Source organism: Podarcis tiliguerta (assembly GCF_965153285.1).
Source record: "Podarcis tiliguerta genome assembly, chromosome: 4".
Classification (NCBI taxonomy): domain Eukaryota; kingdom Metazoa; phylum Chordata; class Lepidosauria; order Squamata; family Lacertidae; genus Podarcis; species Podarcis tiliguerta.
In genome coordinates this window covers 42,267,752-42,339,840 of record NC_139537.1, presented here as the reverse complement: position 1 = coordinate 42,339,840, position 72,089 = coordinate 42,267,752, and the positions used below count along the sequence as shown (strand labels likewise).

The following is a 72,089-nucleotide window of genomic DNA, read 5'->3' as shown; positions in this document are numbered from 1 at the left end:
AGAAGAATGACAGCATTGGATGCACAGTGATTAGAAATGTGATATTAGGGAATATAGTGATTCAAACTGTCACTCTGTCCTATTCCTGAAATAATATTTCCTTCCTTCCTTCTGCCCTAGACTTTAGTCAGATACCACTCAGGAAACAGCTTGCTTGACAGCAGTTGGCAACGTGCAAGGAACAGGGAAATGTAGCAATAGCATTTGCTACACGCTGACCTCTATGCGTTGTAGCACAAACTATGCACCTGTGTTTATTGTGGGTGCATGGCAGCAAGCTTATGTATAATCATATCAAAGCAGATTCCTCCCAAATGTTCTGCTATACCTGCGCACTTAATAAAATTTAGTGAAACTATTATAATATTATCATATCCCCAATTGTGGTAGTTGGATTTCTTGGGAGCAAAACATCTTCACTTCTATCACAACCCCAACAGGAATCTCTCTCTCTCTCTCTCTCTCTCTCTCTCTCTCTCTCTCACACACACACACACACAATTTGCATAGGGAGGAAACTTCCATTGGTCCTAATGGAAACTTTATTCACAATACAGTGGTACCTCAGGTTAAGAACTTAACTCATTCTGGAGGTCTGTCCTTAACCTGAAACTGTTCTTAACCTGAAGCACCACTTTAGCAAATGGGGCCTCCTCCTGCTGCTGTGCCCCGCTGCACAATTTCTGTTCTCATCCTGAAGCAAAGTTCTTAACCTGAGGTCCTATTTCTGGGTTAGCGGAGTCTGTAACCTGAAGTGTATGTAACCTGAAGCATCTGTAACCCGAGGTACCACTGTACAGACTACTCAAGCTACTGCTTGAGAGATGATTTCATAGAATTGCAGAAGGGATCCCAAGGGTCTGGAACTGTAGCAGAGAGAAAGCATGGCCACTTCCCCACTTGCCACAGTATTTATCCTGATCCACAGTGGCTGTTACTGTCATTATTTAAAAGACTCCATAGTCTACATGTGGCTAGTGTTTAGCATCATATGTACAGTGGTGCCCCGCAAGACGAATGCCTCGCAAGACGGAAAACTCGCTAGACGAAAGGGTTTTCCGTTTTGGAGGTGCTTCGCAAAACGAATTTGCTATGGGCTTGCTTCGCAAGACGAAAATGTCTTGCGAGTTCCTGTGGTTTCCCCCCCCCCCTTTTCCCCAAGCCGCTAAGCCGCTTAACAGCTGATCCGCTAAGCTGCTTATCAGCTGATCCGCTAAGCCGCTTAACAGCTGATCCGCTAAGCCCGCTAAGCTGCTAATAGCGCTAATCCGCTAAGCCGCTAATGGGCTTGCTTCGCAAGACGAAAAAAACCGCAAGACAAAGAGACTCGCGGAACGGATTCTTTTCGTCTTGCGAGGCACCACTGTAGTTGTGCCCTTTCAGTAGCATTGTGGGTTATGAAAACTAATGACTGAAAAATTTGCCCTGATATACAGTATATATGCTAATAGGGTGATTCCTTGTGGCATTATCACCATTTCATTCATTCATTCATTCTAATTGGGTGAAGGAATCACATAGAACAAGTGAGTCAGAAGCAAGGTAGCCATGTAGCAGTGCCCTCCAGAGTGTTATGACTACTTGCTCCCTGATTGGTCAATTTCACATATTTCCTTTTTCAAAAGCAGGCATCCCCAAATTCGGCCCTCCAGATGTTTTGGGACTAAAATTCCCATCACCTCTGACCACTGGTCCTGTTAGCTAGGGATGATGGGAGTTGTAGTCCCAAAACATCTGGAGGGCCAAGTTTGGGATGCCTGCTCTAAAGGTTACTGGAGGTGCCTCAGGTTGTTTCATTGGGAAGCAATCAACTACGTGATAAAAAGTTTGTGACTCAAATGCAAGAGAATTCCTTCTTCTTAAGAATCCTCAATAGCTTATGTTTCAAGAACTTCACCCATTTTATTGTACAAATTCCATTGATAGTGACTGGAGTACCATCAGGTCTTTTCTTTAAATGACTGCTTACATGCACCTATGAATTAGTGCTGGCAAGTAAAAAAAAAAACCATTGCAGATACCATTGTAGCATGCAGCTAAATGAGCACCACCAAAAATAGTACAAGAATGCAAGTCATTAAATTATTACTCCCAGTCTCATGATGATTATGGTTAATAGGGCAATCAAATCCTGCTGTATTGTTCTTTAACTACATGGCTGTTTAGTAGGAGGCATACATTTTCATTAAATAAAGACTTATGGTAAGAAGAAGAATGTAATCAACATTAATGACCTGGAGTCTAATTGAAAAGGCTGCCTTAGTCACCATCCCACCCAGCTATTAAAAAAAGACAACCATTTTCTTTAAAAAATCTCAAATGTTTGTAGACTTATCATTTCCACTTCTCCCACATTTCACACACCTCTCTTATACTGATTAAGTTAATCCAACTTTAAAAGTATAAATTTGTGCTGAAAAATGAGCTTGAGGATTTACTCTTCTTGGGATTCATTCGTGTATGTATACTTGTACAGGACTACGTTATTCATCACTTACTGACTGGCAAATGAATGAATACTTCCTATTCAAAGTATATATGAAGTGAGATGAAAATTTGACCAAGTATCATGATTTATATTGGCTCCTTCATCATGTAAATCATCACTTGATGTTTCAGTCATTAAGCGACCAGCATGCATTAAAAACCACCATTATGTGTACTGCACTCCACCACTAGCTGAACTGCAGTTGGTGGGAAAGAGTGAAAGGACCTTCTCTGTACCAGCAGCACCTAACTTGTGGAACTCCTTGCCCTAAGGCAATTTATCTTGTCTCTTAATTGCTGGTTTTTGGCTACCAGTTAAATACTATTTTTTTCTCTGATACTATTTCATTTGCCTCTGATTATTTTTTCTACTATATTGATTTTGTCATGATTCTACTGATGGGGAAATCCTGGAACACAGAAGCAAGCAACACCTTGGCTACATGCTTTGTGGACACTGTAGCCCTTTCCAGCCTTTGTTAATGTGAAGGGGGCTAATGGGGAAAGGGCCATGTTGGGGCATAATTGCTTTACCTGTCAGGGCTTCCACACACAATTCAGAACTCTAAATTGTTCTAAATTATTATCCAGGCTCTAAATTATGCACTGAGCCTGTACATGCAGTATAGACTTTCAACTTTAGAAGCTGTATCCCCACCTGATGATGACGGAAGAATCCACATGACTTTGGAGTTGGTGCCGAATGCTTAACCCTGCAGATCATTTTACCATGACTGCCCGTTTTCGTGCAAGGAACACCTGAAGAAGACAACTATGGCTGTACACACAAACCCATTGCTATCTAATTTTTGACCACTAAATTGGCCTTGTATTTTACAAATTGCCTAGTCGCTAAGGTACAGATAACTTCACTCCTCCTCCACGGGCTTACTTGGTTTCAGTACTAGCCATGGAGAAAAGGTAATCTCTATCCTGGTAGAAATAAATGCTTTAAATAGTCAGTTAAAAAGACTAGTAGGCTCTTAGGTAATTAGATCGATCAATCGATAGATGGCAGGCTAGTAACCTTTTCAGGGTTACTTGGAATGTTGCATGAAATTTTTGGTGAAGACATCTGGCTCCATGGAGCATCACAAAACATATTGGAACATAAGGCAGAAAATATGAATGGTGTTGCACTGTGGAGTAAAAAAAAATATACCAGTCATATAAATAAAAAACAATTTGCAGCTCTTTAATGCTACCACAAAATCTCCTAAAATCAGGCCAAGTTTGGAATTAATGTGAACCATCAGTTAGCTATTTTTCTTTGCTAGTTACTACCAATCTTGTGAATTGAACTTTCAGTGTTCTGCAGAGTTAAGATTTAAAAAGAATGTTGTGCTAAAGAACTAATTTTGTTTTCCTTTAAACTTGAAATATGGCACTTATTTCTGGGATTCAAGGTAGCAGATCTCCCCCTCTGCCTGGTTTATAACTAGCAATTTAATTATACGTCAGTACTTTTGTTAAACAGGTTTTGTTTTCTAGGGTGAGGAGACACAGCAGGGAGGGCAGCGGAATGGAGGGACAAATTGCCAGACTTTGGCTTCTCAGCTTAGTAGGCGGGGAGCAACCTTCAGCTTTAAATAGTTCTTCCAGGCATAATATCAACAGCTTGAAAGATCAAATACTTGCAAGTATTTCTAGTTTAGGGACTTTAGTTAGATGACAGGGATTGAAATGCCTTCACATTTCCATTAAAAAAAATAAAAATCTTAGAAGTAATATCATTCCAACAATCAATTGTAGACATTTATTGTTTAGATAGAGGGAATTTCTTATTTTTTGGAAACATCTGTAACAGGCTTTTCTTCCCTCTTATCTGCAAGGAGGCATATGGTTCTGAATTAATACATGTGCTTCATTGGCTATGCATTCTTTAATATATAATGAAATACATTTTGTGGTGTCAAGGAAAGTATTAAATAGAACCTGTAACATAATTTACTGACTTTTGTAAAATGTGGATAGACAGGGGGAGTAATTACTTCCATAATTCTCTTCCCTTCATGTAAGTTACTTCCCCCATCCTTTTAATCAGAATGGTAGTAGCTTCCGCTTTGCTCAGTTTAAGGCTGAAATCTCATACACCCTCATTTAGGAGTAAGTACCACTGGATTCAGTAGGACTTTCTTCTAAGTAAACATGCATAAATTTAGCTGCATGTTTGTAGTACAGTGTCTTCAAGGAATCATCACAAAGAATCTTTAATAGATTTTTTTTTGGGGGGGGGAATTATGTATTATCTTACTGTAGACTTAAAGTGATCCCAAACCAGTGATTCAAGACAAGAGGCTTCCATGATCTGCTAAAACAGGGATAGTCAATGTGTTGCTTTCTGGATGTAACTGGACTACAATTCCCATCATTCCTGCCCACACTGACCTTGCTGGCAGGACTGATGAGATTTGCAGTCCAGCAACAACTGGAGAGGTCCACATTGGCTACCCTTCTGTGAAAAACTAATGGTATGCCCATACATGCATACACCTTCCATGCTGCATTTGCAAACCTTTCCACATTTTGTGTTCCCCAAAACTGGGACTCAGAAAAGCAAATGGAGAAAAAGAATACACAAGAAGTAAAAAGGGCAAGAGTAGTCTTGTTAGCCAGACCAATCTGGCTTAGCTTGCTTCTCACTTGTTTTTTGTGCCCAAGGGGCAAAAAACAGACAAAGCATAACTTAACCACATCTCTATAGCAAATTTGTGTGGCATGGCCTCAAGTATTAGAGAGCCAAATAAGTGGGGGAAAGATGTGTTCCAAAGCCATAGCTGATTCTTCATTGATTTCCAAGAGAGTGATGGAACCTGGAGGAAGAAATGATGTAGGATCTCAGACATTGTTACTACATCAACTATGAACAAAAATTGAACAAGCATATATTACAAAGACCGTTGCTAGATTTACTCTTCAGACTGCAAGGATAAAAGAAAGTGATATTTTATTTCATCTTATTAAAAATAGGTTATGTATATGGCCATCTTGGATAGCTGAATAGCTTGAACTGCCTTGACTGTTTTTGTAATAAAAACGAAAATAGTCAAGGATAGTTCATCAAAATGCGCTGCATTTTATTTTCATTTCCTTTTTTATGCTGATAGTGAGGTGGAGATGGTGGCTAGTCAACAGTGATCATTAATTCAGTCATTGTTGCATCGATGCTAAGAGCATCAGACTTTCTGTGATCCAAATCTCCATAAGTCCTTGCACCTCAGTTGGCTTAACATCCTAACTTACACATCAGTATTTGATCTCTACAGTCAGAGGCAATGAATACCAGTTGCTGGGAAACTCAAGTGGAGAAACTGTTGTTGCACTCAAGACTAGGCTTCCCATAGGTATCTGTTTGGCCATTGTGACAACCTAATGCTGAACTAGTGAGTTTTTTTGTCCACCTGCTGAACTAGGTGACTTTTCTTAGTTCATAGAATCATAGAGTTGGAAGGGACCATGAGGATCATCTAATCTAACCGCCTACAATGCAGAAATATGCAGCCATCCCTTACAGGGACTGAACTTGCAACCTTGGCATCATCAGCACAACACACTAACCAACTGAACTGTACAAACTTCATGTCTTCCTTGTTCCGTGCAGGTGTCTTTGCTCATGTCAATATAGAATCTTGGCCTAAGCAGAGCAGTTTAAACTCTGTGACCCATTGCCTCTTCCCAGGTTGGTAAACATAGTTTCAGATTCTGCCCCTATTTTAAAGGATAGTTTTATTGTAAAAACGTGGGGCAGTTTTCTTGGGCAACATGATTTCCTCTTCTCTTCTGCCCTCACCATGTGCACCCCACACTCTCCCCAAGTCTGAGGGACGGGGGGGGGGGGAGCCCTGGAACAGATTTAGGGGAAGAATGGGAATAATAGAGGGGCAGAAAATTCCATTGCATAAGTTGAAATAATTTTACTGATAGAAGGTTATCCCTAGAGCTATGTTAAATAAAACCCATAGAGAGGCTCCCCATATTACTGATAAATGAGATTTATGATAGTCATGCCATGAAAAAGAAATGTGTTTCAAATAGCTGCCAACAAAGCAAAAAAGCAAAAAAAAAAAAAAAAAAAAACCAGATAAAAATATTTACCCATTAACCCACATTTTCTTCCTGGGCAAGGCCTATGGAAACAAAACCGAGTAAGCTGAATGTGTGTTCTTTAAAATGCTCGTGTTTCATGTCAGAGCTTTTAACAATTCTTACTTAAGGAGGAAAATATGCAAACATTCATTTTGTGCTGATCAGTTTACAATCATAAGCAGATATTCCACTCTTTCTTGGAAGCTGCCAATTTCCATTTCCCTTATCAGCCACCGTGAATAACACACCTGTTCACTAACTGATTTCATGGCAGTCCCTTGTGTTACTTATTGGATCGAGTCAGAGTTTTTGTCATTGAAATTCAATCTTTCTTTTTTCTTTTTGAAAAGGAAAAGTGAAAATTTACATGTTGCTTTCAAATTTTCCTTACTGAAAACTTTCTAAGCCTATGATCCTAAGCACATTTGCTTCTTTCCAACTTTCTTTGAAATCAAAATGATTTACTTTCAAGTGAAATTCTTTAGGATTGTACATAAATATAATGCATTCTGAGAAACCATCAAAAGGATTTTTTTTTAAATGAAGCTATTGAATCAAGCATATGTTGTATTTCAAAACAGGAATTATTTTTATTTTTGTACTGGCCCATTGGATTCAGAAAGGACTATTTTTAAAAGACCAGCAATTATAAAGAAAAATAATTTATTTTGCCCAAGCAAACTAGCAAATAATATGATGCACCTGTCTTAGGGAGTATTATAGTGGCCAGACTAGGACTTGGGAGATCTGAGTTCAAATACCCTCTCAGCTATGAAATACAGTGGTGCCCCGCAAGACGAATGCCTCGCAAGACGGAAAACCCGCTAGATGAAAGGGTTTTCTGTTTTGGAGGTGCTTCGCAGGACGAATTTCTCTATGGGCTTGCTTCACAAGACGAAAATGTCTTGCGATTCCTGGGGGTTTTTTCCGCTCCCCACCCCCTTTTTCTAAGGCACTAAGCTGCTAATAGCCTTTTAGCAGCTAATCCACTAATCCCTTAAGCCTTTAATATCCGCTAATAGCCGCTAAACCGCTAATAGCCGCTAATCCGCTAATAGCGCTAATCCGCTAATGGGCTTGCTTCGCAAGACGAAAAAACCGCTAGACGAAGAGACTCACGGAACCTGAAAAGCAGATTATAAATATTGTAAATAGATAATTTATTTTTCACATGGTTCTTTATCCTCTCATTTTATCCTCACAACAACCCTGTAATGTAGGTTAGGATGACTGATGGTGTCTGGCTCTGATTCACCCAGTGTACAGTGGTGCTTCGCAAGACGAAAAAACCGCTAGACGAAGAGACTCACGGAACGGATTCTTTTCGTCTTGCGAGGCACCACTGTACACTGGGTGAATCAGAGCCAGACACCATCAGTCATCCTAACCTACATTACAGGGTTGTTGTGAGGATAAAATGAGAGGATAAAGAACCATGTGAAAAATAAATTATCTATTTACAATATTTATAATCTGCTTTTCAGGTGGACCTCATGAAGTGGTTTACATAAGATTTAAATAAATGTAAATAGTCATACTATCAGATATCAGAATGTTAGACCTTCTGTTTTTCTATAATTAAGGTGTTTCATCTTCAAAGAAACCTCACTGGATAAGTCTCACTATACATTACAGAAGAACAGAGAATGGTCAACATGGTATCACTGTGATGAGTTGCCCCTTTGCTTTCACAATATTTAGAGACACCCGTCCAAATCTCATTTACGGCTTCTCAAAGTTGTGGCATTCTACCCTTCCTCCAGATTAGTTTGCAGGACAAACTCTTTCCCACTAACATCATTAGCTTCTGTTGGTGAATTGGAGAATTGAAAAGTGTGAGATTTATAGGACATTGATAAGTTTCACAGAAGATTGCTATTTATAGTAGCAGGTCTGTGTCTAATCATGTATTGTTCCATGCTTACATACATACCAGATAGTTTAGGAATAGGCTGCATAGCACAGTACCTAGAGGACATTTCTTTCCTCACCATAAAACTGCACTCCTCTATTCAAGAATTCAAAGGTGATAGTCTTGGCCCTTAGGATTGATTAACTAGGAGAAACATCTAAACAAATAAATTCACATTATCACCAAGGAGAATATTTCTTTTACATATCAAACATGAGGAGGCTTAGATGCATTGGCTATTGCCACCTGAGGATCCTAGAGATGCCTCTATATGTAGAAAATACCAAAAAAGACCTTTGAAGAGGGACGCTACAAAAATATTTTAAAATAGGTTCCTGACATGCCAGCTTTAAAGCAATCTCTTTGGTGCCACATTCTCCGCTTATCTCATTACTTATCTTTTTCATTGTCTTAATTTTGTTGATTTCTGGAGCCAGCCCTGCCACCAACACTATCAAAATGAGGACTTGCACAAAACAGAATGAGTTTTCATACTTCTATGGGAGGTTTAAAAGCATGGAGGTGAAAGAGAAGGGGGGCGGGGAGGGAATGAGTATCCACAATGTAAGATAACTTTCATTGCAGTTAAAAACAGTTTAGGCTCTAAATACAAGATGCATTTTATTGTTCATGCAGCTGTTCCAACAGATTGTGAATCAGGGGGAAAAAAGTATGATCGGACACTTTTTAAGCGAAATCCTGGTTCAATTATTCCTTAGTTAAGGGGATGTTATGCCACTAAAACCAAATTGTTGTGTGATAAAATAGCATGAACTGGCTGGAGAGATCAAAACAGAGCACTAGAAAGGACATAAAAGAGCTGGGCAGATAAAAGTAAACTGTAAATGATTTCTTTTTTAAGAGAGGGGGACAGAAGATAAGATTTATCAAGTGGAAAGGCAGTCATTTTGGTTTAATGGCATTTTGACATTAATTATGAACGGCAGGTCATCTGTTAGGCAGACGATGTACTTTCTTTGAGATTGAAAGCATGCTACTTTTCATCTTCTACATGGATCAGCAAGTGGAAGATTGTGCCATTAAATGAGGGTGGAGGTGGGTAAGAATGAAAGTAGGACTGGTAGAGACAAAACTTTCATGGGGAAATTCGCCACATGGAGAAACAACTAATGATATCATAACTAATTTATAGTGCTGTGGAAGGACGTGTTGATCCAGAATTGGCCTGCACAGTCACTTACGGACTCATTGTTAAAACCGTGTTTATGGAAGACAAGCTTACTCGGCTACGAGTGATCGCCAAAGAAGATAGTGCTTTGCAGGGGTGGACCTTGGTAATATGCCACCCTGTGTAAGGCCATCTGATGCCCTCCCCTTAGCAATTGCTGCTCCAGCTTAAACCAGGCTTTGGGAAAGACTCTGGCTTCTAGAGTCCTCCTACCTCCTTCCCAAAGCCCAATAAGTGCCTACTTGGCTTTGGGAAGGAAGCAGGAGGATTCTAGGACTCTGACAGACCCCTCACACCTCTTTCCCGAAGCCAGGCAAGCACTGGATTTGAGAAGGAACCCTTCTCAGCTGTACGCCTGTTGCTTGCCCTGCCCTAAATGCGCCTCTGCACTTTGAAAAATATTTTGGAGCGCTAGCTGGGAGGAAAGTTTGAGAACCATCAGGGTCAATATCATGCCACATGAACATATGAAGGAATCTACCTTAGACCAAATCAGGCTGTTGGTACATCTGGGTCAGTTCTGTCTACAGTGACTGACAGTGGTTTTGGAGGGTATCAGGCAGGGATCTTTCCCAGCCCTACCTAGGACTCAGTCTACTGAGGCTTACCTCTTTGTTGTTTTCACTTTTGCTCCTTTGTATTCATATTTTCTTCTCTTCCATTGCTTGGCCTTTTGATCTTTGTAAAATAATAATAAAATCCTCATGAAAATTCATCAAACAAATTTTTTTTTTGTATGTGGTTTTGACTAATATACAAATTTCTGCAAACGATTCCCCCATATATAATGGATTTTTGTCCATTATTTTCATGAAAAAATGATTGTTTTGAAATAAACACTTTCCTGTAATATATGCATACTTTGTTTGGCTGGAGAACTGCATGCAAATGTTGAAGAGTGGCTGTATTGAAGAGTGGCTGTATATTGGCTTAAAAAGTATGAATTGGGTAGTATGTCTTGAAAATGCAAACAGAACCAAATTTCTACCCCTTCCTTCCATGCATCCAATGACATAGGCCCTGGTCTGCAAAACTTGTTTCACCATAAACGTGTTTCTCTTTGAGATGCTACTCCCCTCCCCCCATACAAAGTGAGCAAGCTGAGAGATGTACAGGGTGAGTCTTTTCAAAGAGGCCCCGTGGAACATGTGCACTCTGTATCCACAGGGCCTCTTTTAAAGGACTAATCCTGTATGAAATGGTAAGTCACAGCTCAAATCCCTGAAACTGGCATTAGGTGGATGTGAAAAGAAAAAGGCTTCTTATCATCACATTTTGAAACGCATATTTGGATTAATCCAGACTTCTCCCTTACTCTCTCTTACACTTCTTGAGAACACATTTTATATATATACATAATTTGAATTCTGTCAGTATTTAATTGTATTTTAATGATTTATTTTTCTATGTTTTTAGCGGTTCTTGTTTCATCTGTAAGCTGCCTTGAGCCCCATCGGTGAAAAAGGCAAGGCCTAAATAAATATATAATTAATAATAATAATAATAATAATAATAATAACTTTTTAGCCCTCTGCATGTTCACCATAGGTTGAAGGGGGGGAGTCCCTCTATGTGATTTGAACCCCACATTTTGCAGGGGTTCTAGCCGTCTGAAGGAGCAACCTATGTAAGGAGGTGTGGTCTTGCTCCCTCTCCACACCTTAGCTCTCTGGGCATGTAGAGCTAAGAACTGAATCGGGCTTTGGTAGTCTGAACATGTGCTAATTGCAAAGGAGTGTTGTTGCAACTTCAGACATTTAAGTTGAGCAGGGGAAATAATTTTATGACACTGTCTGCAATTCTGATTGTCTTCTCAGGGCACTAGTCAAATGCCTATTATAGTTACGGCGGTTAATTCAACAGTATTTTCTGCCAAGCATCTTTTCCATCACTGGATACAGAAAGGGCCATTTTCTAAAGGCTAGCAAATGTTAGAAAAAATAAATGATTTTGCCCAAACCAAAACAGCCACCAACTCGCCAATATAATGATTGCCCCTAGTATTACCTTTATATCAAATGACAAGTACTGAATTTTAGGACATCTATATTGTGTATGTATGCAGGCACACACCAGGAGGTGGGTTAGCTTCATGGCCATCTGTACTCCTTACTTTTATTAAAGTTCCTGTAGAAAATGGTCCCCTCAGCTTCTTTATATTCTTTGAGGTAAACCTTTGTGTATATTGAGAAAATAGGTCATTTGGATTCCTACCAGGCATGACAGTTTTGGAATAATCTGTCAAAAACTCACTTAACAGTTACAATTCACTTTCGAAAGCAAGGGAATAGAAAGAAACCCCGACTGTAACAACAACCAAAAAAACAGAGTGATTTTCTTTGCTTTCTCCCCTGAGCTGTGAGCAGAATACAAGTGCACATCGCAGGATGCTGCACAGAGCAGTCTATTTAGGATGAAGTTTTGAACTGACCCTTTGGAACACTGGGGATCATCTTTCCACTTAAGCTTTGCTGACAGGCAACTGTACGGATCTCTATTCCACAATCTCCCCCACCCCAAAAGGTGTGTTAATTCCCCTCCCCTCTTTACTGCAGATTAAGCTAAAACTGTTCTTAAATGAGTTGTAAAAATGCAGTGGCAAAATAATTTGCTTTCCCAAGGGTCCATCTCAACTAACCATCATAACAGTCACACACTCCACACTTGAATTCATTAGAATTCACATTAGAGCTATAGGGACCCTATAGGGTTCAGTTGGTAATGGGTCTGTTGTGGGGAATCTTTTGTTCTTTTTACAAGGCACCACTAGATGTTAACTGTACTCTGTATACTGGAAATTCTCCATTTACCAAGATCTTTTTCTAAATAAGTCACAAGATGTGACAAATGGTTTTTACATAGTGGCCTAACTGTATTTACATGAATTGTGATACCTTTCTCCCCCAAGAAACCTTGGTTAACTAACATTCCGGTCCTGTGGTCTAAATCCAACACAGAATTAGGTTATCAACAAATGCATGCCTTAATGCAGGTCGCATGTGAATACTAAGTTAAACCATGGTTTAGCATGAACAAGCAATCATTGTGATTCCTGGAGGCAAGATCATGGCTGCTACACACTTCCCCCAATTCTGCTGCTTCAATACTCCCTGTTTGGCTTAGCATTGTGTCAGAATCATAAGCGGCAAATAAAGAACCAACTTAGAATTCATGGTTCATCTGGAATGAGACAAACCACGATCCTGAATTCTTCCTCTTTCTGCTTCTCCTTTTGTTACCTTCTGTGACTTGGAAGGTGTCTGTATGAAGCAAGCATCCTTTGAGAGCCTCTTTGAAAACATGGATGAAAACTTCGAGTATATATGAATCTCTCTTCTGCCAAAAATTGCAACAAAAAGGGGTGGGAACTAGCACACTTGTCCCCATTGCCCTTCTTCACGTGATAACTTCTGCATTTTTGTTATGCCTGAATGGGTTCCTAGAGTTTCAAGTATATGAAGAGGCAAGAAATAATGGCACATCTTTCTTTTGAAATTTTCAGAGTGCAGCAGACTTTTTTCTTGCTGCATTTACCTGTTCCCATTTTACACAAAATTCACCTGCCCTTGGTAGTTTTTTCTTAAAGCAAAAATACCCCAAAACATCCCAAAACAGGTTGAGTATTGCCTCTTTAGTACATAGTTGCTGATGTTTGAACTGCAAAGACAAATGTTTTTATGCTTTGGGTTCTTTGTTTTTATGACTGCTATGGTTGATGGGTTTCTGTCTTAAGGCTAACTGCTAATATAATAAAATTGAATTATATTGAAATGAAGGTTATGGTAAAGCATTTTGGCTGGTATTCTAAGTGACAGAGGCTACATTTTATGAGTTTTGTGAGCTATTATATAACTAGACAGTAGCCAAGATGGAATCTCTCTTTCCCCCCGTCTCCGTGTCATGGAAGCCATAGAGACTGAATGTATTTATTTATTTTTAAAGGGGAAAGAAATGGTTGGAGCAGAAGAATACTTCTTGAACACATTGGAGTAAAAAAGCAAATTTGGCTTAAGATGCTGTGTAGGAAACAGAACCTTATATAGCCTGATTACTTATTTCCTAAGAAACACTGTGAGTGGAGAAGCAATAGCCCAAGCACAGCAGCTATCAGCAATGGTAGAGATGGGACAGAGTTTTGCCCTACTGTAAGAACCCAGGAAAGAACCACAGCAATCTTGGAAGTTTACAATCTCACCAGCATAATGGAAAGCTACTTTGGCTGATTCTATATAATTTTGCAGCGTGCTTGTTCCATTGATTTACCACTTTAAAATTGTTTTCTCAAGTTCTAAAGAAGGCATCTTTCCAAATTTCATTCCATTGTTGTTCATCTAAGATTTCCTCAAAGTCCTTTACCCATCTAGTTTTCAGTGTATTAAGTGGGTGCAAAACCAAAGGAACTGTTATTGTACTGTTTTCTATCAATTGTTCGTATGTACATCAATTAGAAATGAAAATAATTAAGCTGTATCTAAATGTCATAAATAAAATAATAATAACCCATCCCATAGTGATTATATCCCTCTTCAAGAGGCCTCATAAGAAATTATTCATAAATGATATTAATTACGACTACTATTTTTGAAGTGGTTCCATTCACACTTGTCAGATGGGTGGGGTATAAATAATAAATTATTATTATTATTATTATTATTATTATTATTATTATTATCTTGTCCCTGTGGTCTCCTCTGAACTCTATTCAGTAAAACACTAGAGCTGTACTCAGGATAGATGGGGATGAGAACTGTCAGCCCTTCACACAGTACCTTGACAATCCTCAGAGCCTCTCCAAAGACGCAACACTAATGCATCACTCTGTCCTTAAATTATGAGTACAAATAATTTCATTTTGCTGCCTTGCTGGACATTGGCCAGGCAAGGGGACTCCATCTGACCACCATTTACCATATACATACACATCCCATTGTTCAGATTCAGTTGGCTTGATCTTCCCTAGCCATGTGCACAGGAGAATAAATTAGGTTGCCAAATCATTAGGCATTTTGAGTAATTTCTGAGAAAGCAGTGGGCAAAGGCAAATGGCTGTAACCCACCTGCCATGCTTAGGATCGCACTAAAGTTGCAGTGGTGCAAATGAATGCTACAGTTTCTACAATTCTTTTATATTTTGTATTACAGACAATTTGGTGCTTGTCATTATATGCCTAAGTATGACCACAGGAACATCACTGTCTATATAAATTCACAGGGAGCCATTAGATTCTACTAGGTGAGAAAGTATACTTTTGCAAAGGCCAGTAACATGACTTTACATTTTCCTGCTCATTATTTGCAGTCTACAGTATCATTAGTTATGCAATTTGGCATGTCTCCACTTATTATTTCTGCAGATTTAGCACCTGCTTGCAGGGAGACTTTTTTTAATTTTAAAAAAGCAGTATTAAGAAGTGACAGGAAAAATGAGCTGTGCAAGAATAGCTATGGAGTAACAACAACAGAAAGACAAATTTTCAAATCTGGTAGATTACTACCAGAATATTTTAACTGCAATGATGGTAAACATTTTGTTTTTGAAGAAAGTGGGGTGCAATTAATAGTCAGGTAAACTTTAGGCATTTCTCCCCATTCTCACTTGGATTATTTGCAATATTTTACCAGATTGATAGCTGTCATGCTACCTAGCAGGGATATGAATCATTGGCACAATCAGGGCAGGAGGGAAAGAGTAGAGTTTCACAAGCACCTGATTTCATTGTAGTCACATTGGGTTCCAGTAAACTCTGATATATTATAAACCAATTGTATGCAGAAAAATGGGTTGTATTGGGTGGTATTCAACTGAGTTTTACTTAGAATGTACACACATCTGAATGCTGGATGATCTTAGCTGCAGGTTCTGTGCCAATCCCCTGTGTGATTAACCGAAGATGTGCATAGAACGCTGTCTCGGTGCAACTACTATATAAGTTCATAAGCTTTCTTCTGGGAATGATTGTAAACTCCACACAGGGCAAGGTACCCAACAAAGCCTGCATATATTAAGGATGAGGTAGAAATTCAGTTTACATTTAAATGAACCTACCTAATTTGCATTTCTGGACACAATATGTGAACTGAAAGTCAGCCACAATTTTGGAAATCTGCACATCTCTGAATTGCACAATGCAGTTCTCCAGCAAACTAATGTGCACAGAAGTACATATACAAGGGTGAAGTGTGCATATACAGTATATAACATAAAATAACATAAAAATGGATTATATTATGCAAAAAATGATTTGTAAAAATGTGCACATTTAGGGAAACATATATATAGAAAAAGGTGCATATTAGGAGCAATTAGTACTCTAATGGTGGTGAATGTTCATGAAGACCTTTTAAAAAAAAGACTTTCAAACTAATGTGGAAATGTGGAGAACAGAACTAAAGACTGGATAAATGAGAGAAACCCAAAGTGACAGATTCACTCATCCCTAGAAAGAAGTTACAGCTCTTGCTTTCCACCACTCAGGCACTTTAAACCAGCCATACTTAAGTTAAAAGTGTAAGTTGAAATGACCCGATTCAGGGTAGTGAACATTTTTTAGCTGCTTTCAAATTCAAGAATCTAGGAGCAGGATTTCCATTCATTTCTGAATTATCCTAATGGGAAAATATCAGTAGGGCTTGAAAAAAAGAGATATTATAGCATACTTCTTAAGTATGCTGTTTCTACTCGACATTTCAATAGTGTTAATGTTTTGGGATTCTTCATTCCAACCCTTTATCTTTGCTAAAAATAATTAAAACCTATAGCCCCAAGTACAGTTTTAGAGATGACCCCTATTTGTACTCATTACATGTTGCCTTTATATTTTTGCACCAGACCCACTAAAACTAAGCACTGGCATTTGAGAAGTATTAATGGAGTAACTTTGTGATGAAAACAGTATAATGGAAAAATGAACTTGCTAAATTAATGCTTGATTACAGCACTGCGTAGAGAGTGATTGGAAGGCATTGCAATTTTAATTTTGCCAAACTACAGATGAACATTAATAATATACCTATGTAATTGGATGTGTTTCCTTAATCAGAGGAAGCAGCATGAAAAGCTCAGTAAAGCAGTTTTGTTCTGGAACCTCAGAAAATGGAAAATAACTATGGAATTCAAGAACCAATAATGCAATCGATACTACAGAATTAATGAAAAGTGCATCCAATAATATGAGCTGGTGGTTTCAAGAATTGTAAGTTACAGGTTTCGAAAGCAGTCGCAATATGTGATCCACAAGGGCAGCAAAATAACCAGATGATGTTGGTGGGATAAAACCAGGCCAAATCTTTATAGATAGCAACTGGCAGGGTAAGGGTTGGCATGGCATTGGGGTCAGTCTCATTCCACAAGCTCCACATTAATAGAATGCATCCACTGGGTTTGGACCCCCCCATACCTGTACCATGGGAGTTGGCTGTTGTTGAACCTTGCCATGGTGCAAGTCAAGCAATCAAGGTCTCAGTGGGAGGACCAGGGTGCAGATTCCCTCCAAGCTTGTGCTGTGGTTAATCCTCCCCACAGGCCCCTTATGGGGCCCCTTTCTGCTATATTGATCTTGCCCAATGCCATTTCCACCCTCAACAAATAACCTTATTCTGCCTAACAAAGGAAGGTCACTAAGGGAAATGTGAAAAAAATCTAACCAAGTGCCAAACAGGCTGAGAGAAAACTATTACTTTCTGGCCCTGTCAATCAGTGATGCAAAATTGCTCCAACCCAAGGGTGGGCAGGTGGGAAGCTCTCAAGGCAAAATGGCCCTGAGCTCCAGGAGAAGCAGCCTTATATAGGCTTTTCACTCCCCTTTGCAAGGGCTCATAGGACAGCTTCTCCCCATAAGCCCACAACACAAGTTACTGGCCAAAGCCTTGGCCAAAAAAAATTAAATGTATCTATGGGCCACAGCACCACTGGGCAAAGGCATCTTGTGCTAATTGAGCAGGGAACTAGGCTTTCCTTGAAACTTACAAAACACAATGCATCTATAGAAGCCATGGCTTAGCACAGCAGCAGTGTAGCAGCAGGAGGACAAGAGGAGAAGCAAAGCAGCCATTTTCTGCATGCCTGCGTGTTTCTGCTAAGCCATGGTTTGGCTTCCCATTACATGCAAACTGAGTCAATGTCTGCATTCTTTGTCACATTTCCTTTACCTTATCTGCATCATGTCTAAATAGTCCCCCCAACCCTATGAATCAATTATTTTTTTGTTATTTCGTTGGGAAAATAGTGATAGCTATCACTATTGCTGCTGCTGCTGCTGTTGCTTTTATTTGCTCATTTTATCATTTTATGTTGATATTTCTTTCCTTCCCGCTCCTCTTTTATTGCATTGCATCCTGGGATCAGAATGCAGGATGGGTGGAAAATATTTTAAAAGCAATTAAAAGTAAATAAATGAAGTATGCAAAATACTTCAGGATATATGGTGATATCATTTGCACCCAAAAGACTGAAACTGCCTAAGTGAAACTGAATTCAATATGCCCCGAGTTGCTAAAAGTATTTATCTCCATGATGTGATTCAAATGCTAGCATTTGTGTGTAATATGCAATAAGAGGGGCATATTGCTAATCTTGGGTTTCAGTCCAAATGCTTTGTTTTCCTGTGTAGTGTGAAAGAAATCATAAGTGACACTAAGCTGGCCTGCCCTAGGTCCAAAGGAATTGTGTTGAGAATGAGACAGCACAGCCAGGGATGTGATCTGGCAGGTATGTCTTCACAACCTTTGCAATTCTCCAAATGCTGGAATGGCTCTTAAATGCCAGCTGGGAGTAAATTAAGGTGGATGCATTCCCTGAACCCTGGGCTGTAGGAATACAAAAGTGGCTGAAGTGGCTTCATGCCAACTCCCCATTCTGTGGTGCTGAATCAAATATAGCTCATCAGGATCTGAGAATCTGAGCCAATGTTTTCAGAAGGCAATTATAAGCAGAATTAACATATTATGAGCGATGTTTTCTGAATCTCACATCAGTGCTTATTGGAGTTTTGTGGGTTTGCCAACTAAGCCACCCATCAGCCTTCATATAAGCCCTGCCTTTGGCCGTTCAGAAGGCCTGTTTGTGTGCAAATTTATCTAGACCACAACCATTGCGGGAGTACATGATGGGGATTCATTTCCGTGCCCAGGTGCAGTCCCCACCCCTTGGGAGCCAGACCCCAGCTAAGGAAAACAAATGAAAACATCTATGGGATTAAAATGGCTACAATTTTATTACATTTCAGATGTAGAAAACCTTGGCTTAGGCACTGGACGTGTATTCCTCTCAGCCCCCTGCTGGGGGTCTGAGGCTAGACAGGGTCAGTCAGGAATTTGGGGACACTGCAAAAACATATGTTTACTCAGCTGGGCCCCTTTTTCCACATAGCTGAGGGCAGTATTTTGACCCACCACTGTGCGCTTGTGGCCAGAGACTCCCCTCAAGACCCCTTTAACAGGAAACCCTGATATCACTGCCTCAGAAGGGGTGAATCACCACATCACCCCCTGACTGAATATTGGACTAAAAGATTCTGCCCAAGGCCTAAAACTGCCACCTGCTGCTGAAACCTATCCTCAGATGCCCGCCAACCATTCCATGAGTCTCTGTTTCACATCTGACAACCAATGTTCATTCCATAATGGGGTCAGGTGTACATTTTTATTACCAAAAGTCATGAGAGGGAAACATGAATAGGCAACAATTGCCTCGAGATACATACCCATATCACTTTCCAGCTTGTTCATAGAAATGTTGTAAGTTTATTGAGCAAAGATGCTAAGGCTTAGTAAAGTACCATAATAAAGGTTTCTTATAGCAATGATCAACATAGAAGTACCAAGAAGTCCAGCATTATTATAATCATTAGTAATAGTGGTAATTATTACATTTATTATACACCCTTAACCAGCAGGTCTGAGAGTGAGTTACAACCATTTAAAATCCACAATTAAAAACAGTTAAAAAATATTACAGCCACAAAAATACACACAAAAATAGGCTGGATCCTCCATATGATAGAGAGGCATTTTCTAGGACTGGTCTGTTCTTTACTTTTAGGGATGCGGGCAAAACTTACTACATGTAGTCTTATTAGCTATAGGAACTTGTATCGTCAAAGAAGAAACAAGCATTAGGACCCCTGAAATGCACTGGGTAAAAATGTGGGGAACTGAGCCATTATGCTTATTTGCCTGAAATATTAATTAATTAATTAATCAATTGATTAATCAATTAACATTTCCATTATAATCTGTAAATATTTGAGTTCTCAAATCTTTTCATTGTGTAAAATATTTTAGATAAGGAATTTTGAAAATTGATTATGATCAATTATTTATGTTTTTGCTATTATCTCTTAATTTATATGCACAAAACTTGGAGATGTATAATTCCTGCATGAGTATCATATTTTGTATAAAATGATCAAGGTGAAAGAGTCAGTTTTCTGTGCCTGCTTTCTTTAAGTTTCCACCACTCTGTTGTTTTTCCTTATGTTTTACAATGAAAAAGCTCGCTAATAGTTTTGGGTGCTAAACCGTAAAGAACAGATGCTCCCACACATATATCTTTTCTTTCTTTTTTTTCTTTTACTCCAGAGACCATTTTTATCAGAGAAAAATGACCTTTGGTATTGTCAAGCAAAACTTAGAACATTCTCACTGGGATCATTTAGAGCTGGTTACCCAATAATTGGTTTCATTGCTGAGTAACCAGTGCTGTATGCAATGGATAAGCTGTAATAAATATCGGGTTCTCTTTCTTCAACAGAAATAATCCTGCAGCCCAATCACAGCGGTTTCCTCCTCTTTTTCTGGTGTGACTGCAAGGAGAAGATTGCAAGCACCCACTTCTATAGTAACCACAAAACCAGTGTGCTGTAGTGGTTAGACATGAGAGACCAGAGTTCAAATACCCACTTGGCCACAAAGCCCACTAGGTGACATTAGGGCATTGTAGGGTGTCAGACTAACCTACATCACCGGGCTGTTGTGGGGCTTAAATCTAGCGGGGGGGGGGGGGGGACCATGTATGCCAACTTGAGCTTGATGGAGGAAAGGTGGGATAGAAATGTAATAGTGATGATTATGTCCAAAGTTCTAGTTAATTTTAACTAGATGTGGGGAACATTATTTTTTAACCTTGAGGGCAACATTTTATCATCGGCAACCATTGGAGGGCCACATGACAGGGGTTGGTAGACCCATGGCCAAAAGGAGGCTACATTCCAGCCATACAATATCTAGGTTTCCATCATCATCATTATCTAGGTAAATAAGAGGCCTTTCTACAGTTCAAAGGTACATTCAAGCCAGAAAAAGTACTCCCAGAGGTTGTGGAGTAAAATCTGGGGAGGGTGATGAGCTGGGCAGAGAAGCTTAGTGGGCTGCACTTTGTGGGCTTGAGGTTGCCCACTCCTGGTTTGAACTATAGTTTGAGAATAAGCTAGAATAACCATGGCTTGATCTTGGTTTATTTAAGTAAACCATGGTTTAGACTTACATTTAGATGTAATGAGGTTGCTTGGTTATGTAAAACAAGTAGTGGATGTTTCTGGTTTCCTCCTTGTTACTCTGATATAGGAGGAAAGGGGAGTGGGAGCATGTTGAGCCCAATGCTCATGCACATAATGCTAAACTATGGTTTAGCATTACGTTCAAAAAGTGTCATTCTGGGAATGCTATATTGCAGCCACATCCTTTGGTGTCATTGCCTAGGTTCGAGGTGTAAGCATATTTGAGTTTCTTAGTTTTAGCTATTCAGTCACCTATACATATTATTTCAGTCATCTAGAAATAATATTTCAACTGACAATTGCTGAGAGTTTAATGTAAAGCTTACTATAATTCACTTCAGCATGTTTTGAATTTTAATATGCAGCTTAAAACAGTTTATATAGCACGTCAAACAATGCTTGTATTTATACAACTGAATAGAATGTGTTAATTCCTCAGGAATGAAAAGAGGGGGAAATTGTATAATTATAATTTTATTTTTCAGTTAAAATGTACTTTACAGACATTACAGAAATCAGCACTACAAACATTAGATTCCTCAAAGCCAGCAAAATGTTGTGGAATACAGCAGCATTTTGCACTTACTACATTTAGAATAAATTTAAAAAGTGAACATGCTTTATCTTCAGTCTGGATTCCTTATTGATTCTTTAAGTGGCTTTCTAACTAAACCTGGAAAACTAAATAATTATCTATTATGTTTGGGAATGAACTGAAGATCAACATTTCTAAAAGAGGAGTTAAAGTAATTAAAGTTTGTAGTAACCCAACAGCCATTTTCTGTATTAGTATTGATCCTATATCCTACATGCCTTTTATAGAAGAGGTTGTTATCACAGAAATTGTTGAGATGAGCACCCACTTCTGACTTTCATAACAAAGAATAGCACCATTTTTTCCAGATGTGATAACTATATCAACTACATTTTTGTAGTTGTTATGAATATATCACCCTCTTCTTTTCCATCCTCAGTGTACAGTGTCTAATTCCATATTTTAATTTATATTTTAAAATGAAGTGAGTATGCAATAAGCAGTGTCTTCATCAATGGCTTGACGCTATTGTGGTATAAAGCATTCCACAACAGAGAATGGATCAGTTTCAAAATGAATGGTGTGCCATGGGAGAATCTCAAACACAGTTTTTTCCATACTGCCCACGCCATAGTCCTCATCAGATGTCCAGAGAGCTTGTTTACTTAACATATGAGGGAGCAACAGTAATGAGCATTACCACTCTGCTGAGCTTCCAGCTTGTGGACCATGGCTGTCTTAAAAAAGGAGAGGCTCCTTCAAAATCAGGATGCTACATTATGCAGGGTAGATGGGGCTCATCAACCTGAGAAGGTAGCCCATCTAGGAGAAGGAAAACTCTAATCCTAAACCTTTGCTGCCTTGTGGGATATATTCAGAAGAAGAAAAGGCTAAGAAGTAAAACCTATGCAAATCCAGAGTGGAGTCCCTAAGCTGGTTGGATGATGCCTTGTATGCTTCCTTCCAGCAACTCCTACAGCCAAGTTGGCACCAAACATATTGCTCTGCTTTCCTTTGGATCACATCAGCAATGCTGAGAGAGGGGTCATGCCCAGCTCCAGGCTGATGGAGTAGTATTCTCTCAAGGGTGGCTTCTATCCCACACAGAGTAAGCCTCAGGGCCAGCCCAACACCCTGAAAGGTGGCTAAACATAATGCCCCTCACCTATGTCACAAGTGACCAAACCAGATGAACCTAATTAACAACAATGAAACCAGCAGCCAGCTATTTGGTATGGAGCATGTGCACAAACTCAGTACTGAAGCAACCAACAAATCACCCTGAGAGACAGGGCAGGAGGGCAGATGCTGCTGCTGTGATAGGTGGCTGTCCAACCCTTATAAAAGACAGCCCAGCCCAGCCCCACACTCAATGAACAAAGTGTGCATGTGACACAAGAGCATCATCTGGGTTTTCTCTCTCAGGTGACGAGCCACAAATGTGTCCCTCTTACCAATACTAAGGTGGACCGGGCAGCAGGTTGGGCCTTAGATTTAGAGAGCATGCCAATGAAATTTCCCCTTTTACAAAAAGTAAAAACCTGTTTGATTTCAACAATCCTGTAAAAGACAATTGCAGAAAAGCATAATACACCATTCTAAAGAGGTACGCCCCTTATATTGGTGAAATAATATTCTGTGTGAAGTCAAATGAATTTAAATGGACTGACTTGTGAAAATAAGCAGATATAAAGCTAAAATATGACTTACACATATGACATTCTCTAACTTAGGGTTTCAGTTTGGCACTTATTAACAGATTATCTATAACATTCTAGCACTAAAACTTTTGTCTTTACTTACTTCTCATATATTATAATAATAAGAGCTGAGAGTTTCTTATGTAGATATAGCCCTGACCAATTTTTCAGTGTGACAAACTTACTTCAGATCTAATATTGCTTATATTGTTCCACATCCTATTTAATCAATATCTGCTGTTCAAACTGGTGCAAAAACAGATTGTCTTTAATCTGCAGGTTCAACTGCACATGGCTGGTTAGAAGCTGAACGGTTACAGTAGCCTCAGATGTTTGTAGAAAGGTCTTTATTGCAATCTCAGGAAAATCTGGACCAGAAAAACAGTGAGGGATAGTGGAATAATAAAGGGGAGAAGTGCATGAATTATGCATTGGAAAATTGACAGGAAAATATCTTGAATAATTTATCTGCTGAATAATGTTTGACCACCTACAGTGCTAGTCAAATAAGGAGGAAAATTAATGCACAAATTATTTATTTCACAACTCAGTGGAAAAGGCTCATTAGATGTATTAGTATGCATCTACATAAATGCTATACATCTGTCTTCAGATATAGCTATGGAGTCCACATAAGACTCTGGAGGCATAAAGAGGCATCTCATACAAAATCCATTTAGATTGTTTTCTGTTCTTTTCAAGATCCTGCTATGATAGCCACATTTTGTTCACCCTACTGCGTATTGGATACAGGTGGTTGCAAGACAGCAACAGACAACCCATTTATTTATTTAGTATGTATATTTATATCACACTCTTTCTGCAAGGGCCTTCAGGGCTCCTTCCTGCCCCTCCCCCCCATTTTTGCCACATCACTACTATGTGAGATGGGTGAAGCTGACAGAAACAGACTAGTTCAAGGTCACCCAATAAGCATCTTGACTCAGCAGGCATTTGAACCTAAATCTCCCCAGCACACTGCCCATTACATCCAACACACTGCCCATTACATCCAACACACTGCCATTACATCACCGCTACAAAAAAAATTACCAATAGTTAAAATTTAAAAATATTCTGTCCAAAAGACATTTTTAATGCCGGGGGGGGGGGGGGAATAAGAAGCTAGAAAAATAAGATTATTCACTTATAGCTCTGTGTGCAAATAATAGCATGTGTCATCACTATAATGGATTCTGCCTCCAGCATTCACTCCTAGTAGACACTCCCTTGGGATTTCAACAATGCAATGTAAAGCTGAGAGAAACATGGATGGCTGGGATTTTAGACATAAGATGCTACACTGTGCAGCTTCTCACTCTGCCTTGAAATATCTTGCCAAGGAGCCAGCATGGGTGGGGAAGCTACCTTCCAGATGCGAATGTGTTTGACACTAAAGCTCTCATCCCAAGCATATTTATTTGGAAACAAGTTCCACTGAAATGATTGCAACTTGAAGATTCAGTGGCAGGGAGTGGCAGGCCTCTGATGAGTTTGTGACAGAGATAAGGGAGCCAGAGACTGACCAGGGGAAGGGGCCAGCAAATTTATGGGGTTAGGTGCCACCCATGAGGCAATAGCCAGGGCGGGCAAAGAGGGGTCGGAGCAGCCAGAGGTGCTTAAGTACACATGTATTAATCTGTCCAGCATGGGGTTCAAACCTGTACCAACTCACATTGGAAACCCCAGTGCTTTTTTGGGGGGGGCGGAGGGATATGCATACCCCTAAACATTTTCTGAATCAAATGAAACTCACTGGGGACATGCACAGACTCAGCAACTGTCCCATTTTAAGCTGGACATCCTGAATCACATCCCAGCATCTGTTTCAATCCAGGAATGGCCCATATTTTGGTCTGGTGCTCTGGCACAAGTGCCAGACCGAAAGATGCTCACACTGGCGATTGGTGATCACTAGAACACCATACGAAAGCAAAGAGAGTGGGCAAGTGGCACAAGCATATGGGGAGGGCAAGGGGTGAGAGAAGATGTGGTGGGTGAGTGGCATGGGTGTGGCAGTGGTGGTGGCAGGCCGAGGTGGCCTGGGTGGGTGGCAGGCTGGCTGGCAGTGGCGGCATGACGGTGGTGGTGTCCCACATTTTGGTTAGAAAATGTTGGAGGGTATGCATGTATACATTATTAATAGTCTGTATCCCAACAATATTGGCAAAATCATATGTGTCTGTAAAATTCATAGGAATGGTGTGACTTTCTGAGTTGTGCTGATGTATTCATGTAGCATAGGCCTTGGTGTAATCTTCAGGTTAGGCACTTTGGAATATGATAGGTTAAGCCACTCTAATTTAAAATGTCATTGTATTGAGATAAACACCAATGAGGTCAATGGATCAGCTCCTCTAAGGAAACATAATCAGGTGGTATCAGGAGGCAGGTTAACATGAATATAGAGGTGAAATAGATATACTAACATGTGAAATCAGATGCTCTTGTGGCATCAGTAGGTTGACCATTTAACTCCATGTACCCAGGCCTCAAAAGGTTAGAAGTCTTGACCATTGTCAAAGCTCCCATTGACTTTAGTTGTCCTTATTTGTATTTGGTTGACTTATAAAATCAAGGAAAAATTAATTCTTGCAGAGGAAGAAACAAAAGGTGACATTCCTTCTTGATTAAATACTGCAGCCCTTTCAAAATTGATGCAAATGAGGAAACAGTTACAGCTGACAAAGCAATCTGCTAAAGTGGTCTGAGCATCCATTTAAAATGATATACCTGGAGAAAAATGAAGTCAGGAATTTAATGTTTATGAAGGTGATCACCAGTTTCATGAATGTTGGCAATGGAAAGTTGCCAGATGCTCTTTTATTTTTAAGGAGAGCAGCATCCTTCAAAGTTTTACATAGTCCGGATCACAGCATGAAGTCCCTGTATAATAAAAGTCCCTTTTCCTATCATGCCTGGTATGGCCTTCTTTTTAAATCCAATTCAGGCATGTTACTAAATGTATTCCTGTGAGCAAGGGACAGCATGGAGATATGTCTGCCTTCTGCTTAAAGAACATTCACTTGATGATTAAAATATATGGGAGGAGCTATGTGCAATGCACATTGTAGAGAACTTTTGATAAATTTCAGTTCTAAAAGTGTGGCTATAAAGACTCATATCCAACTAAGCCATCTTCAGAGCAGACTCACTGAAATAAATAGACTTAAATTGCATTACTCCATGTAGGTCTTTTATGAGTATCACTAGCATGAGATATCACCCATAATATTTATTTACACTTGTTTACAAGTACATTTGTGTTCTTAAGTGTTGCCTGTAGAAACATTGCATGGCTTGGATCTAGATAAGAACATAAGAAGAACCCTCCAGTTCAAACGAATAGCTCATCAAGTCCAACGTTCTTTTCTCAAGGTGGCCAACCAGTTGCTTGCAGAAAACCTGAAAGCAGGATTTCAGCCCAAGAGCGGTCTCCGCTCCTGTGATTTCTAGCAACTGCTTTTCAGAAACACTACTGACAACATTTGTCTAGCTTTATCAATTTCACCTATGCCACATCAGTTCTTTTCCAATTTTTAAAAATAAAGTATTACTGTAAAATATTACAGGTACACATAAAAATCATATCATGGCAATGAAATTGGGAAGGCTTTCCCTCCATGTTAATAATTTCACTGAAGACCTGAGAGGTTGGCTCAGTGGGCAAAAAAATGTCCATACAGTATGCTTATGGAAAAGGAGGAGGAATCATTTAAGAGATGTTATAGGGCACCTGCTACTGCTGATCGAAAAGACCATTTTGTACAGGGAGGTGACCTTAAAATGTGAAATGCAATTCCCAAATGTGTGCAACTGCATGAAAAACAATGGCGGGGAGCAGACTAAAAAGCACTTCAGATAGAATACATCTGTTCACGAGTGACACAAAAACACTTGAAGGTTGAAATGTGATAGTAAATTCACCTTCATGAATGGCCATCCATCAATTTAGAAGTCGATTTCAAACTGCATTTGAGTTTTCCACACATGCATGCCAACGGCAGAAGAGAGGCTCAAAAGGACACATGTGAAGTCTGCCTTTAAAAAGGAACTTAAAGGCTTCACAATTCAAGAGGATAAAGTGACATTACTTCAGGATTCAGAAGTCTGAGACTTTCTAGTGTAAGGTGAATAAGGCAACAACCATCCTTTGCTGCTTGTTCTCAGTTGTATAGCATACTCAGGGGGGAATGAAGAAACAAAGTTAATGCTTTTGAAATAAAATAACAGGAGGGGAAACCATGAGTTTCCATCATTTTAAGAGAAGAGAAATGTTCTGCAGTTGTACTACCTAAAATATGACTGTCTCACAATGCCCTGTGGGAAGAAATCTGTGGAATTCCAATAATTTCCTAAGATCCACTTCAAAATAGATAGACAGAAATGGGTGAGTCTGGGGGAATTCCTTTCCTTTTGCCGGTCCAAAAGTTTTGCTTTCCCCATAGGAAAATGTCGTAACTTTTGGAGGTTAGGTAGGATGGAATCCTAGGCCGAATCTACACTTGTGGTTTATAACGTAAAGAAAGGGCTGAATACTGGTTTTCAAGACACATTTGAACACATTACATTTTGCCTTTAGCCTTCATATGCGTTATTAAAATGTGGCACCAGGGGAGGCTACAGAGAAACCAGCAGCGTTTTTGCAGAAAAATCTAACAACAAGGTAAGAAAACTTATTTAATTTCTAAGTATGACCTGTGACATTTTAGAACAATATATATAATATTGTTCTAATAATATTCCATGATCAATGTAGATCCAGCCATAGTCTTCAAACTTGGGTGAAGTGGTGCATCACCCAGTACTGATCCAGTGGTATATTCAGGGTGCCCCATTAAAGGGGTCTCAGTGGAAGTCTCTGTCTAGAAGCCACACATGGGTCAGATGAGCCTTAGAGCTTCCAGAAGCAGCCTTAGGAAGGCCACCTCAGTAGATCAATGTCTTGGGAAGGCCATAATCCTGACTTGACCCAATAGTGGTTTCAGGAGGCTGAAATGGATATACACTCAATGCCTGAGCCAAAGATCCACCTACACCTACTGTGGCCATTTTCCAATCCAATTGGTTGTCTGCCTGAGTCTCTTCTGCCACAGGTTATCTAGTTGCTTCTTGGGAGGCGGGGGATTGTTGCTCTGCAACTGAGCCAACAGCTGTGTTCCTTCTTTGTGGTTAAAAAGAATCATTCACATCTCAACCCTGTAGATGTCTACAAAGAAGTAAATCCCATAGTGTTCATTGGAACATACTCCCATGCAAGTGGATACAGATATATACCTGGTGCTTCTTATATACTGGATTCAATCTTCATGATTCATTCATTGGATAGTATCACTACCATAACAACAGGCTTTTTGACAGTACAAATACACTTCTATTGGCATGCTCCATCATAATGAACAGCACATCTTAGTATTTGTTCATTTGAGAGAGGCACCAAATGTAACTTTTTCTTTAGACTGTGATTCCATGTCAAATTCTTTATAAAGATAAGGTGAAAAAATGTTTTGCTGAAGGATAAATTAAAGATTCAAGTTTATTTAAGCTTGCTGCCATACTGATAAAACACACCAGTAATTTGAAGGCTTAAAAAAGAAGAAGCACAAAACACCAACTGAAAAACTTTTCTTCCTAAAATAATAACTTAGGATAATAAGTAACAGGCCTTATTTATTAAGAACCATACATATAAAGTCTTGGACAAGTATACTCTTAAAATACATTATTCAGTGTCCCATATTAGTTCTTTTTTTAGTAACGGACAATGGCTCAGTGGCACAGCACATGTTCAGAATCAAATGGTATCTGGATCAATCCCTGACATCGCTAGGAAGGTCTGTAAAAACATCTGTATAAGAACACGAAGAGCTGCCTACATTAAGTGTAAAAAAATACTGAGCTAGATGGATCAATGGTCTGACTCAATATAAGGCAGTGTTCTGGGTTTATTTCCCAGATTAGTGAGATAGAATTCCTCTTACAGAGTACATTCCTTTTTTTTTTTAATTCATAATAATAGTTCCTTTCCCACCCCCCAAATAAAGTAAATAAATCCTACAAACAGTCCAAAAATACCATGACCAGATATAAATATACATGAAAAGGAGGAATTATGTAAATAGCAATATGTGGCCCGTGGTATGTAATTCATCTTCATGTAACAACTGCACAGTGGATCAGCCATTATTCGCTGTGGGGTGTCATCTGCAAAATGGTGGCAAACGATGGCCATCTGTCATGGTTGCTTTAGCTGAGATTCCTCCATTGCAGGTGTTTGTACCTTAGAATTGCTTCCAACTCTACAATTCTATGATTCCCACCCTCTTCCTCCAATTTTTGTCTATGTCCTTTGGAAGTAATGTTAAAATATGTAGTGGAACCCCATTCAGAACAGTAAAGGTAAAGGTAAAGGGACCCCTGACCATTATAGTCCATGCGTGACCGACTCTGGGGTTGCGGCGCTCATCTTGCTTTATTGGCCAAGGGAGCCGGCATACAGCTTCCGGGTCATGTGGCCAGCATGACTAAGCCGCTTCTGGTGAACCAGAGCAGCACACGGAAACACTGTTTACCTTCCCGCCAGAGTGGTACCTCTTTATCTACTTGCACCTTGACGTGCTTTTGAACTGCCAGGTTGGCAGGAGCAGGGACCAAGCAACGGGAGCTCACCCCGTCGCAGGGATTTGAACCACCGACCTTCTGATCGGCAAGCCCTAGGCTCTGTGGTTTAACTCACAGTGCCACCCACGTCCCTAGTAAGAACAGTACAAAGCCCTTTTTTGCACACAAGAGAAAAATGAATAGTACTTTTGAACTATGGAGAGCAAGTGACCGACACGATCATTCTGATGTTGGGTTTATGAGAATTTATACCATATATTCCTAACTGGAGCGTGGTGGACTGAAGGTGGAACAAGTGACCTCTTTTCACCCTGTGCACCCTACTGAGATACATTATATCAAGTGGATAGGTGAGATCAGATATTAATGAAAGGTGAATGCCACAGGAATCCTCTTATCACCTATCCAGTATCAGTGCTTGTTTTATTTGACTTAAAACACAGCATATCCCCAAGAAGAGGAATGTATTCAACCAAGAGTAGCCAACACTGTTCCCTCCAGATGTGTTTCCACTACAAAGCTCATCAGGCCTAGCCAGTATGAGCAATGAATATGGACAGTGTGGTTCAACAATATCTAGAGGGCACCCACATAGGTAACCTGTGCATTAAAATGTTAGAGAAATTCACAGGGATCGTTTCATAATTTGTGGAAGTGTGGTGTCCCTTGCTCCTTTAATAGCAGACACCACATATTTTTTCTTCCATTCTTTGCATGCATCCTTCCACTGTGTCTGAAAGGTCATTCTGGCAACAGCTGCCAGATGTTGTTTGGATGAAGTGACAGAAAGTGTTATAATGCTGGATGAATCTGGCATATGTGCATCAAAAATAATAAATGTCTACCTGCAAAAACAATGTCAGCTTATGCAAAATGACATGCCTTTGCCTGAGATGCAAGCCAAAAGGTTAGGGCCAATATCACACTGAAATATTTTATCATACTAGAACGGATAAGGATATAACAAACATTTTTAAGCCTACAAGAAGATTTTATTTTTTTGTCTACTGTTTAATCTCACTCCTTGGATAGATGACAATTTTCATAGCTTCCAGCCGGAGGAAGCTAAAGCATTGAAAGGGGGGAAGTTAAGAATATATGGGGAGCACATCTGTTATAGGCTGCCACACTCTTTCCAATCACTTTCCCATTCAGTTTCCATCATGGAGAAGGCAAAAACTAAACTCATGGTATTATGGTTCATTTTTACCATAAAAATAAATAAATGCACTGCTTGATAATTTTCAAAACTTGGCCTTACAGCCCCAAATTTGTTCTGGTAAGAAAAATATTCTGAGTAGAAAAGAAATTAGAACTCTTGTTAAACACATGTTTAACAAACATTTTTTTCCTGCTGTATTTTCAAGGGCAAGAATAAAATGAAACTTGAAATAGGGTAGAAGCAACAGTTAGCCATAAAAATGCATTGCAATTGAAACATGTAAATAAAGCTCAGGCCCATAGTTAGACTCATTGGTGGTGTCTTGTATCTTCATATAGTGTGTCCAGGCAACTGAAAAACTTCACTGAAAAGCGAGGAAGGAGAACGCAAAGCCATTTTATATTTTATATTTATATTCTCCACTAGAAAGAAATAGAAAACCCCTTGTCAACCTTGCTAGGATACTCCATTTCGCCAAACCTTTATTAGGCATTACAAATATAGCAATCATAAACATCCAACATTGAAATATATACAAATAAACAGCTATGTAAAATTATGTAATAATGGAGTTTCTTCCTGCAAAATACTCACATTTCAATGACTAAGGATAGCTCAGTAGAGCATGAGACTCTACACACACACACATTTTTATTAGTTTTTTTTAACATATCATTTCTAACAATCATATAACATAACTTCTTATTTTATATGATATTTTAGACTTCCGTCAACCCCTCGGATGATTTTCCGTTCTTTATCACTTATGCATTTCTTAATTTCTCTATTACTCTTAATTATCATTAACTAATAGTTCTCCTCATAGTCTTTCTTGCAATATTTCAAATATTCATTCTTACAAAACTTCTTGCAGTCCTGCTAGCGTAATCTGTTCATTACAATTACTTTTCAAATAGTTCGTATATTTACTCCAGTCTTCTAAGAATCTCTGGTCCCGTAGGTTTCAAATCCTTTCTGTTAATTTATCCAGTTCTGCATAGTCCATCAATTTCATCTGCCATTCTTCTTTCGTCGGTAAGTGACTCTTAATCTCTGGGTCATGGGTTTGAGCCCCACATTGGGGCAATATTCTGCCATGTCAGGAGGTTGGACTAGATGATCCTTGTGGTCCCTTCCAAATCTACAATCCTACAGTTCCATGATTCTATGCCACTGTCCCACAATGAGCTGTTATTGCCAATAGTATCTTATAGCAAACATTCAAAACATCAAAATACAAGTATATTAAATACATAGTATATCAGTAAATTCAAAAATGACAGAAATCAACAATGTAACAAATGCAGAATAAATTCAGCCTTACCCTCAAAATTTTTAGGAAACTAGGATTACATAGATAAACACAAAGCAAAACAAAGTTAACTAACAATAAAGTTTCTGGCTTTGGTCTTCCTGAACTCCCAAGAGCCTGGCTTAGATACAGGGTCCTCTCACTAGATTAGATGACATACAGCTGGTCCTCATATCCTTCCTCCAGAAGAGGCTGGCAGCAGCAAAAGGTAAATGTTAGGCAGAACAATGATGGTGAGTCACTTCCCAAGCCTCCTGGAAGCATCAACTTCTGGTGCAAGTCTTATTGCAATTCAGCCACTGATCCAGACTAAGTCCCATGAAGCAACTGTGTCTCCTGATACAGCAACATCAAACATTCCACCAAACCAATCAATATGAGTCAGGTGAGCAGATCTGGATCTCCATTGGCAATGCATGTGGAATGTTGCTTATGACTGTGAAACTCTCTTGCTGGTTGAGGACAACACTATATGTTATTTAATTATGGAAGGAGGTTTTTGTTGTTGCTGTTGTTGGCCTTTTTTCTCTTTCTTTGGACATTCTGTTTTTGTTGCATCCCGCCTGAGTTGTGCATCAGCATATAATGATGCCCTATATCATCACCTGATCTGAGTCCGAATCCACTTGGACAATGAAAGCGTTCTATATGGTATAGCTTCCTTGTATTCATCCCTAATTGCCTGTGGCTTTCATGCCATTGGTTTAACTTTAAACTATTGGTTTTGGCCTATAAAATACTAAATAGGCAATTTTTCATGAAATTACCTCTTACTTCCTGCACCATTGCCTCAGATAAACACACAATAACCATAATATGTTATTAGAAAAAAGGAGCACAGTATTGTCCTTAATTCTCTTATTAATTTGGTATGCACTTTACACATCCATGTAACTGCTCCTAGATGGCTTCCACTTATTAAAACCTTTTACCATGGCTCACTGGCACAGGTAAGGCATTTCCACTTAAAATAGGGATGGGGGAACTGTCACCCTCCTGATGTTTGAATGCAACTCTCATCAGCCCCAACCAGTGTAGCCAATGGTCTGGGATGAGGGGAGTTTTAGTCTGGCAACATGTGGAAGAAGTTCAACAAAGCTGGTGTTTTGTTGTTGTTTTGTCTCATAGGGGTGCCTGCAGGCTGCTGCCAGTCAATATAAACCACCCTGGCCTAGTTCAGCCATAAGTCTGATGAAGTCCCCTAGAGGTTGTGCATTTTTCTCATGCCATTAAAATGTATTGACCACAATAACGTTGCTATATTTTTGTCCAGAGAGTCTCTTTATTACTTCTACATATATATTGCACACAGAGAGTGAAAACAGAACTGGTATTTTGGAATATCAACAGTTGCAAATGATAGCCATAAGGGCTGACTTACAAAACAATCATGATTTCAGCCATGCGGGTGGGAATAACTCTAAGGGTCATTAGTGGATAGCACTGAATAAAGACAATAAATAAAGACAATTGATTCCAGGGCTTAGTGAGTTGTCCTGAACCTGAATATGTTGTCAGACTTCAGTGTCTTCTTCAAGCACCGAAAGGAATAGATGTACACAATATTCACCCCCTGTGATTTGATTAGCAATCAGGAGGGAGCTGAAAATTTCTCAGAACTTAAGTTTCGTTAATAGGGCATATGACAAGACAGAGATGTTAACACATTTGCTGTTCCCTTCTGCAAGTCCCCACAGCTTAGAGATAGAGTCAATGTTTCATAAGCAGAAGGTCCCAAGCTCAATCTTTCTGAACTCCAGGTTTTTGTGGGTTTCTTTTATAAATTATCAGCTAAGAGTAAAGACCTCTTCCTGAGAGGCTGATGAGCCATTCCCAGCCAGGGTTTAGATGGAGAAATAGTCAGAGAAGGTATTAGGCAGCTTTCTGAAAGAACTGTGTACAGTTTCCTGCCACTGTCACATTCCCCTTGCAAACTGGTGCATGAAGCAGAGTCTGGAGGATGAGACACCCTTAGTAAGAAATGTCTTTTTCATCACATCTGACTGATTTCTGTCATTCCTATAGCAGATTATCATCTTTCCCAAACTGGAACTGTCATGTGCTTCTCGTGGCTCTGAAGATAACTCCTCTGCCGTGTGAAGCAATAGGCGGCTGCTTTTTATCCCATCCATTGTTAGCTATTTGAATTTGAGACGGCTAGTATTCATTCTCTACTGCTGTTGTAGCCCTATCTTACAAGATCTTTAGAGAGGATACATAATACTTTGTATATTTACCAAAACAATGTTATCTGCTGACACAATAAAATAGCCATGTTATTAAACTCCGAAAAAGCCTCGACGTATCTATTTTTCATAACCATTTTAATACACAATGCATTCTTTTCTGCATCTCATATACTTAATATCCACAGCAATCTTCAAGGGAGCATTGTGCCCTGGATCTTATTGAAACAGACTCTTCACAACAGTGTCACTGAAGTACAAATAATAATAAAAAAATGATAGGAGTAATCTCATTATTTTATGCAACCTCAGACACGAGGCAGGCGGAATGGTGAGACACCCCTGCCATATTTTCCGTTACCAGCCAAGGTGTCCCAGGTGCCTTTTTGCTGCCTCAGATAATCTAGCAGAACTAGGATCCCCTGCCTTACCAGGTAACCCAGTGAAGCCTCTGCCTGCTGACCCAGGAGCTGTTACTTGTCATGATTGTTAGCTGTAGAAATAATATTACCAGGACAGGACAAATAAGAATACTCCTCCTCTTCACCCACTTTCCCCTTTGTGAATTAAAAAAAATGGAGCTGTTGTTTTTCATGTGGCCATCCACACAAGGGATAGATTTTCCTTGTTGTTTGGGTTCCCAAGATTCTGGACATGGTACTATGTGTTCAGTAACTTTAGCTGACCCAAGGGATAGATTTTCCTTGTTGTTTGGGTTCCCAAGATTCTGGACATGGTACTATGTGTTCAGTAACTTTAGCTGACTTTCTTTCTTTCTTTCTTTCTTTCTTTCACATGTCTAGTTCTTGTAGAATCAACACTACAAGGCAAAATGTGCAGACAATATTCTTTCTAGTCATTTTGCGAAAAACAAGCTTGCTTCTGCCATCTGTTCTTCTGGGCAGTGAGGGAAGTCACAGGTAAAAATGTAATGCAAAGAAAGCAGGGATATCCATAAAGACAGGCAAAATACTACAATCACAGTGCAATTATCTGGAGATGGAGTCCCATGTTTTGAAGCTATCATTTCCCCTTTCTGGGCAAAAGTAAAAGCTGCCCACAGAAAACAGTAGAGATTCCCTGGATTTAGTGTAGCTAAACAACACTGCTCCCCCCCCCCCCACATCAGCAAAGGTTAGCAGAAAAGCAAGTATTTAATATACTGCTAACATGCGCTATATATAAAATGTATTTTAACACACACACACCCCGCGCGCTGCCAGTGCAAACCCAGCCCTTTATCTTCATTTTTCTAGAGGGCGCTGTTAAGGCTGAGAGTGGCTTATGACAAAATTGCAACACTGTTAATATTGAAGGTTAGAATTGAGCTTTGACTGCTTTGGATTTCCAGCTAATTTTTTCCCCTACAGAGCTTCCTCCACAATGCAGCAAAGGCTGATCTACTGAGATTGCTTCTTTGAGTTATATGAAGTCACCTTGCACATATTAAGACAACAACAACAAAGAGTCAATTAACAACAAAACCACCCAAGCCACATATTCTCACCTAAGAGTAATGTATGCATTGCTGTATTGCACCAAACAATTAGTATAATATGAAAAAGAAGCCATCCTAGTTGTGGGAACTGGAATATGGCAATCCATAACTCAGTATGTAGAACTATTGCTAACAGAAGTCAAACGGTATAGAAAAGTTGCCCAACCTTTTAGACCCCTCCTCACCTGTGCCATTACCAAATGTGGTCTGAAATGCTTAAGGTGCAACTCAGTTGTGCCCCTGCGTATTTCTTCCAAAGAAGGGGAGAATAAACCATGTAATCTGAAAGCGGACTCTGATACCCCAGGAATTTCAACATCTGCATCAGAGGTCACATTTAGGGTGTCTCATGAGAAGGCAGAACGATAGAATCATAGACTTGAAAACATGGAAGGAAGTGCAAAGGTCACCAGCATGACTTTTATATGTGACAATGTATACAGGTTTTCCTTTTTGCTACACAAGTGTGTTTTTTATCAGGGAAACCAATTGTGTGCAGTATAGTGCTTGAATTGAACTGATAAGAAAAGCAAGAAAAACATGACACACGTCCTATGTAAAGTGGTAACATCTGACACATTGACTTATATTTTTAGTACAAGGTGAGCAATATAAGTGTGACTGACAAGCAACTGTGCCAATTAGCAAGATAAGATAAGTGGAATAAATGTGTGACAAACAGGAGTGTTCTACATCTTCTTCCCCCTGGTTACCTCACCTGGGGTCATGACCCACCAAAGTTCAAAGAGTATATCAGTTTCAAGAAGCAGTTGTACCTGAGAGACAGATGTGCAATGTAGAAGCAGCAGCAAGGTTAAAATTTATGAGAATTTTTTCTCATATGAGAGAGAGAGGGGAGGGAGGGATGTTTTTTAAAAACCCTCTTATCTAGGACTCAGCAATCCCAGTCTACCAGCTAAGGATTAAGGTAATAACCTGAAATATCTTGGGGGAAAATTCTTTTGCACATAATACAAGTGTGTGGAAAGGGCATGTATCTATTCATATACCTTTTGCATGTATAATTACCCCAAAGAAATCTTTTTTTTAATTGTAATCTGATGATCTCAGGATTCTTTGCTGGTAATATTTTTAGATAAATTTAAAAGAAAATGAAATGATATTACAGAGACTGTAGAAATAAATGAGAGTTAGAAGATAAAGATTGCTGTCTAACTACTATATTCAATACTAGAGATGTGGAAGAGGTAAGTGCTAAAATTGATCACTGAAAGTAGCATCACCAAGTGATCTACAGATCCTGGAAAGGCAGTAGCTTTGCCTAACTTCACTGCCCTATTAGTAAAGCTGTGCTCATTGCTGTGTTATTGGCGAACTGTAAAATGATTGGCCATGTTCATTTGAAAGGGCTGGACATGTTTTATCAAGACAATATATCTACCTTGATGGTCTTAGTGGATGACGGAGACCAGTTTTGAGTGTACAGTGGGAAGAGGACAATGAATACATTCAACTGGATTTGGCTGAATACTGAGTTTCACAGTAGTGACCAGGCAATCAGCAGTGAATTGTCCATTCAGGTTTGCACATGTTGTCAGTAGAACATAAAGTTAAAGGTAAAGGTAAAGGTACCCCTGCCCGTACGGGCCAGTCTTGACAGACTCTAGGGTTGTGCGCCCATCTCACTCAAAGAGGCCGGGGGCCAGCGCTGTCCAAAGACACTTCCGGGTCACGTGGCCAGCGTGACATCGCTGCTCTGGCGAGCCAGAGCCGCACACGGAAACACCGTTTACCTTCCCGCTATAAAGCGGTCCCTATTTATCTACTTGCACCCGAGAGTGCTTTCGAAATGCTAGGTTGGCAGGCGCTGGGACCGAGCAACGGGAGCGCACCCCGCCGCGGGGATTCGAACCGCCGACCTTTCGATTGGCAAGCCCTAGGCGCTGAGGCTTTAACCCACAGCGCCACCCGCATAAAGTTACACTGTGCTAATTCCCTATTTTGTTCTGAGAACAAATGAAGATACTGCTTATAATGTTAAAAAGTCTTGGATGGCTAGGCCCTACTTATCTGAGAGACAGCCGGCCTCCTGGTCCTGTTAAGAATTCAAAGATGTCTTTTTCATGATATTCTTTGCACACCAGCAGGGCCAGCCCAAGACATCAGGCTTCCTCCATAAACAAGCAATGAGAGGCTGATCCCTCCAAATCCATAAACAGAAGGCAAGTGGACTTGTAGTTGAATCTTACATCAAGACTGGCTATGGGACAGTGCCCTCCACTGCACCTGACGAAGGCAAAATACTCTAGGAGCTGCAGGAAATGTTATGAATGTCGCTTTTTCTGAGGAAAAACTCAGTTACTATTGGCAGCTAGAGAAAGGTGGCATGGGTTTACATAGTCTTCTTCACAACTGGAATGCAGTGAGTTTCCCCTCTGAAAGTGACAACTCTTTTCTTTGGTCCATAATGATGTTAGAGCTTAACCCCTGTGGATTGACTAACTAGGATCTAGAATGTTAACATCCTTTCTTAACCTCCATCTCCAAGGGTAATCTATTCTTTCCACTTGAATTCAGGCAGCCTCTGAAGGCATGAATAGGAATAATGGATCGTATGCATGGCATTTAACTACTTTGCACTAAGAGCAAGCCTATTAAATTAATGAACATGACTAAGTTGAATTCCTATGGAAGGTATTTGGTGTAGTACTACGGTAATCTTTCCATTACTGCTTGGCAGATGGAAAATCCCTCCTTTCCTTTTTTTGGCATGCTGTTCTGGAGATTCTTCTGACCTATTCCAAACCAATTGTGGGGGCACAGAGGTGCATGGGGGAAGGACAAGAGGAAAGTGTTGTTGCACTAGCAGAAATTATTGTATGGATTTCCACTAACAGGACTTATTTGTTCAATCTGGCCCCTATGTTTAGTATAGCAGATGTGAACAGTTTTGAGGCCAGGTACCACACCCTATAACAGAAATCTCAACTGCCCTTACCCTTAAACAAAAGTATTATAATTGTAATATTGGATATACATTATAAGAAGTGACTTGATAATTGGCAGGAAATGTATCACACACTTGTAGCATTTAATAGGTCAACAATTAACAATTATGTTTTTTATATGGTGCATAACAATGGGGGGAAAATCTTCAACTTTATTTCTCCATCTGCCATGCCAGTCTTTAAAGTGCTTATATATTAATCGTGTACTCCACTTAGTTTCCTTGGCAACAAGGATTATTCCCTTATAGAGCATATTGTATTTCTACCGCCCTCCAAAGTTGTTGTTAAAATAATAATGCGTTGCTATTATTATAAGGTAGTTGAAAGTGAAGTGAAGTCGCTCCTGGGTTGGATATTTTCAAATTATATCAGGAATGGGAAATGTTAAGCTGATAATGATACTAGTTGGGTTGGATTTGCTGCACATTATTGTGAGTATTTTAAGTTGTTTTATTCTTAGTCTATATCTATTTTAACCTTTGTTTTTGTAAGTCACTTTGAATTGATTTTGGGGGGAAAGCAACATTGTAATAAGTAATTAAAATTATGCTTCTATTATCATTTCAAATCATTTCATGCTGGTCAGTCTAGTGAGACAATACCTGAGTAGATATGGTTTTTTTAATCAAACCTAATATTAGTGCAAATGAGAGCTTCAGTGGAAAAGCTCCTGGGCTGCGACTCTGGTATTTTTCCTTCTTTACTAATACCATTCATTTTCCATTCCCCATTTTTCTTTTGTAGGAATGTTATTGGTGTAGCCCGTTGTCTAGCATATAAAATAAAAGTTCAATATTCTCAGCAGTTTTTAAGATAAAGCAAAGAGTAATCGTATAATGCTGTGCACCTCAAAGGTCAGTACTGTGCCTCTCTGAGGTCTTCACTGCACTCTAGATGGCTGCCTAGTTGGCCTAATGATGTCACTAGCCCTGGCCCTTGGTCTGAAAACAGATCCCCTCCCCCCACCATATTGCACTGCAAGCTAATTTGAAAACTAATTGGCACCAGATAGCCGACATGCCAGAGCTAAGGTAGACCTGAGAACAAGAACCCCCACTATTATTGGTCACTATGAAATGTACCTGATAGAGAAGCAGTGACATCATTACTGGGCAGCACTATTCTTAACCCTTCCAGGATGTACTCCAGTATTGACAATAACCCATAGCCATATGAGCATAATAGCTGAAAAATTATATAGGTATCTCTGAGTGAAGAAACAAAGAAACTAGAAGAATCATCTCCTCCCTTTTGCAGCCTCCTTCCCCAGTCATTTGTCAATTAATTATTAACCTACCTGAAGAATATCATTTGGAAAATAATAATAATTATATCACTAGAGGCCTAATATCTTCAAAAAGAAAGAAGAAGCAACCAAAATAAAATTCAAATGTATTTAAAATAGAGTTAACATCCTAAGTAATGCGATTGTGGAGATTATAATTCTACTTTATTTTACTCATATCACTGAAGCATTGCATATGATTTAGCAATTTCAGCAGTCTTTGATCATCAGAGGAGGAAGATTTATCTATCATAGAGGCTAATTACTCTTATCGTCTACCCTACTCAGTGGTCTCTATAGGCCTGGCTTGTACTTTTTTGATAAAAATAAGAGGGCAGCCTTTGATGATTTTAGACCTGTCTCATCAAAGAGTCATTGGACAGCATCTTTACTGCATTCAGTTCTGATGAATTTGCTTTTTCCCAAGAGAGGGGAGAAAAGACAGAAATGGCATGTTACCTGCCCCCACTCCCCTGGCAGACTAAAATTATCATTTCCTTTATCATGACTCTGGACCGAACATCTCAACTATTTGCAACAAATAAAAACAAATCAATATACAATTTGACATGTAGATTGCTTCTACACAAGCCATTTTCTCTGGAACTGCCAGCATTAGTTCATTCAGTTTTCACCCATTTCAGATGAGATCATTGTCACGATTCTACTAACCAGAAAGTCCCAACTTAAATTGCTGTCGCAGCTATGAACTTTCCAGGGAGTGTTAGAAAGTATCTCTCTACCTAAGTACCCCCATCTGCAGTATAGGGTACAATAATACTGACTCACCACACAGGGCTGTTGTAAGGACTGCAACTAGATAAAGAATATGCATTATTACTATTATAATTATCATTCCTGATTTTGAATGGGATCGCAGTGCCAACCTTCTAGGTGGTCTGTCAGTACACTAGTTATCTGGCTTGCATTTTCTAGCATGTCCCTTCCCCATTATATTTACAGTAAGTACAACAATGTGTTTTCCCATTGCTATGCTCCACTATAGTCGAGTGTGTGATGCTTGTTAGACAATTCAGTGTGATAATCCAGATGCTTTAGAAAAGTGTGGTGATTGAGTCTGTAAGAATGTGAGACCCTAGCCTGCTGAAGACTCTGGCGCAAGTGCCCATCGCTTCCCTCTCTCTGTTCAGCATGCATCCAAACAGGAGACTGGAAGCAAACATTTCAAGATCAGAAAAAGCAGCTAGTTTAAACTATGGTTTATTGCAGTTGTGGGCAACCTCTATCAACCTTGATGCTGGGCTACAAGTCTTACAAAATCTGGCCACTGGGCCTTTGGGAGTTGAAGTCCAACAACATTGGAATGGCCACAGGCTCCCTCTCCTCTTTTTCTTGAAGCAAGTGAAGTTCAGAAACAATAGTCCTATCTTCATAATAAAAGGTAAAGGGACCCCTGACCATTAGGTCCAGTTGTGGCCGACTCTGGTTGAGGCGCTCATCTCACTTTATTTGCCAAGGGAGCCGGCGTACAGCTTCCGGATCATGTGGCCAGCATGACTAAGCCGCTTCTGGTGAACCAGAGCAGTGCACGGAAATGCTGTTTACCTTCCCGTCAGAGTGGTACCTATTTATCTGCTTGCACTTTAACATGCTTTTGAACTGCTAGGTTGGCAGGAGCAGGGACCGAGCAATGGGAGCTCACCCCGTCGCGGGGATTCGAACCGCCGACCTTCTGATCGGCAAGTCCTAGGCTCTGTGGTTTAACCCACAACACCACCACACCTTGCTAATATATCCAGCTAATTGTAGCCCAAGGAATACAAATTGAAAAGAGAATATGAAACATTGAAGGCTGCAATCCAAATCTCCTTTATACCAGGCTGGAGGGTTGGGTAGAAGCGTCTCTACACCCAGAACACTCAGCCTCCAAACATGTGGACTGGCAGAACCAGTTTTGAGAGTAGGGAGGGCTACCACAGAACCCACCAGATCCACAGCAGATCACTGCTCTCAGGTGACAACATCAGGCCCAATCTGAGTCCAATCATGTGTCAGCTCCAAGCTGTCACAGTAAGTTGCCTATCCCCAAGCTGTTGCTCAGCTGGTGTGAGAAGTAGGGCTACATCTGTGGTGGTGGCCCCTCTACATTGCCCACCCCTCAACCAGAAAGGGTTTGGATTGTAGGCTTAGATGCAGTCTTTTGAAAGGGGAAAAAATGCTTCTCCCATTGAGAAATAATGCAATAAAATATTGATTTGATTTAAAGTTTTGAAGATGAAAGAAATTAGAGGACAAACCAGCTCATCTGGTCTTTTACAGAGAAACATCCAGATGCTTTGAAAAGCAATTTCTCAAACCTAAATGACTTCTAATTCCTAAAGAAATTAAGCAACTCATTTCATCTTGTTTGGATTATTTAATTATCTGATGGGGGGGAAGGAAGCAACAAACTGAATCAAATAAAATACGGGGTTCTGTCTCACTGTGAACCACCCAGCTTAACAATATAAAGCTATAAACTATATACTTTGTGTGGCTTTCTTGTTAAGCTTTAAATTAGAATGTGCTAATTAGAGTATGGGGCACAGAGAAAAATGCAATACTCCATTGCAATTGTTCCTGTTTGAGGTCTACTTCGTTTCTGCAGAGTAGACTGGTGATATAATTAGCTCCCAATTCAAGAAGTAATTCACCTTAGTAATTTTGAATATGTCAAGAGCCCAGTTCACAAATCACCTAATCACTTCTTAGGCACTTTTTTGGACTGCGATTCACTGTATATGAGGAAAGTGACTGGTGTACCAATATCTGGATCCACCAAACCTCAAACTCTCACAGCATAATACTTAACAGCACTTAATTTCAACTCTATTTCCCTGAGCTGTGAATGATGAAAGAGATGTTGAGCTGTCAATGTTTCTGGCTGTTAGGTAAGCTATGCACATTCATGAAAGGGCTAATACAAAATTTCCCAGAATGCAAGTTTGTAAAATAGTCCTGACACCATGAACAGCTTTTCTAAAATTTATACTGCTCCTCCCCCTCCCCCGATGCTTTCCTCCAGGGGAAAATTGCAGAAATTCTAGGACGTCTACTGGGCAGAGACTGCTGATTATTCTAAATTATATGGTGCTTTTGTGATATGTTCATTTCTGTGTCCTGTGGATGATAGACCAAAACCATCAGACTTATGCTACTTATGACCTAGTTCACACTAAGCCCTTATTATTGTATATCAGATGGTATGGCATTACAGAAATTGATCAATTAACCCTTTTACATCATGCCATATGACACAGAAAAAACTCCTGCATGTATATAAGCAGTCTTAGTTGCCAGTCATTGATTGCTCTGTGTAGTGCATGAAGAAGCAGTTAAGTAGATTCAAATTACCAGGATTCTATTGTTATGAGATCACGGGGTTAGGAGGGACACCATGGCTGCTCAGGTACAACACTCTGCCCCAACAGGACAGGCAAAAGATGATTTGGAAGGGTGTGGTTCAAAGTCTTTATCTCCGTCTATTTACCTGTCTGTATCTATAGATATAGGCATATATTTGTTAAGTTAAAAATCCTCAAAACAAGATAAATCTATATAGCTAGGTTAGGGGGAGCTATATCTATCTATCTCCTATGTAAACCAGGAGTGGGGAATTTGCTGAATACTCTTTTAAGGATTAGTGTTCATCACTACAGTTTGTGGAAGTGAATTTCTCAGTTTAACAATGTTCTCTGTATAAAAGTACCTTCTTTACCCTGTCCTGAATAATCCAACTTTCTGATTCATTGCATGGGCCCATATTCTTTTATTATGAGACTTATCTCTATCCCCCTCCTTCACACCATGCATAGTTCTCTATCATATGCACCCTTATTCCCCCACCCCTACACAACTAAAAAATCCCAAGTATTGTAACTGAAGATAAAGGGACAGGACATCTACTTAGAGTTTGCCAGGCTAACCCACGAAAAGCAGTGAAGCCTGCGGGAAACCTCGCTGCTACTGCCACCAGGGACTATGAATAGCTGAAATACTAGCCATTGTCCCAAGGCAGCTTGCCCAAAAAGCATTGACACAGGAGAAGGAAATCTCCTTTATGTAAATCTGATATGGCGCTTACTCTGGAGATAAGGAGTTCTGTACTTATTAAGTAAGCTATTAAGTAAGCCCATTGTCTTTTACTTATATTGAAATAACATTCTTGCTCATTAAAGCAGCAAGCTTATGCGTCTTGTCTCTTTTTGGGGGGTGAGAGGAGTACAGGTGCAAATATAAAATGAGAGAGAAGTCAAATGAGTGTAGCAATGAAAGAGGAGTGAGGAGTGCCAAGAAAGCGAGACTGGTTATTGAAGAGTAGCAACCTGCCTTAGAGCAATACTTGAACATCTCAGGAGTCATCAACATGGCTCTGGGCTGGAGGAGTAACTTGATGACCCTGAATCCACTGAGTTCTCCCTTTCCACCCGCATGGTCAAATGTGCCCATAGGCCTAAAAAGGATGGTGACTCCTGGGACTCAGCTACATGAGTCAAAAAACTGTGTTTTGAATGCGTTATAAACATGCAACACCAGATGCCACTGGTGCAAAATAAAAATTCTAAGCGATTTTCCATATTCCTCCCCCCTTTTGTTATAATGATTTAATTTTTTACTTATTTATAGCGGTGCAGATCCACCCCTGTTCTAGTAAGTACATGTTCATCTACAGTGGAGTCAATAACCAGGGAGAACATTATGCTCCTTCACTGGGCATATCCCACAGGATTATGTGACAAGGTCCCTCCCTATTTTGACAGGACCCAAGACAGTCATTTGCAGTAGCAAGTATTAATAGGTACAGATGTCTCCCAATAGTGCAATGTAAGCAATACAAGAGAACAGTGCAATACAAAACTGAATAGTACAAGAGAACAATGTTTAAATGTTTACAACAAGTGTCAGAATAAGGTTATGTTTTGGGGCCATTGGGAAGATAAATGCAAAGCTACAAAAGTCATTCTGTCTCATTCCAAGTTTAGATGCAGCAATCCTGCCTCAGATGGATTAGAGAAACCCGAAGACTCTTTCACATCTATGATTCTAAATGCTTCTGTCAGGCTGATGAAGACTATGAGGCTGTGTCTATTTTGTTTTTGATTTTCTTGCCTGGACATTTTCTGTAGTTGTCAAGCGGCAGAGAAGATGCCAATAGCTCTGTGTCATAATTAAAGCTCCAGTGTCAATAGATGCAGAGTGACTCTTAAGTTTAGCATTCAGCAGTGAAGAGTGCCTGCCAATAGTTTGCCTGTAGCTGACAGTTAAGAGATATTTCTATAATCACTCCAGTCACTTTGAGCCATTTTGCTTGAAATAATGACAATGTTGAAATCTTTGGTGCTATTTCACCTTGTGCCCATGCTCTTCAGAGAAATCAGGTTCTGTTCTCATCACTACTTCAGATATAGATTAGAGGCGGCTGAACTGAAGAGTTATTATGGCGTTTGCATCTATCATATCCACTGGATCTGACTACCCTGGGTCATCTGGGTATGACACCAGGACCCTTTACACATCACCTACCTTCAGTGAGATATTTTCTCTCCCCCTGCCCCACTGCAAGCATTTCTGGCATAGCTGAGTGATCCAGTTTTAGTGATCCAGTCAAAAGGCTGGTTTGATTGTGTGAGTTTCTCACACCAGATCAATACATCAATGCTGATTCTGTGGGAAAGACGCCACCCATATAGGGTTCAAATATTACGCCATGCATGAGCCAGATTTCCACAGAAAATTGTTCAAAGGGCTCTATAATCTCTCTTTTAAAAGGTCTTACAAATATAGAGCCAAATCTGGTGAAATTAAAGCACTTTCAGGACTACCCCTGGGGAGCAATTGAAAGGGATAATCAGTGGCCATGAGGCCACTTACTCATCTTTCAAATCCCCCTATGTTCACATTATTACAACAGATGTGCAAGAATTTGGCCCACACTGTCCTAATTCCTCCCTTACCTATTGGTTTGGAAGGCAGCAGACTGTGGCACTGCCAAACATTAAGAAAAAGATGTCTTCAGGATAGGAATTTGCCTGCATCAAGGATGGAAGGTTTTATGCAGTTTGTCCAAGAAAGGAAGCGTCCATCTACTGCTATATTCGGTCCCTAGCTCTTTGTTGCAGCTGACGTAGGCTATCACTCTTTCATCGTCCCAATGTGGTCTTTGAGCCATACAAATTATAAGTGATCTGCAATTTGCACTGGCATTGGGATGTGAGCAAATTATTCCTCAGCTGAAATCCACTGTGTGTTCTACTCAACTATATACACTATTCTCAGAGGTATTTATTCCAGGGGACCTGATAGCATTGCTTTTAACTGGAATGTTACATTATATTAAAGCAATTCTACATGGTATGTAATCTTACGGGACAATTCATTCTCTTACTTGATAGAGCTGGTATTCAGTACAACAAAATGTCTACTCTTATCACCAATGTGCACTACCTTAGCAAATGGTTTACAGACATCTAAACATTGAGTGCTGGGTGTAATTGTTGTTTTCATTCTTTGCAGAAGACATCTTTGAGAGCTTTGTAGGTACTTTATGTTTCTTGCTTGAGCATGGCTCTCCAGTACTATTCTACTCTGAGATATGTAGCCTAAAATGAGATTTCATGCTATTTTCCCCCTCAAAATTATTTGCACTATAAATCACCATTTCTGTTGCATTTTTTCAGCTAGGACTAGTTTGTAAGCTTTGCTTCTTGGTTATACAGTTGGCTGACCTTAGTGCCTGCCCATTATATTTTAGCAATAATCTTATTTAACTCAGGTGATTTACTTCTTGGTCTTCTTACATCTGATGTGGACGGATGAATATGGTGGAAAGTAACTATAAATTTTCCACTAATATCACCTTAACTCAACATTTATTAAAATCTGTGACTACCAATAGCTTTCCAAGTGTATCTAGTTCTTTAAGCTGATCTGCATGTACATTACTATATTTTATACTTGAATGTTCTTGTTATTTATTACTAAGGATGAAGTACTGCTTGTACGGTAGACAGCAGCTATATTTTCATCAATATCAAAGGGGTCAATATTGCAGGTAATGAAAAATCTCTTTTAGGCAATAGCACACTGCTAGAATTTTTATTACCAAAGCATGGTCACAATTGCATTTTTCTACACCTTGCTAACACTTATAGGGTGTGCTATAATCATGCTTTAAGCAACCCTATCATTTTGAAAGTTCTTTCCAGCTTGGGATATAATTATACAAGTTCATACAGTGCATCATAAAGATTTGTCTTCCAGTTCCATACTTTAACAAATATATAAGTGAAAAAATGTATAAAAGAATAAATTCCATACAGCACAAGGCTAACTGTCTCAATCAATTGCATGTTTTAAAAAACAGAGTCTAGTTTAGGGTCCTCAAAATGTTGGGCTGAGATTGACATTCAGGTGCCTTCAGTAACAACCCGTAGGCTCTCCTCTAATTGTATTCTGCATGATAGTCTTCTTAATGTTCCCTTACTCATGTCAAACAAATCCAAAAACCCAACAAAGCTTGATTAGCGTCTTCAATTCACTTGGGGCTTCAACAGGACCTCTGCTGAACAGTGAGGTCTGTAATACTCTTGCAACCAAGTAGTCTGTCCATATGCCAGACCTTATGGCTGCTATTTCCTCAGCTGCTGCTGGTCCACACAGCTGCTTTTTTTAAAAGAACATTGGGGAAATCATGGATGCAACTTTCTGAGATCAATGGGTAACCTTTGGTTAAAATAAAGAATGCTGGTATGTTTGTATGCCAAGTGGCTTCAAGCATCTTATTAATGCTGATCAGATGAGCAGCCCTGGGCCTGCTTCCTACGCTTCATTTCTCTGTGCTTGCTTACTGTACCCTTCATGATTGGCAGCTAAAAGTGTGAAATGAATCCCTTGTAAAGCATTGCATTTGAGGGAATGTGAGATGATTCACATGCAGTCTCTGGTGTTTCATCTGCAACAACCCCTTCAGCCTCCCACAGAGGTTTATCTGACACTTTCATTGTATTATATACCATTATATACCAAAGACAAAGCACTTTACACTGGCCTGTAAGTGTGACACCTTTATTTTAATGAACCCTCCTGTAGTTCTGATTGTAATTTTTTTCCCTGAATATTGATGTTGAATATTGATTTCCCCCCCATCATTGTAACTCAAGATGCTCAATTCTGCCAATTTTTATTTCTCTCCCTTTCTCATTTTTTCAAGCTCCACATTTCCACATCAGTTTGCATTTAAAAAAAAAAAAAGCATGAAAATTCAGCAGATTTTTTTGTATGCAAATTTCTCCTAATATACGTATGTTTGTACGCGATTTTGTCAAATACACACATTTTTGCGAAGCAATTTCCCCTAATATAATGCATTACTTACTGTATGGTATTTTCACTAGTATATGCACTTATGTGCACACTTTACCCTAACATATGCATTATGTACACATTACTTGGCTGGAGCATGGTAGTGCAAAATAGGACAAGGGTGAATTCCAAAAGATGACTTTTTTGCATACTCTTTCAGAAAGTGTAGGTTCATCTTTATGTGCAATGTGAATCAAATTTCTTCCCCATCCTTTCTTGTAGCCCACCCTGGCACTTTTGGCTGAAAGGAAGGTAAGAAATAATCAGCACCACCACCATAATCATGTTCCAGACAGGAAAGAATTAATACTTGGGGGGAGGGGGGAACCTTGCTTGATCAAGAGTCTTTTACTGGAAAGTGGCACACCTTCCTAGCTGCCCAAAAGGTAGGGCAAGAACATTTCAATCAAGTATATGTTTTTGAAAATGTATGCTGTGTTCATAGGTGTATCATGATATTAACCTAAGAGCAAGATGGTGCTGAACAACAATTATATAAAGAAATTGCAGTCCAAAGGCCAGAAGCAATAGCATACTGAGGAGAAAGTGCCATATGAGCAAAGAGTGGGATGAGGTATTTATAGCTGCAGTGATTCACCTTCACAGAACAGGTGGGTTTTTCAGTAATTATGATAATGCTAATAGCTAATGGGAAAGAATAATTGGCACAGAGAAGGCAATTGGGGTTGAGATGCTGCAAACAGGCAGGCATACACCAAGAGATAAAAGTCCATTCTCTAAGTTAATTGAAAATAATGGCGAAGCAGCGGGAAAAGGTATGCAGTAGTATAGCTTAAGCTGGCAGCGTTCAGTAGACAAAGTGATTTATACTGGCTTAATCAGGTTGTCATCAAAATTATCTTTTTGAGGAATCTAAGCAGCATTTTTACATGTATCATCCAGGAGCTTCTCTTTCTGGACAGCTGCAGATTTAGAGACAGAATTAATTTAGAGTAGAAAGTAAGTAAACAACAGAAATTGCCCTAAACGGTTTAGTTTTAAATTAATACAGTCATAGTCATGAGTAGAAGAGATGGATAAGAATAGATTTTAGAACAAATTAAGGAAAGGGGGAGAGGAGATAGAGAAGAAAGAAAGAAAAGAAAGAAGAGGATGGCACACATTGTTGCTATAAAATGAAATTAGGAAGACTGGAAATATGTGTTTCAGAGAGCACCAATACAACTAAAATGACATCAGTTTAGATACTGTAGAATTTATTTTCCCTGAATGGACTTAAGGGCAAAAGCATACGGCTTGTGATTCAAAGAACCATGCAGCTAGTTCTGTATGTTCTGGAACAGCAGTGCTTCCTGGCACAGGCAGTTTTAAAACTAAGAAGAGTTTACACAATGGTTTGTGTAAAAAAAGATGTCAAAAGTGCTGCTAGGATAACCTACAATATGGCCTTTGACATGGCTACAGTTGTTCTTTAGAATTCCAAGTTTAGATCATCTTTACAAAATACGAATTGTCCACAGTGATACTAGCATGAAGAATATTGGAAAGAGCATCTTGAATGAAACCCAAAGAATGGAATGTTATATATTTATTTGTTGAAGGTGTCTGTGAACATTCATACCCTCCAACATTTCTCTGATCAAAATAGGGATGTCCTATATTATTTATTATTATTATTATTATTATTATTATTATTATTATTATTATGCTCCACTCATCTGACTGGGTTGCCCCAGCCACTCTGGGTGGATTCCAAGATGAAGAAAAACATAATAAAACATTAAATAATAAATACCTTCCCTATACAGAGCTGCCTTCTGATGTCTTCTAAAGGTTGTATAGTTTCTTATCTCCTTGGCTGGGGGGTTGAATAACTCCATGCCCTCCAACTTTTCTCTGATGAAAATAGGGACGTCCTAAGGAAAAACAGGACATTCCAGGATCAAATCAGAAACTAGGACGGCTTCTGTGAATTTGAGATTGTCCCTGGAAAATAGGGATACTTGGAGGATCTGAACATTATAAGCACTGACAAAGCTGTAAAATACCCAGGCAGTGTAAGTGAAAAGCGAACCTTTCCTGTACAGATTTCATACAAGACATGAGCCCGTTTCAGTTTTGTTTTGTTTCCCTGTCACTCTTCCACATTCAGATCACAACACATGTTAAGCTGAGCTGCTCTCAATATCAGGTGTAATTAGATAGACAGATAGACGTGTCTCCTGGAAGCTTTAATGTGTGCTCAGTTGAGAGAAGGCCAGCCACCATATTAAGACACTGTAGCATACAAAAATGGCTGCCTGGAGATGTGTTTCTCTTCAGAGATTGCTGTCTAATGTACGTTATTATTCTGTCATGGTTTTTCCATGTCAGTCGTAGGAAAACTGTTTGTTGACATTGATCCTAATTGGTTTCCATCACATGCCACATACCTTACGTGATAGAAGAATGAGTTATATATACTGACAGTCATCAGCATCCACAACATTGAGGGAAGCCCTGACTTAGATTTAAAAATGAAGGGGAATGTGTAAGAAGAGAAGGAGATGTAGCAGGCAGGAAACAACTAACAGGGAAAATGAGGCCTGTTTCAATCAATTGTTGAATGACATTTTATTCAAGAACTGAGCTTTGGGGACAAGGTGAGGGAATGAAATTAAGATATCATGGTCTTGCCATGGGAAAAGAACTTTCCCCTTATCTCTGAATAGTGCAGTTGATTTTACTTTGAAAACAATGGAATTAAGAGGTAAATGTGAACAAACCTTTAAACCTGATGTTCTAAAGAAAGAATGAATTCCACAGGCAGTTAAAGCCCTCTCAGCTCTTTGAATTAAGCTTTTTGTTCATCATGTCTTTCTAAAAGGTTGCATTTTGCAATTCCCATGTCAGTATTTGGATAAAATCTAGCTTCATTACAAACATATCCTGTTTATATGGTTGAGAGGGGATCATGCATTTGTTGACAAACCTATCATAGCTTTCTGAGTAGAACCACTTTAGGCTGCCTTTCTATTGCAGAATTGTCTTATTATTCCAAAGGAAAGACACATACCCAAAAGAAATATTTGATTCACTGTATCCAATGCCTGTCCAACTCAGAGCAGACCCATCAAAATGAAGTAACATGACAAACTTAGTGGGTCTACTTTGAGTAGGACTAGCATTGGATAAAGTCCAATGACTTTTGTATGTAAAAAATTATGATTGTTTACACCTGACTGGAAGCCCTGGTATTTTTCAAAATAAGGATAACATTTCCCCCCTCAGTCAGTGATGATATACTTCATTGCCAATGGTTAATAAGAGCCAGCTTGAAACTTTATATACTTTCCCTAATGAAAAAAAGGCACTTGTATATGATTGTCACCACATCCATTCAAAATTACCTACCATACAAATAGACTTGGTCATATGGAGATCTCTACACTTAAAATAACAACAACGCTGTTCCAAGACAAGCCAGATGCCACAAAATTTTAAATTCTTTGACATGAATACATTACAAAAGCTAAGCAAATCTACAAGGTTTCTCTTATTTCATGGAATTTGCTTGCCATTGTTTACAATTTTTAAAGATTGTTCTTGTTATTTTTTAAAAAATGTATTTCCCTTCATCTGAGAATCACAGGGAGATGCAAAACATAGTAAGAAATGAAACAATACCGCCCTACAACAGAGATATGTAATGAAGGCACCAGGCAAGCTTCTTTGGGGAGAGTAGCCCACAAACAGAGCCATCACAGAAAAGGCCTGTTATTATTATTAATGCTAGTCCTGAGAGGGTCTAGGAGCTGGAAGCTAACTACCTGACTACTGAAATATTGTACAACAGTTTTTTGGGATTTTGTGACTTTGCTAAGCTACGCCCACACACTTTCAGTCATATATCATCATGACAATGAGAGCTAGAAACACACCTCAGAAAACAACAACAACACAGTTAAACTGCTGCCAGTTGTAAGCATTTCTGAGTGCTCCCACCATATCATAGCATACTTACAACCCTGACTAAACAGCAATATTTGTTGCAATTGATATTATATTTGTGAGACTTTTGACTGTTAAAATTGGAATATCAGATTTTCTGCATTAAATATGCTTGCTGTGAATGGTAAGCATCAATAGGAATGCTACACACTGTACATGGAATCTCAAAGAATTTCCATTAAATACATTCAATGTAGCATTTATTTCAATCTGAGATCTTACATCCAGGCAAATTGAATTTAGTTTATTTGAAAGTGCAATGGTGCAGACATTGAAATAAACACATTCCCACATTAAAATAAATACATTTGCTTTTTCATTGTGAATCCTAAGCTTTTTTAATTTGAATTTGTGATCATTCATATGGCATTTTAAAAAGGCTTTCTGTTGTTTTGCTTTAAACAACCCATAGCCATTTTAGACAAAATCAATTTTAATGTCGCATTATGAATGGCAATTTGAACAGTGACTATTACATAATTCAGATGTATTTCCATAGTCTTCATATTTCAGCCACATTGTAAATAGACAGCAGGGTAACATGGACTAGCTAGCATGAGAGGCAAGAAAACTGCATGCCGCTGGTGAATCCAGCAGGTTCTATTCTCCCGCTCCTGTTTAAAATCCTAGGAGTCTTGAGGCTGTTCTATCTGATGCAACATTATGCTGTCTGCAGTAAGAGAAAGGGAGTGTGAAAACATTTGCCTCAAATACAAGCAGAGCCAGACATGCCTTCCTTGCCAGACACAGGATGCTGCAGTAACTGCTGCTGTTTCTTACACCACAGAATGTCAATAACTTGTAGCTTGTGTGGCTGTCTTGCCTCAATGTGGTCCACAGTCTCCTTGTCAAGTTAAGGACAGGACTATAGTGCAGCAATGGCTAATGATGATAAGAGTTAAACATTGTTTCCAGTATTACTGGTTGGAACAAAGCCTGTGGTTACTTTTATTTTCCTTTACAGACAGCTGCATATATATTTTCCTGTTGTTCGGGATAAAATTTTGCATTTACGCTGCTAGAGAGAAGTCATTCTCCAAGCAGAATGTCGCCATTCTTTCAACTTTAGGTTCAGCGTTAACAGACAATGGCAAGATTCAGATAGGTAGCCGTGTTGGTCTGACACAGTCGAAATAAATAAAAAAAAATAAAAAAATTGTCCAGTAGCACCTTAGAGACCAACTAAGCTTGTTCTGGATATAAGCTTTCTGAAGAAGTGTGCATGCACACAAAAGCTTATACCCAGAACAAACTTAGTTGTTCTCTAAGGTGCTACTGGACAATTTTTTAATTTATTTTGACAATGGCAATTAAGTTTGCACCTGTGGGTGCCTGGTATCCATTTCTGTGCAGTGCTAGATAAGGAAGGAATGGTGTAAGCACCATTTGCAGATTGTACATATAGACGCTAAAATTGGCTTGCATATTTAAAGCATTTATATATTGCCCTTCAGCATATTAAATTCACTTATTTAAGGGGTGATGAACCTGCAGCCCTCCAGGGATTGCTGGACTGCAGCTCCCATTATTCCACTACATGCTGAAACACACACACACACACACACACACACACACACACACACACTTTTTAGCCAGCCCTGAAAGCAGTACAACAATTGCTATTTTGTATTCTTTAACTTTGCAAACTTTTATGAAGTTTAACAGCTCCTGTGGGGTTGTTCTATTTTAGGCCCATTCTGCAGCCAGGTACCTCAGTACTGTCTGGCAAAGCACATTTGCAGCTTGTTTTGCTGAGAGGACAGACCCCTGGGTGGAAAGGGGAACTGTGGAGAGCATGGCTAACTAACTGTAGCATTGAACATGTCCCAATGTCATGCTACAGTACAAAAGCCTGCCTCCAACTGTTATCAGTAACAAACGGCACTATGAAATCACAATGGTTGAAAAGTGCACTTCCATGAAATAAGAGCTATATGATATGTGAAAGTCCAGCATATGCACCCATCACACCTGTAGAAACAATCTGTGTTATTTGGGGAGGGGAGTGGGAACCCAAGCGAGAATAGTTGTGAAGCATCATATCACAATGCACAAAGTAGAGATTAGCTCTGCCTCTGGGCAGTTCTATGAACTGCATAGACACGTTTGAAAAATATTCATAATTAGCTTTTTTTAATAGACATTCTTTCATTTCTTCAGGCAAGGCATGTATCTTTTTAACAAAATCAAATATACCATAATAAAATCATAACACATTTCTGCAGTTTAACTGTTAAGTTACGTTACATTGCCTCAAGTAAAAGCAGAATAGTAATGTAATGGGCTTTGGCGGGGGGGGGGGGAACCAGTGCTCAGTCAAAACAGGATTTAATAAGGAAGCTCCAATCTTATAATGGTGCTTTGCCGATCAATGAGGTGCTGAACTTCATGAAGTTCAACTAGCCACATTGCACTTGCATATAACTGGCAAATAGCCAGTTTCAAAGAAGCTGCATGAAAAAGAAAACCCTACTAGAAATGATCACTTCACATTCAGTAATGGTGTGTTTCACTTAGTGCTGTACGGTTTATGAACAAATTCACAACTCTTTTTGGAGATCTATGTTTAAGAAAATCTTATCTTGTTGTTAAAAATAACAACAACAAGAAGACAAAACAAAATTAGTATAATGCTTAAGTGTAAATAAAACCTCTAAGTGGCTTACAAAGATGATCAAACATACATTAATATTCTCAATAAAAAATTGGTGTTGAAAACAAGTTTATAAAACTGCAGTATGATTGAAATCAACAGCTAAAAGGATACATTCTAAACTAAAATTACATGCTCAACTAAATTTACAGATTAAGCCACCCATCAACTTTACACGTTTGGGTACGTTTACCTCAACAACAGCAAAAGTAGGCACCAAAATAATACAGGAAAGGCAGTTACCTAATGTGAGTGAGCAGGGATGTTGCAGTATGCAGGGATTGCCACATGGAAATAGCACATCCATACATATGCACATGAACATTATGTGACACTTGTTTAAAAAATAGCATTTTAATGATAGTGTTTTGAACACTTACCACACATTATTCTTTCAATTTCATCAGATGTGTATTTGGGTCTGTATCAAAGACGACCATCTAAATCAGATGTAAAAATCAGCATTTCAGCTTGACAAATGTCAGTTTTATTCCTGATTTTCTTATCTTTTATCTGAGTTTCAATGCATCTGTACAAAATATAAGCAAATCCTATATTGCATTCTCGACATGATAGATTATATTTCCATTACAATTTGATGGTATTATCCTAGCTCTTTAAATTCTCTCATTCTCTAAAGCTATCCAAAAATATCCCGTTTTTGTTAAGCATTTGGTAATATATATTGGATGGGGATGTAAGTGGTAATTAAGTATAACTGGTTCCATTACAACAGACTTCACTTGAATTGTTACAGAATAATCATACCCTTATACAACAGCTTAAAAAAGCATTTTGTATAAGTATGCATGGTGTATTTGATCTGTAATGGGATCTACAAAACTTTGTGTCATATTCAGATGCTGAGGTCTCAGTAAGAATTCTTTTAATACTGTATGTACACCACACATTAACTTGGGAGTCTATTGGTTTTAGTGGAGCTAACTTCAAAATGGATTTCCTTAGGGTCATAGCCTAACACCATTGACTAGTGGGAGTATGTAAAAATATAGTTTTTATTCATTTATTTAAATATTTAGAAAATGTACTTTTGCCAAAAATATAAAAGGTGATGTGCAACATAAAAAACACAATACTGAAATGCAATACTCCAGAGTTAAAATATTTTGGCCAATGAGTGCAAGGCAACATGGGGACTGTCAAAGAAGGGATGCTATTTTGTACTACTTTATTGCATGTGCTGTGTAAAGTTGGGTGCAAAAGGTTTCTGACATTTCCAGACATAGCTGGGGCAGGTTCCTTTCTGAATGCCATTGCTAGTTAAGTGTCTACTAGATGGAACAACAGTTTGACTCAGCTTAAGATAGATTCCAACGAAGGGCAAGACAGAAGATGTTTGTAATTTCCTCTGTTGTCCACAACAGCAGTCGCTTTTATCCAGTTTGGTTGCATTACAGTGGTACCTCGGGTTACATACGCTTCAGGTTACAGACGCTTCAGGTTACAGATTCCGCTAACCCAGAAATAGTACCTCGGGTAAGAACTTTGCTTCAGGATGAGAACAGAAATTGTATGGTGGCGGTGCTGCGTCAGCAGGGGCCCCCATTAGCTAAAGTGGTACCTCAGGTTAAGAACAGTTTCAGGTTAAGAACGGACCTCCAGAACAAATTAAGTTCTTAACCCGAGGTACCACTGTATTCCCTAAGCACTATTGGTTTGAATACATGGCAGCTTGGGTATTGATTTTCTTGCTTTACAAAGAAATGACTGGCAAATAGCTCCCCCATTGACCCTTATAACAGCCTAACAGACCCTTGCACTTATTGTCCTGGTTTGGCTCCCAAAAAGAGAGAAAAAATAATTGTTAAAATTATTTTGATTAAGATACAGGTATGAAAATATTGTTAAAAATGCCTTTGTATTAAAGTTTTATGACTGTTTCAGAATTCTGAATGATGATGTTCACCCCCGCACCCCCCCCACCCCATATAAACACACTGTCTGACCCGTCACTCAGGTTAATCATTCTAGAGATCAGGGACAGAGTCTTTTCACTGGTGGCCCTACACCTGTCATTCTCTCCTGAGAACTCTCCTTGCTTACCTGTTTTGTGACCTTTAAGCAGTCCCTGAACACCTTTTTAAAATCCTACCAAACTTTGTTGTCAATTGCCATCCCCTTATACGTGACTGAAAACTTGTCTTTTCATTGTGTACGTTCAACTGTTTTGCTTTTAAGGTTTTTATTGTGCTCAGAAAAGCTGCATTGCGAGGGCTTGCATGCAGAGGCAGGGTGAATAAATAAATAAATAAATTCAAATGCTGCTGCATATTGTCATGGAAATGAAATGGGGACATCTGGTCTATTTCCATACCAAGTTTATTCTGTGCCTTTCACTCTCATGCATTATGGAGCCAAAGTGTAGCTTAAACAGGATGTATTTATGAAAGGAAATAACTGTAACTGTAGACGGATGAAAACAACCCTCATCACAGCTTGTGATCTGTTTTTTTTCCTTTCTTTTCTATCTCTTTTACCAGGAACTCTGTCCGGAACATGCTGCAGCCTACAGATATATTTAGGGGATATGACTTTCAGATTGCCCCTAAAACTATGGCTACAAGTCCACTGCCTGAATCTCACTGTACTTTGTCATTGCAAGCTTCATTAGTTTCCTTTAACTTCATGGGAAGTTGGAGCATGGAGGGATTTGGTGTCTAGTAAATAACAACGCAAAAGATCTGCTCATTCCCACACATACATTTGCATAAAGTCAAAGGATGTCAATACAATAAGATTTCTCTCATTATAGGCCTCTTCTTTCTGGATGTTATTGATACTTTTGCTGCTATGTAAATAAATGCTTTTTAATCACCTACTATATCAGACACATTCCACATTCCACAACGAAGGCAAATGCATCTATCCCCTAGGGGGGGAAACAAACTGACCTTTTCTTATTTGTAGAAACTTAATTGTATGCAATTCTCAGATTGTTTGTTGCTTGGCAGTGAAGCTCAGTTAAACAATAATAGATGGGAGGCAAATCCTCCATCATGCCTTTCTCAAACCCCAAGGCAGATGCCAGATTAAGAGTGGCAGATTCATGATCAAAGCTCCAATGGGCAAAGATTTCTGCCTTACGAGTATGATATGACAGGATGAGAAGGCGACATTAAATAATTGTGTTTATTTATTTCTCAAAATGTATATATGTATTGGTTGTTGCGGGGCAGGGGAGGGATTACCCAACCTCAAAGGGGTTTACAAAAAGAATAAACTGATGAAATTATCAGTAAAAAAAAGTTGAAAACTTCTAAAATATTCAAAAGTAATTTTAATTAAATAAGCTTAAAGCCCGGATAAAACATATGTCATCATTTTACATATTTGCCTGATGTCAATAGGCATGGACTTCCAAAGTGTGGGTGCTGTCACACCAAAACAATCAATTTCCTGCAAATGCGAAATGAATATTGTTCTGCAGATTGAAGTGGTCAAGTGGGTACACACGGGTTAAGGTGATCTCGTAGGTAAAATGGTTCCAAGTTTTTCACCTTGAACTTGCTACACCCTGTAGCAAATTGGCAAACACTGCATTTCTCCAAGCACAGTCAACATGTGCTGACAGGGTCTCGCTGCTGTCAGCAATCATGCCACAGAATGAAGAATACATAGAAATAATTGTCTGTCTGTCACCAGTTTAATAGTCTCACTTTCAGTCATCATCCAGGCCAAGGTTAGGTTCCATGGTTTTCAATGCGAGAGCTTTACAACACAATTCTCAGTAGAGGCTGGTGTGCTGGGGCAGAGCCAACCTCTTGTCTCTAGCTTTTCTGCAGGTTACCGGGATGAGGCCAGGAAGCAGCGAGGGCAGGGCTTTGTGGACAATCAGCAGTGCCAACCTAGTGCTACTGCTAGTGTGCCCACACAGCCCCAGCCTTGCTGCCATGCACCATCTTAATAATCTGCAGTGATGCTGGTGATGAGAGGGCAACTCATCAGCTCTGCCCTCCATCCCCATGACACCACACGCTACAGGAAATCTTGTAGTTATCTGATCAAAAAACATGTCCCATGGAGTCAGTAGGTACAAAATGCAATCTTAAGTTAGGTGTTTTGTTTCCCCGACAAAATGTTTGGGACTTCAATGTGCTGAAAGGAGACTCCTGTTCCCTTCACAGAGCCACAATTCCTAGAATTCCCTGTAAAGAGGAAGTGATTGGTATCTCAGCACGCTTAGCAAACTACAGCTCCCAAGATTCATTGTGGGAAGCTGTGACTGTTAAAGTAGCATAATACTGATTTCCATGTACAGTGGTACCTCAGGTTACATACGCTTCAGGTTACATATGCTTCAGGTTACAGACTCTGCTAACCTAGAAATAGTGCTCCAGGTTAAGAACTTTGCTTCAGGCTGAGAACAGAAATCATGTGCTGGCAGTGCGGCAGCAGCAGGAGGCCCCATTAGCTAAAGTGGTGCTTCAGGTTAAGAACAGACCTCCAGAACGAATTAAGTACTTAACCTGCGGTACCACTGTATAGTGTAGATGGTCCTAGAGTTGGAGTGGACCTTACTTGAAAGCTATCCCATCCACATCTCTGCTCTATGTAGGCAATTCAGAACTAGAATATCTCCAACAGATGGCTTAAAGACCTCCAGCAAGAGACAGACCACCCCACCCCTAGGTAATGAAAGTGAGACAGCTGTTTAGTAATCTATAGCTAATCAAACCCAAAATGACACATTAAATAGAACTGAACGTGAGCATTTAAAGCCATTTATAAATGACACTGAAAGTAATGTAGTAGATGTATGGTTTAGGGAAAACAAATCTAAGAAATATAAACTATGCCTTTAGGGAGGCAAACATGTGTTACTACCAGGAAAAGCATTCAAGTTATCTGAATTCTCAAACAATATATCCTTACCGGAGGGGCAAAAAAAGAATTTCCCAATAAAATGTCACCATACAGTGCAACAAAATTAATGATTTAGAAGGAAAGACATAAACACATTACTCTTTTGGCCTCCTGTGAAAAGGTAGGCTAAAATGTATTAAAATGTAGTCAGCCAAAATAACTATGTATTAATGTGACATACAGAACTACAGGTCTATGAATTCAGGTGAGGTATTTTTGTCTTTAACCTGATTATGACTTTTAGGAGAATATTAATCCTTTATGTGGGTGGCAAATTTTGGTCTTTTGTTTTGTTTCCCGCCCCTACATCCCGTGCTGAGAATACCTATGAACAGGTGCTCAGAGAATTGTCATAACTGTAAATCAGGCAAGTACTGTGCCTTGTAGTGTGACTTCCAAGAATGCTTTCATCTCCAGCATAAGATATATAAAATCTTCTGCATCTTAGAAACACAATTACACTTGACATTTAAAGAGAAACGAGGAGGGAATCTATTTATAATAACAAAATTTATGTTTCAGTTCATGTTCTTTCCCAAAGAATCTGAGTGATGATGCCATGTCTTTATTTCATGTTTGCACAAAGAGCTAGAAAAGACAACAATTTGCCCAGGTTCAGCCAACAGCTTCATGGTTGGGAATTATTTATTAAATGTGACTGAACATGGACAGTTTATGATGTAATCCTACCCACTAAATATTGCACAGCAAAGTGAAGGTATTCGCTAATAAGCATTCATTTTGCACCATAATTAATAATATCTCCATTAGGTTTACCTGGCCTCCCTTATTTGCAGCAGTGCTGTGGGAGATAGTCGCACCTTCCCAATAGCAGTGTCACTTCAACTTGATGAAGCAAGGGCAGGCAGTGATTTGGTGCCATGACTGCAAGAGAGCATTGCCCAAAGGAAAGCCCATCTTTGGGCACCACAATCTTTGGGCACGGGTCATGCGACTTGCGCGAGATGTGACCCCAGAAGACACGCATCCCAATTTTTCACATGTCCCAGTTAGAAGGTGCACCGATACAGTATCTTACTGAATCAGCCAGAGTGGCTGTGCAAACTCAGCCTTAGTCTGATAAGAATGTAAGAGGAGTCTGCTGAACTGGGCCAAAGACCCAGCTAGTCTAGCATCCTGATCTCACCATGTGGGAAGTTGACAAGCAGGACATGAGCACTACAGAAATTCTCAGTAATTGGTATCCAGAGGCATATTGCCTCTGACAGTGGAGGTGGACCATAGCCATCATCGCTGGTAACTGTTGTCTTCCATGAATTTTTCTAAGCCTCTTCTAAAGCCACCCAAGTGCATCCTGTTGGAGCCATCACTTTATCCTGTTGGAACAAGTTCCATAGTTTCAGTATGTGCTGAATGAAGAACTACTTTCTTTTCACTGTCCTAAGGTCTTGAGTCTATCAAAGTGTCCATCGCCACATCTTCTTTGTATGCAACATTAACAAATTATGCATTGTGTGAACCCATTCCTACAGGAAAATGATAGGGCCAAAACCTGACCATTGTGAATATGGGATTATTAATGGCCCTTCACAGTTCCCATGTCATAGAGTAAGAAGGGATGACCGCTGTGCTCTGATCTTGATTCTAGCACAGCAGAACAAGCTGTTACCTGTGACTGGTTCTAAATTTAGGCTCTACAATGAATGTTTCCCTTCTTTATATTGAGTTGCAAAGTTGAATGCTATCATCTGGATTTGGCACATTTGTTGCATGCAATTAAAGAAGAAATAAACAGCAATATTTTAAAGAAAAAATGCTTGTGCAGCATATTATTCCATTTCTGTGGAAGAAAACTTGCATGTGGAAATGTAACAAATCAAAACCATATGAAATTATGGGGGGGGGGGTGTCTATGTAATTCTGACAGAAGTGCAGGAATAGCATTTGTTTGGTTATATATGATGAGATGGAATAGTGGAGGCACACAGCTTGTTGTGATGTAGTGAAATGAAATTAGCAGGAGACAGTGACCAATATCCTCAATTGCCAAGTGTGTTTGGGCCACACATGGCAATCTTTCCTACTCTAACACTCTTCTTTTAAATTGCTGCCTTTAACAAGAAGCGGCATAGCTGTCACAACAATGGAATGACAAAACATAAAGGCAGTTTGGGGCTGCCTTATGCTATAGCTAAACACTAGGAACTGTCCAAGGACAGCATCTTTTGTCTCATCAACATACAAGTCGTATTGCTTCCTTAAATGCTTTGGAAAGAACAGTTTCAATCTTGCAAAAAACTTTTATGTAACGTCTAACACTTGCCTTCAGTTAGGCTCAAAGGGTCCAGAGTCAATTTGTATGTCCATGCCTTTCATGTGATCAATGTAGCTATTCAGCAATAGCTACTGCAGAAAAAACCCTCTTAGGGAACATAGGAAAGTCAAACTTTGTCCACCTGATGGCTAGATTCTAGCTATATTTTGGCTGGCAGTAACACTCCAGGGGGGTCAGGGAGAGTTCTTTTCCATCACCTGGAAACAGACATTGCAAATTAGAGATGGCAGGAATTAAATCTGGAAAATTCTGCATGTGAAATGTGTGTTCTACTAGAATGCAAGGTGTTTTGGGGCTATATGCCTAATATGTTATCAAGCGCACCTAAAAAAATGTAAATTGTGAATATGTGGTTTCAAATACATACATCATACAGGTACACTCAACAGGGAGTTGGGATTGGCTAAGACACCCTATCCAACACAGGTTTGATGATGTGCAATGTTTAAAATTGCTGATAGCATTGAAAATATAGCACGCTAAGCCTACCCCTTTCTAAAATTAGTTAGAAGTATTGAAATAAGCACTATCCTTTTTAAGGGGGGGGGTGTTAGATTTTACTCTTGCTGAAACTATGAATAATAGGCTCCTCCAGAACTGGAATAGAAGAAATTTCATGTAGTTTTTTCTCAAAATGGGTTTCATGAAAACATTTGGAGAGCTATTTAGAAACAAGCACATTTATGCAGCAAAACTGCCAGTTATTAATTAAATAGTAGTGTCAATTATCTTAATACCGTCTAGAGAACACATCACATTTTGAGAATCAAATCTGTAAAGGTCTCATTTGAGATGAAATTGGACATGATTAGTTGTGAGTAGCCAGGCAATGTTTACCTTGTTTGGCAGTTGGAAAAGTCACACCAAATCATTAGGTCAGATCTGCCTGGTGTTTCACAGGAGACTTAGGTGCACAAAAAGTACCAGTGATACCTCTGACTTTGGGTAACAGCAATATTTGGCTCATGGCAACATTTTTTTCTTGTCTAATTCCTTAGCTGGTATTAACAACACCACTTGCAATGTTGACTATAGATCATTGTTTGGTTCTGACAATATTTCCTGAGCATTATAGCTGAGCTGAAGTGATGCAGAAGACATAGCTCCCCAAATTGCACCAAGCTGAATCCCATGCCAAAAAGCAGAGGATGTAGGGTGTATGTGTGTGTGTTTGTCCTAAGAAGTTTAACTATTTGGCAGTGTGGCCTGTTAATTTCAATGAAACTTATTTCATATTCCAGAACAAGAGCCTTTTAGGCTAAGGATCTCTAAGGTGGGAAAGGAAATAAGGAATAATATTAATACCATTAACATAGCTAACATATGTATTCTGGGAAACTGAACAGAAATAATTCTTAATGCAGATATGAATGTAAAATGCATTATGTTGTACCAAGCTGCAAGCACAGAGACCAGCAATGACAATATATCTAAAAAAATAAAATACTCTGTTTTATTGCTTATTATATCCCTGTGCCAAATGTCTACAAGTTCTGATCCTTATGGACCACTTTAAAAGCTGCTGAGTATCATTTTCTGACTTTCTTATGACTGATAGAAAGAAAGGCACATCATTAAAAAGCACAAAAGTATCCAACATGTAGCATAATTTCCATCCTCTGGTACAGATGAATAACTGACAAAGTACTTTGATTGCACTGAAAGCCACCCACTGTTTCTTATTTTTAAACAAAAAATTAAATATAATATTTGGACACACACCTCCACAGGATTTATGCTGGGGTTTTTTAACCTTTAAGCTTACATTGTTCAAATATATTATAAAATGTTCTGAATATTGACATTCAGAAATCTGTAATTAGATAAGCTTACAGTCAACATATGATATTGAATGGTCTTGTAGAAATAATTTCTCAAAGGAGACATGAATTAACTTTAAAAAGCCATGCTCTTGATGTAGAAGCCCAGTATTATGGCAGTGATTATGGCTGCCAGGTAGTGAGGCAAATACATTCTGCAAATGACATGGGGCACTCCCTTTTATTACATAAAATCTTTCAGATTCAATCTCTAGCCCTAAAAACAGGTCTACTGGGTCAAAATGAATGTCTGTTTATTAAAAGTAGTGGAGAAGGGAAGATTGTCATTGATTAAAGAAGAAAAAGACTAGTGAGCTTACTCACTGCCTTCCCTCAGTATAAACGTATTATTTAGGCTCAACGTACCCTTAGAGTGCCATAATTCTCTATCATTCACAAATATGCTCTGCTGAATCCTTTATTCCTCCAGGAGAAAATTCAAGACTTCTTACCACAGGCCACTAACCCATGTATCAATCTTTTGTGTTTGTCTCCTCCTTTCTAGGCCACCTCCACACCAGACATTTAAACCATTCTCATACTATCACAGTCAGTGCTTCCCCCAGAGAGTCCTGGGAACTGTGGTTTGTTAAGGGAGCTTCAAGTTCTTGGGAGACCCCTATTTCCCTCACAAATCTACAATCTTCATAGATTCCCGGGAAGATGGAATGATTCTAAAACCACTCTGGGAGTTGTAGTTCTGTGAGGGAACTAGGGGTCTCCTAACAACTCTAAGCACTCTTCACAAACTAGGATTCAGTGGGGGAAGCCATGGCTGTTTAAAGTCGTTTACATGGTCCTTGTTACGGAACCTCTCACAATTCTGTTATGCAGTTCACTTCTCTTATCAGTAGATTTCCCACTTATGCAATCAGTCCCCTCTTCAAGGTTAATATCAGGGTATGTTATGTTACAATGTCTTCTTACCTTTTGCATTCAAAGTCAGTTGCTCTGAGTTACATTGAGCCTCAGTCTCCCCCTTCCACAGCTGCCCTCCCCTTATAAATTGCATGCTGTGTCCTCCCTTGCCAAATGCCTCAGCCAGCATCTGCTCACAATAACTTTTAAGTTTTATGTGCTCAGTTCCCTTTCTGTAAAATGAATAGTATCAGTCTTGTGGGATTTTTGGAAACATGAATTAGATAAAGGTTGCAAAGCATGAGAGAGAGAGAGAGAGAGAGAGCGCACTAGCTAAAGTATACAAAACACCTGTCCATTCATCCAAAGTCCTTTGGATGCAATGGAAACTTCTATTCAGTTCCCATGAATTGAGTCTATACTTTTTTCAGCAAGCACAGGGGAAATGAGGATTCCAGCCCAGCATACTTGAATATAAGGCTGCTCAAGTAGCTTGATAAGATAGAAACTCTAATTGTAGACTCTGAGAGATAATAATAATAATCATTGCTGCAATTAATTAAATGAAGTATCTTGGGCAGGGATCTTAAATCTCATGTAAGTACAAGGTCTAGTACACTTTGGGACAGACAACGGGAATGAGTGTAAGGGGCGCAACACACATATGGGATAGGGAGCAACCCTAGTGAAAATGTACTGCATTTATTCATCATTTACCATATGCAGAAAGAAGAACTAGCTACAGTATTCTGAATGTCACTGAGGAGCATAGCAAAGCAGATGAAAAATCAGTCTGCACTGCATATTAAAGAGTATGGTCCATAAGCCCATACTGAAATGAAACAATACATGCCATCGAAATACAGTGGCATGTGGTACCGTGGGTTACATATGCTTCAGGTTACATACGCTTCAGGTTACAGACTCTGCTAACCCAGAAATAGTACCTCAGGTTAAGAACTTTGCTTCAGGATGAGAACAGAAATCGTGCTCTGGTGGCTCGGCGGCAGCGGGAGGCCCCATTAGCTAAAGTGGTCTTCAGGTTAGGAACTGTTTCAGGTTAAGAACAGACCTCCGGAACGAATTAAGTACGTAACCCGGGGTGCCACTGTAGAAATTTTCTGTTACCAAGTATGAAGACCCTGTAATCAATGCAGATAGTCAGCGGAAGGGTGTCCCACTGAAATTGATTATCACGTAAATTAAGCACTACAAACAAGATAACTAGAACAACTGCATCATTATCATAATAATATCGGAGGTAGAACAAAAAGTACTACTATTGTACTTATTTACCTGGCTCCCTAATGTCAGTGGGATTTAGTGCAAGCACAGATGCAGATTCTGTTCTGATTATTTGTTAAAATTGAAAGCACTGTTTCAAAATGATTAATAAATGTGATACATTCTTTTAAACAAAAAACCCTAATCCTTTCTGTCAGTTTTTATTTTCTTTTTCATATAAGTCTATGCTCCATTGTCCAGATGTTTGTGCAGCAGGTATAACAGAACAATGGCACCCATAGTGCAGCATGCCCAAAACACGCAATACATTTAAGTGTTTGGTGTATGCAAGAAATCAGGCTTAAATGTGTCATTGTACAAGATCTTAAATCTATGAAACATATAATTAAATATAATGGGCATCATGTTAAAGAAAACACTGATGTTACTTGAAATTTATGACTAGAGAAAAATGCAAGAATCATACATGAAAAGCTCAAGACAAGACACCAATCTATTTTTTATTTCTCACAACATTGAAACAATCAATACATCAATCTGTCACTATTTCAGTGGGTTCTGCTGCCTGCGTCTTACTGCACCCTAAACAGGAACAAACAGTCCAGCTCATGCCATGCTATCTCATAAACAGCAAGTGATCGAAGTTCTGCAACCTTCATAGCAAGTGTAAGTGAGGGACAATGGAATGTGTCTAATGTAGATGGATTGACACAAATTTATTGGACAAACATTCAACAGACCAATCATGTTTAGAAAGCAAAGAAAGGTGTGGGTGGCTCACAGTAGATGAATTGTTTTAGTCCCACAACCATGAGAAACGCTTTCAATTTCCAACTCAGATGTGCTCGGCTAAGATCATGTGATTGCATATTTCCAGTGTTGATACAAAAAATTATATTAAGCCAAACCTTATGCTACACTGTTTTTTGAGGGGGGGCAGGTGCTGCTTTGAAGTGAGAGCAAATGAGCCTAATTTTGATGATAACTTCGCAAAGAAACACTTCACAAGGGCTTCTGTGCTTGCCAGGTGTAGAAGAACATCATTTTGCCTTTTAACTCTGATGAGCAGGGAGAGAAAGTATCTAAAACGCTTTCAAATCATTCCTTGTGAACTTCTGTATCTTATTCATTGCCTTTATGCTGTGATTAACTTCCGTGTTCACCCTGAAGATCCATAAACAGGTTTGGAAGTCATACAAACTTCTCCTAAGGAATGTCCTTGGATATGCTTGATAATTATGGGTTCTCTGTAGTGAAGTGATCAAGGTGAATCTCCCTCAGGGCTTGAGCAGGGTTAAATACAGGCTGCTGCTTGGGGTCAGCAGCTCAAATTTCAGCAGCTCCCTGTGTGATGCTAAAATATGGTGCCACTAGCCTTTTGTTCTCTATTCGCTATATTTGCTGTGATGCTTCCTTGCGGCGCCAGCACCCAGTGCAGCTGAACTAGCCACATTACCCTTCAACCACCTCTGGTGATAGTTCTGGTGCAGGCAAACTGAAGCTCAAAATGCCAAAGGAAGAAGTCATGGTCAAAGTCAGTCTGGTTCCAGATCACTCAGATAAGAAGGGCAACTGAGTGGATTTTCAGTGGTATGCTCTGGTTGACATTCTCAAAAGTGGATCATTCTCAAAAGTGAATCAATGAGACAGAAGTTAAAGTGAATGCACATTTCAGCAGTACCCAGCTAACAAACATTAAAGATCTTTTTAAAAATTCTTCTTAACTTTATTTTTCAGTTTCTAAAATGAGCTATCTCCATATACACCCAAGAAACATCACACACACACACACACACACACACACACACACAGACACCTGGTATTGGGGAAATCTGCAGAAAGTAGACAAATGGACTACGGGCCAATGTGATGGTTCTAGTGAATTCTGACACCATCCCTTGTTTACAGTAAACTCAGTGGCTGAGCCCCCCCCCCTTAAATATGACTTGTCAACCTTTTCGCAATCCTGCACCAGTCCAATTAAAAATGCTACCTGATAAAACTTTCTAGCTTTCTTAAACAATTACAACATCAAGGTACCAGATACCCACAGGTAATTTGATCTTATCTGTGCTGATACAGTGAGTTTGACTCACCAGCTTTTCCCTACAGTTCCATCAGCAGCGTTAACCTTTCCTGATATTAAAGCTCAAATCTTGTTCTGCAGAGGAATTGTATATTTTAATAATTCAAGTATTAATAGGGAACTCCACCAAGAATTAAACACATCCAGACTCTTTTGCCATATATTTGCAGGCATGAGAGGCAGTGAGCTTTTTTCTTTTCTTCTTTTAAGTGTGCATCGGCAGTCATTCCAGATCTAATCATTGGCGTAGGCTTCAGGTTACGACCCTGGTTTAAAGTATTAGGATATAAACAACAGAATTTTTTAAAAGTTGGGGTGGGGGTGCATTCATATTGGAAAAGCAGAAAACTGAGCTGAATGAAATCCATTAGGCTCCATTTGTGGCTAGAGTGGACATTGAAGAGGTGAGAAACAGGGAAAATTGCAGTATTTTGGGAGTCCTATTTTCTCCCACTGGATGAATAGCCAATTAATCACTTCCTGTGATACTGTATTTGGGGGGGGGGATGAGTTGCTGTATATAAATTTGGACATAAAGTTCCTAATACTGAAAACCTAAAAGAAAATGCATAATACTCTATAGAGTGATCACAGAATAGAAGCAGAAGATACACATACAATGATAATTCTAGGGGGTATGACTTTATTTACCCAATTGTTGCTTGATAGCGAATTGAGTGGCCCTGGACATTTGCTACATATTTTCTTAGAGCATCTGACCAGCATCAGTCAAGTAGTTATCAAGAAGCAATCGTTTACAGATAACCGTGTTTATTGTCCTGTATTTATCACAGAGTATAGCAATAAAGTGTCATCTGAAAGTGCCCTAAGTAGCTGCAAGAAAATTGCTAGGGAAGGAAGTGCTTTAACCCAGTGAAAAATTCAACACCCCGCACCCCCGGAAAGAAAACAGTGTCAAAAGAAGAATCCAAGGAGTGCAAAACAAAACGGTGCTTTAGCAGTGGGGGGTGCCATTCTGCCCTCTCTGGTTCAGAAGGCTGAATGAGGACTGTTCTCCCAAAGGAAAATGTCACAGCAGCTTTCCAAACAGGAAAGGGGAAAAAAATGACCATTGACTTGGTTGTTTGTAGGAAATATTGCAGAGCGCATCTTTCCTTGGTGTTTACAGCAAAGCCTGCTGGTAAGCTTTGTTGCAGCTCAGAGGGTGGGACATTCTTGGAAGCCTCTCTTGACCTGCCATCCTGCCCTGGGAACAGAATGTGGGACACTACATGGAGCAAAAGGAGATCTAGGATATGATGCCTGTAATGAAAATGATCTTGTGGAGCATGCGGCCAACTTCACAGTATGTAGCTTAGAATTTACTTCTTTCCAACTCCTTACTGATGAATACATGAACAAGCAAATTTGATATATAGACTGGGATTTACTTGGCCTGTACAAAAAAAGCATTGAGGTATTAGATTATGTTTACTTTTAAAAAAAATCCTATTATATATTGTCTGTTCAATGCTATTTGCGCTCATTTTGATATGTGCACTAAAGTTAAAGGTAAAGGTACCCCTGCCCGTTTGGGCCAGTCTTGACAGACTCTAGGGTTGTGCACCCATCTCACTCAAGAGGCCGGGGGCCAGCGCTGTCCGGAGACACTTCCGGGTCACGTGGCCAGCGTGACAAAGCTGCATCTGGCGAGCCAGCGCAGCACACGGAAACACCATTTTACCTTCCCGCCAGTAAGCAGTCCCTATTTATCTACTTGCACCCGGGGGTGCTTTCGAACTGCTAGGTTGGCAGGCGCTGGGACCGAGCAACGGGAGCGCACCCCGCTGCGGGGATTCGAACCGCCGACCTTTCGATCGGCAAGCCCTAGACGCTGAGGCTTTTACCCACAGCGCCACCCGCGTCCTTTGTTCAATGCTATTTGCGCTCATTTGGATATGTGCACTAGGGGAAGTCTAAAATAAAAGGGTGATAAACTACTGATTTTGAAGTGGTGGGAAATGTCTACGAGGATCCTGAAGAGATTCATTTTATGTAAGATCTTTATTAACAATCCGCAAGTGGGAGTGAAAAGCATGTTAATGAAATTTGCAGATGATAAATTAGAAGGCAAGGAGAACACAAAAAGGGTGAAGAAATTATATAAATGGGACCCAGTGAAATTGGAATGGTAGGCAGAAAATATCAAATTGAGATTCATCTTGGGGAAATGCAAACTAGTATGTATGTGAAAAGTAATCTTAAACAGACTATCAATCAGTGCAAGGTACAGTATAGTAACAATCAAAGACATCCAATAATGTTTTTGTTGATCATAAGCAATATGTCTACAGTATAATATGAAAGCTCTTCTGCTTGCACTAGTTGGAGTCTACTATTTTTAACTGAAATTACCTATCTACAACTCAAAGCTGGTCCTGAGGGCTGGGGAACCGTATCAAACAGAAGGGGAGAGGAAGCAGAAGTCTACAGTAGGCAGGAGAATTGGCACAAATCTCAAGCTCTGACTGGTGAAAGCACTTTTCTCTCAGACAAAGCTGCCATTGGAAAGAACCCAAAGTCTGCATTAGAGGCTAATTTTGCCATAGTATATTGACTAAGTTCTACCTTAACACTGTAATGAGCATGGACTTTGAACTCTCTCTTCCCCACAAAAATTAATAACATTGCTAACCAGAGCCAGACATTTCCCTCAGGTGCCCTCATTAGTCCTTGTTAAAGCCCTTCAGTGCTTTCTGATTGTTCTCATTGAGATTATTAAATGAATCTTTCACTTAGCTTCTGGTTATTCTTCAATTTGTTTGAAGATCTCTGCAATTAAACCTATTTCTTGAAAGTTAGATGCTTCTGTGTCATAAACAGAGCATCTGTGTGGAGCACTTTGAAGCTCACAGTATGTACTTTCGGGAATATTGCCACTCCTTCCTCCCACCCATTCTGCATGGTTGGAAAAGGAAAATTTGTTTATGGGTGAGACTACGAATTCTTGCAAGCCTTGAGTGCAACTTTTCCTTTAAGAAACTTTACTTTTTTACAATCCATAATATTTTTTTTTAAATACAGTGGAATCACATCTTATGCAGGGTTAAATTCTAAACTCTTCATGTAAGGTGAACATCATATATAGTCAAAATCTTCAAACTCATTCTTCCTCTTCTATCTATGAGGCATTGCTTGTTCGTGAGCCTTCTCTTCTGGTTGGCACTGACTTCTGGTTGGTAAGTGGGAGGTGGATAAAAAACAAGGAACTGGGAGGGAGATGTTTCCGAGCACAATTCAAAGTGTTGGTGCTGACCTTTAAAGCCCTAAACGGCCTCGGCCCAGTATACCGTACTTGAAGGAGCATCTCCACCCCCATTGTTCAGCCCGGACACTGAGACAGAGGCATAGGAAGGGGGTTGTGGTGGGTGCAGGCCACCCTGGGTGTCATGACTGAGGGGGCTGACAAAATGGCACCTCACTCCTGGTGGCAGCAGCTCTTTTGACCAGGCAGAAGAGAACAGCCCTCAGCCATGGTGAGGCGCACCCGGCGGCAGC

General features: G+C 39.5%; 2 long non-coding RNA genes across 2 annotated transcripts; both read left to right on the top strand.

Annotated features, from left to right (window-relative positions):
• Positions 1-32,803: 32,803 nt before the first annotated feature.
• On the top strand, positions 32,804-34,793 carry LOC310677041. The gene is made up of 2 exons (XR_014510889.1): positions 32,804-32,884; positions 34,525-34,793. It is a non-coding gene; the product is annotated as an uncharacterized lncRNA (long non-coding RNA).
• A 4,686-nt stretch (positions 34,794-39,479) lies between these two features.
• On the top strand, positions 39,480-57,988 carry LOC310677044. The gene is made up of 3 exons (XR_014510892.1): positions 39,480-39,583; positions 49,021-49,050; positions 57,904-57,988. It is a non-coding gene; the product is annotated as an uncharacterized lncRNA (long non-coding RNA).
• The last annotated feature ends 14,101 nt before the right edge of the window (positions 57,989-72,089 follow it).